At 36.1% G+C, this 72089-nt stretch overlaps 4 protein-coding genes across 4 annotated transcripts; all 4 read left to right on the top strand.

The window, feature by feature from the left end:
• Positions 1 to 3292: 3292 nt before the first annotated feature.
• LOC121430487 lies at positions 3293 to 8647 on the top strand. Its single transcript, XM_041627765.1, has 4 exons — positions 3293 to 3576; positions 3860 to 4135; positions 4570 to 4623; positions 5468 to 8647. The coding sequence occupies exons 1-4, from the start codon at positions 3378 to 3380 to the stop codon at positions 6034 to 6036; spliced, it is 1098 nt and encodes a 365-aa protein (XP_041483699.1). The 5' UTR covers positions 3293 to 3377; the 3' UTR covers positions 6037 to 8647.
• A 10389-nt stretch (positions 8648 to 19036) lies between these two features.
• LOC121430476 lies at positions 19037 to 21561 on the top strand. Its single transcript, XM_041627743.1, has 4 exons — positions 19037 to 19294; positions 19501 to 19773; positions 20722 to 20775; positions 21040 to 21561. The coding sequence occupies exons 1-4, from the start codon at positions 19168 to 19170 to the stop codon at positions 21531 to 21533; spliced, it is 948 nt and encodes a 315-aa protein (XP_041483677.1). The 5' UTR covers positions 19037 to 19167; the 3' UTR covers positions 21534 to 21561.
• A 3978-nt stretch (positions 21562 to 25539) lies between these two features.
• LOC121430563 lies at positions 25540 to 32559 on the top strand. Its single transcript, XM_041627883.1, has 5 exons — positions 25540 to 26688; positions 27024 to 27305; positions 28335 to 28409; positions 29506 to 29614; positions 30859 to 32559. The coding sequence occupies exons 1-5, from the start codon at positions 26583 to 26585 to the stop codon at positions 31388 to 31390; spliced, it is 1104 nt and encodes a 367-aa protein (XP_041483817.1). The 5' UTR covers positions 25540 to 26582; the 3' UTR covers positions 31391 to 32559.
• A 3024-nt stretch (positions 32560 to 35583) lies between these two features.
• On the top strand, positions 35584 to 45453 carry LOC121430562. Its single transcript, XM_041627882.1, has 4 exons — positions 35584 to 35716; positions 38335 to 38424; positions 40599 to 40686; positions 43989 to 45453. The coding sequence occupies exons 1-4, from the start codon at positions 35584 to 35586 to the stop codon at positions 44461 to 44463; spliced, it is 786 nt and encodes a 261-aa protein (XP_041483816.1). The 3' UTR covers positions 44464 to 45453.
• Positions 45454 to 72089: the final 26636 nt, after the last annotated feature.

Raw genomic sequence — 72089 nt, 5'->3', positions numbered from 1 at the left:
ATTTTTTTTTATACTTTAGGCATAAAATATGTTTTGAATCTATCTTCACATTATGACTAATGTCTGTTCCAAATTTCATGAGAATCGGTTAAATACCATTACCATGGCAACACAATTTCCGACACATGCAAATATGTGTCTTGCACATCTTTACCTCAAAACCAATGTGTGAGCCAACCTTCTTGAGAATTAGTAGAAAACTGATGAATTATTTTAGACGACAAAATTTTTGGCCATAATATACTGTTACCATGGCCCACACAATTTCCGAAAAACGAAAAAAAATTCTTACACCTCCTTACCTTGAGACCAATATGTGTTCCAAATTTCATGAGAATTGGTTAAAAACTGAGGAAGTAGCTTGAAATGCAATATAGGCATACATTCTAAAAAAAATGTTGGTCATGATTTGTTTGATTTAAACCAGGCTTAAACTACCCCCTGCGCGAGTTTAACTTTTTGAGGATTTATTACCACACTTAGACCAGGGTTAACTTAGATCTTGCTATCGGAATACGAAACTTAAACCTAGGTTTAAATATTGCAGTTTATTACCACACTTAGACTAGGGTTAAGTTAAATCACGCTATCAGAATACGGACCACCGTGTTTACACCTAATCGGCTTTTGCATCGGCTAGCGGTTCTGAACCGTGAGCTGTTACAGCGTGTAAACGCTGTGCAAGATAAACCAAAGCCGATTCTGCATCGGCTTTTGGTTATGAACCAAAAACCAATTAAGTGTAAACAGGGTAACTATCGATCAAATTGCGCGGGTATTTATTGTATCCACAATCACCGCAAAAAGCAACATTTTGCATGCAATCAAATGGGGATCTCAGCCATTTTTTGCTATGCCCGTCGTTAAGGGCGGGTCAGGGGACAACGGGCAGAAATCTTGTTAATTATGCCCGTTGCCCTTAGTTACCACCTTTGTTTGTTGTTTTGCAGGCATAGTCGTTTAAATGACCTCAACTTTGAAAAATCAGAGGAACGGATTATTCGACATTCTTAACGAGAGGTTTATAATAATTTTTACAGCCCTTTAACCTTATGTTTAATCATGAATACTACATTCAAACACGAATACAACACTTGCCTCTAAAGACGACGCCTTTTCTGTGCATGGTAACCACAAGTCCCTTGTACATTACTTTTTATATCAAATAGAAACGAAGCATGTAATTATTGTATATGCTCTACGTCACAACAGGCCTAATAATGAAATGCAATAGTGATACGCAAAGTCGGATGATTTTGACTTAGTACGATAACTGAAGACAAATTTTATTAAGTATTAAGAGCGTAGTTAAAGTAAAACACCTAGATAGCACGACGATGGAGATACATGAATGGTACAAATACACCAATACATTGATATTAGAAATACATTAACAATTTGTGATAATTATTGCTTTTCCTAACTGCTAATGGGGTAACAGTTAACTACTCTTGGATGTAATATCAAATAAACTCACATGAACCACTTGTGACTGTTCTGTGTCCTTACTTATCACAGTGACCTATTTTCACATTAGAGTATCTCAATTCGGTTATGATCAAGAGTACTGCTGTTTGTTGCATGGATACGTACAGAGTAAACAAAGCCCCGTCTGACAAAGATTTACAATTGATCCGATCAACCTCAACTATGTTGGAAATCCATCAATGTCATATATTTTCTAGGAAATTTGTACACTGTCCTTTGTAAGCAAAGAGAAGCACGCTGAATTTTAAAGAAAACAATGTATGTATTAATATATCTGTAAAGCGCTTAGACACGTCGTTCCGATGGATTAAGCGCTAAATAAAAGCGGATTATTATTATTAATATTTTGAACGTACATGAATGATAGATGTTGGGGTTTCTGTCTGTCTGTGGATGTGATTGATCAGATCAATCGGAACTCTTTATAAGACCGGGCCCAGGAATCCATGTACATGTATATTGTGAATTCTAGCGTGTTAGCGTGTTTGAAAAAAAAGAAATATATATATATATATATATATATAACATATATTGTTATGCAGGTAGAGCAGCAGTTTCTTAACTGAAGTGGCTATTATCATTATTATTATTATCATTATATATATATATATATATATATATATATATATATATATATATATATATATATATATATATATATATATATATATATATATATATATATTATATATATATATATATATATAGATGTATGTATGTATACGTATCAAAGAATGAGGTGCAAAAGCAATTCACCAGTGTTATACTCAGTACGACGAATCATAAAGCTATAAGAGCGTACGTTAGACTCACTTTTCACACGATCATTAATTTGTAAATGTTGAATAAAAATAATAACTTCACTGTAAAGCTGATCATATTGTTATACTCATAAATATAAGATGAGGATTAAATCAATATAATACAAATTTATACTATCATCATCCCTACTGGAAAGAACACAGTGTCACACTGTGTTCACAAAGTGGACTTATGAAAATAATATGAACACTTTTTGTTTGTTCAAATGGTCAATTTCAACAGTGTGGAGATACTTTCACACTGTGGACACCTCGACAGTGTGACTGTTTACATTAACGTGTTCACTTGGTCGTCTGCGCGAAAATGCTATTCACTTTGTTATGCTGAACTTTCACAGTGTGAAGGGGACATCACAGTGTGTTTCACACTGTGAGCACACTGTAGGACACTGTATTGACTTCAGTGGGGTTGACATTTTCAAACTTTACTTAAAAAACCCAGATTCCCTTAAAGAATAACCATCATTTGGTCAGTTGAATCTCAGTTTCCGTTATATCTAATTGAGAAATGAAATATGGGTTCTGCTTCAGAATGTATGCAATAAAGAAAAAGAGGGAGAGAGAGGTTACAAAATAATGTTAATGTGTATTCTTTGTGGCAGAGGTGAATGGTAATTTGTAAGGGAGATATGGGACGATATATAATAACAGCAATATAATCATATAACCGACACCACTGTTTTTTTTTATAAGTATTGTCAATCGATGGAACTACTCTCGTTCTGACATAATTCTATTTCAGGACATATTTCTATTCTGACATAATTCTATTTCAGGAAAATCTTTTGATGCGTATAATCGCGTTTTACCATTTATATTTTGTCTAAATGAAAATTTGTTTTGATTTGTATTTGTCGTTTAGCGGAAATTCCCACTTGACTTTGATTTTCTTTCAGTCGCATAAGATGTATCATTGTTCTAAATTATTTGAAGGAGGGTAATTGCAACTTTCGAACCGAAACATATCGTGATATATAGCCATAAATGGTTCATAGAGAGTAATAAGAATATGATGAACGAGAAAAATTCAACGCCACTGTCTGCGTTCAGCGAGACCACTTGAACGACATGAGCCCATCTTTCAAACTTAAAATTTTCAGCTGGAGACAACTTTCCCAGTACATTATGGTGATTGTATTCCATGTCAAAATGATTGGAACACTAAACTTACTTCACTTATCATGCATGTTTGTGCAAGTCTCTCTATTGGGTCAAGGTTTCGCAGTCTCCAACTGTACAGGAGATAGACAAAACAAACAAGTGAAGGGTAAGTGATCGCTATCATTTTTTAAACCTATTTTCTGTGTGATGTTGTTGTTACAAGTAGGCCTAATGATTTAAACGAAGAAGGAGAAGAAATGCACGCCCAAGTAGTACATTTTCATTGATATTATTATTCTTTTTTTAATGCCCACTGATTTGTAAGTAATTGTGGAACAATTTATATCTAACTTTTTTTTCTTATTCAGTCTTCTTTGTGTTTCCGCATGCAATAATGCAAGAGAACTATATGATTTTTTTAAATCTCCCATTTTCCCACATTTTATTAGATATTGATTACCTTGGTTGCTATGAAACTGGATGCTTGAACATGGAGTACAACATTAGCTATCCAGAAAACAGTGGGACCACGCCCAAATCGTGCTCATCCAGATGCGGAGAAATCGGGTACCTTCTGGCCTTCGTCTATAAAGGATCTAGATGTTCCTGTTCCTGCAATGATACAGGCCTAGATGAAAAGGTCGATGATTATAGATGCGGGTTACCCTGCCAGCAGGGTGACGAGCAATTTTGTGGTGGGATAAACTTCAGTGTTGTGTACCAAGGTGTGATTTTTAATACTGCCCATTCAGTTCCTTAAAACCCACAAACAAACCAGAAATACGTACATTAGTTCTCTTTCAAGGACCAAAAATAGTGATTTTGTTATATTTATTATATCAATAAAATGTGTACATGTACACATGAGCGACATGCATGGCAGATACAACGTCATGAAAACACAGCTAGGTACATTGATAATCAATGTTTCATTCATATTGCATTTACTAGTTTGGTATTTTATTTATTTATGAAAAATATCAATGATTACACTCACATCATTTCAATCATCCCCAAAACGTATATGTTAAAATTCATATATATATTTCACACATTTCCCTTATACAAATGAAATAAGCATGGTGCGTATATGCATTGTAAACTTCCCCTCTTGTAAAATTCATATTTTGTTACGAATAATTTCCTTCTTGTCTTGCAGTAAAATTCTCAACACTGAACACTTCAAACTTGACCGGTGAAAAAACGACTGATGGTGAGTTTGCTTCTTCGTTGTTTTCTTTTTCTTCTTCTTTTTTTCTTACAATTTTATTACAGGTTTGAATATCTAAGTTTAATTCAAGATAAATTGAAATCATTACTTTAAAACGTATTGCACCATCACCTTCTTTTGTACTAAATATTCAGGTACTATTTACACAAAACATGGAATAGGTGCTGTTTTGTGTTTTTAGAATGTCCATTGTGCCAGAATTTTGATCTTGAGTCGATTTTAATGACACAGGCCAAAATTGATATTACTTTACCAACTATGTGATCTAAAGTCAGTTTATGTTTTACTTGTGTCTTTTATAACTTGTAATACTGAAGTCCTGAAAAATGCATCAAGATAATCACCAAAAAATAAAATAAAGAAGAGCAAAACCAGACATAAAAATGAATAAGCGACATGGATCATGCATATATTGCATTTGTTATTATTGACATTACTTGTTTTCCCAAGCAGAGAAATAAAATCGTAATTTATCACGTTCCATTTATTTTAAGAGTGGCTGCACCAATTGTATATATATATTAATTACATTTTATGATTTCATATTTTTTTCGTGATGAGATAAGGGTGAAAAATTCAGGAAGAAAACCATGTGTGTCGTTGTTTAGTGAAAATCGATATTTCATAGATTATGATTTCAGGAATGGGAAGACAATCAAAAGCTTAGTACAGGAATGGTGTTTTGAACAATTCGCAACCCATGAAGCTGGAACCGTTTTTTCCGCAGTAGTCCCGATCTGATGATACTATGACATTAACACTTTCACTAGTATGATTGGTTTTAATATTTGACTCTGAAGTAAATATCATGTTTTCCCTTTCACAGAACCCGGTGGTTCTTCCAGGGGCTACGTCACTCTTGTGACACTTCTCGTTTTCTTCTTTTTCATCATATGCGGTTTGGTAATCACGGTGGCCTTCTTTCATCGACGCTTGCAGAAGTGGCATCCGCCCAATATCATAAGTGAATACAGCAGAAGGATCACCCTTAGGAGGAGAGCACCTTACCCCACCATAGATCGCCATCGTGCCTTGGCGAACGAGGATGAGCGTGACCCTCGCCGCAATGCAGAGATGCCGTCCTCTACACCTACCCTTCCGAGGCGCGATCGCCTCGGAGACGCACTGCGTCATCCAATCGAAGACATCAACCCATACTCATATGGACACGGCGCGGATCACAATACTTATCAGGTACCGCAATATGCTACTCTCGAACGTAACGTCAGTGTGCCACCGGGCTTCGATGACGATGATTACGGCATCACAAAACCAAACGCTGGATTGACTATGATAAGCCCTCAAGCATATGGTAATGGAGAAGACGGCTATCTCGTGCCGGCAAAAAATGTGAGGGTAATCAGCTCTCCTGCGTATGATTATTTAAACCGTTAGTTTTTTTGTGTGTGTGTTTCGTAACTGCTTTAATACGCATTAACAGAAACACATCTATCGGTGTACCCCTATATATAACAAATACACCAATACGTGTAATTCCCGCAAAATGTGGACTTTACACAAACAAAGAGCAAACATAACTATACAACCACATACTAATTTGGATATTGGCTTGCTCAATCAGATCGGGGAGGTCTATGCACGTGTATGGCAACTACATGTAATCGGTAACGAGAACCTAAGAGTGAACACAAATTTGGGTTCAATTTCCACCTCCTTTTTTTAGAAGCATTCCCTAATCTCATAATGGGATGTAAGGGATAACAGGCGCAGTGTGTATTTTCCCACCCTGAATCAAATTTTTGAATGAATACATCTTTGTTACAAATATTGTTTATTCTGATAAAAGTCTGTATCACTTGAATGAAACTGTAAATGCTGAACCAACAAGTGTCTGTAAATGTGTATGTGTATGTGTGTTTTGAACAATCAAGCTTACTATATTATCTTTAAAAAATGCAATTTCATTATTTTTCTTAACTCCACATGGAATATCAAGTTTATTAATTCAGAGATTAAACTTAACAACCATTTTTTTACAGAGTTGAAAATACTAGGTTTACAGGCGTTTTCATTGATAGTCATTTAGCATGGATACATCACATAAATTAAGTTGAGAACAAAGTTGCAAAACTTGCTAAAACTGTATTGCGTACATTATATTGCTATTTAATCTTGCCATATTTCTTATTGTAATTTGGTCTGGACTAACACATACCAAAGGCATCTTGAAAGATAAAATATGTTCCCTTAGGAATAAAATTGTACGTAATATTTCTTCAGACGACAAGATGCAATTAGCCATACTAAAATGTTATTTTATTCCATAAAATTGTTGAAATTAGATAACATCAGCAATCTTCCCGTCTGTGATTATTCTTAGTATAGAGGTGTTCACATTCCCAAATTCCATTAAATATCGTGAATCGTTTAAGTGTGTTTCAAACATACATCATTTTCATACCCTCTCAAATAGTCAAATGTTTAGTCCTAAACGCAGAAAGATGATCTTCCAACACAACATCCGCTATAGTATTATTTTATTTGTATTGTTTACTGTATTTATTTATGTATACAGGCGTATCCCACCACAAGCCCTGCTTTAGGGCACATGCCTTCTTTTATAACCTTAAAAATATTTATGTTCTTCATGACAATCTTATTTTTGTATGAGTTTATGTTAATGAAAAATCAAGAAATTTTGTGAAATGGAAGAAAAGTGTTTATTCAAAATGAATCGAATTGCATCGAAATAATTTTTTCCCGTTAAAAGTGAAACAATTTCATGCTATGCGCAATCTATTTAATTAGAATCATACATTAAGAAGAAGGCTGAATGCCACTAAAATGTATGCTTTACTATCTGTGTTATCAAGCCATGATTTAATGATTACTGTTGAATGTGGCACTAAACATTTGCCGGTACACATCAAGTTTCTTTTATATACTGTATTTTCCGTATTTTCATGTGTAGTTAAAAATTAATCGGATTACGTCAAAAATAAGGGGCGATCAATTTTGATATGTTATTGATTATCATCTTTTCGAAAATCCATAAGCGGAACGCTTTCATTCCATGAGAAAATTAAAAGGAAAAATGCAGTGTGTGGAACTCAAGAATAGAATATAATCGATGGACTTATATGAATTTTCTCCTGAATAAAAGCATGTAGAATCATCGTTATCACAAGTATGCAGTTTCATTTTCTATGGAGTGTAAATAAAAATACAAAGAACTCTCTGACATCACAGGCAAACCTTTTGTATATTTCAAAACATTACCTATATGCCCAGGTATATGTAGAATCACAAAGATATTGTACAAAGGGTATATAATGTTGAATGGTTTCTTTCCATTTACATTTCTACAGTCAGTTCCTATATAGCAATTGAGGCATGATACATGTAAATATGCAATTTTATCTTACAATTTAAACCTACTACTTACAACTTTTTACTCGCTATATTCTGAAAGTTTTAGAAGGAATTCATTCTGTGCAGGTACTAAAAATATTTATAAATGAAATAAAAATGTGAGATATTAAGGTTTATTTAGTTTTGTAAAGGCGGCAGCACTTTAAGGCTTTGTCTTTCCAGTTGCATCCTCATTCATTCATGCGTACTTTTTTGTAATATGGTACAAATTCTATCAATACTGTATTATTTTACCTTTTCCTCCCTTGTAATGTTTGTATGTTAAGTAGTGTTTTTTTAACGATAAATCAAATAAATGCTATCAATCTAAAAAATAATCTAATTATTTTGTTTAATGTTACATATTTTTCGACAATGAATTCAAATTCTGAAAAAGAGTATTCACAGCAAAAGACGGACTGTACCAATGTTCATAATGAGCTTAATTAAAAACAAAAAGAAAAGAAAATATTGTAATGTTGAAATAAAAAACGTTTAGTCACGTAGGTGTTGAGAACTCACAGAGTGACGGAGATGTTATGATTACATAAACACCAATTGATTTTTCAAACATATCTCCTTGATAGAGCTCAAATTATGAATTCAAACTGTTTTACATTCGACGATGAGTAAACATCTCAAAAGTCTTTAAGACCTTAATCACGTCACAAAATAAAATAGGTTGCGCACGTTTTCCTTTAATTGCAAATTCTTCATTGTAATTCCTTATTTTGAAAATTACATACGTACTGATCTAAACAATTTACTACGAATAAAGATATTTAGTTCGGTCAATTCCATGCAACCCTTTTGTTAACATAGTTGTTGTTCAGGAACCTATCAACGGAGGATTAGTCTATTGTTACTGGGGGTGCTGAGCATTGTCACAGCAACCCCAGCAACAATAGATAGTCCTCCGTGGCCAGGTCCATGTGGTTGTTGTTTGTAAATCCATTCCGAACGTCAATCAAGAAATAGCTGCGTGTTCCTTTTTGCATGCCGACCACAAAATGCGGTACCATTAGAGAAAATGGGATAAAATGGAAAACCATTACTGTAGAATAGTTTTATCGTATTTTTTTCTTCTTTTGTTCTTTTTCCTTTTGTTTGTTTTTTCGTGTGCTTGTGCGATTTTACAAATTAACAAATATATGAGGTAGCTTAGAAATAGGGATTGATTACTTGTTTTGTTAAAATGTAAACAGAAAAATAGCGTATCAAACATCACCATCATTATAGTAGTAGTAGTAGTAGTAATAGTAGCAGTAGTAGTAGTAGTTGAAGTAGTAGTAGTAGTAGTAGTAGATGTAGTGTTAAGTAGCAGTAGAAGTAGTAGAAGTAGAAGAAGTAGTAGTAGTAGTTGAAATAGTAGTAGTTGTAGATGTAGTGTTAAGTAGCAGTAGAAGTAGTAGTAGTAGTAGTAGTAGTAGTAGTGGAAGTAGTAGTAATGGTAGTAGTAGTAGTAGTAAATGAAGTTTTAAGTGGCAGTAGAAGTAGTAGTAGTAATAGTAGTAGTAGTAGTAGTAGTAGTAGTAGTAGTAGTAGTAGTAGTAAGTGAATGATGCATGGGAGCGCGCAAGTGTGCACATGTGTAAGTTCTTTGACGCAGCATTCTTTGAAATATTAACCGTGTTTACACATAATCGGCTTTTGCATCGGCTCGCGGTTCTGAACCGCGAGCTGTAACAGCGTGTAAACGCAGTGCAAGATAAACCAAAAGCCGATTCTGCATCGGCTTTTGGTTCTGAACCAAAAGCCGATCAAAAGTAAACACGGTATTTGTGACTGATGTGAGCGTTGTAAAACGTAAAAATTCGTCAAAAGTATGTGTGCGTACAAATGTGTATGTGTGTGTCAAATACTATTTTAAACGAGGATTTTAGGATGCTGTACCAGTGAGTGTGATGCGAAACCACCTAAGATTTAAAGAGACGTAACCATTGCAATAATCACTTGAAAATAATATTTAAAAAATCAATCAAGCTTGAATTATCATGGCGATAAGGGTTTGAATTTGATAAAACTGACTCTTAGTTTTTATGTAAGTGCATGGATGGCAATTTCATCTTGCTAATGATTAATGTGTTGAACAAATATTGCTTTGACATCATAATAGGCCAAATAAACAGTAGCTAAAGTTTCAGTCTTCGTAACATGATATTTATAAGTTGAATGATTTTCTTCACATTACATTTTAAGATATCAAAAGTAGGACTGTTATGAACACGGAGGTTTTCAAGTGTTTTAAAGATGCTTAGAAAAAGAAGTGGAAAATATATTGATAGAAGAATGGAGAAGTTGTAGGCGTAGAGTTTGTATGTTTAAGTGTCGGCAGTGTTTCTGGAGGGTGCGTAGAGGTGTGTAGGTGTGTTAACACGTATGTTGAATGCGAAGATGTATGATATGTGAAATGTGGTGCAAGAATAAATTTGGATGCGAATGTGAGTTTTGCTAGGGTGCATTTTTTTAACTATTTGCTCGTTATTATTTGTTTGATTGTTTGTTTGGGATGGGGTTATTTCTCTTTGCCTTCTCTTCTAACAGACGATTGCCTGACTTGTTGTGTACTCTGATGCATCAAATTAAATACCCATTTATTCATTCCCCAACACTACACTATTTTTGTGAGGGTGTGTTTGGGGGGGGGGGGCAAAAGTACGAGGAGCGATGATATGTCGAGGTTTGTTTTCGGCAAATAAGTCATGTTAATTACGTATTGTGAACTCTACGTAGAGTTTCGAGTTTGGTTTGTATCTTTTTTTAAATTTGTGTTCATTCCACCATTGTTAGCGTCGGTGATTTGTAAAAAAAGGAAAATAAATAAATACATAGACCATGTGGTTTAAACAAAAACTATAATTTTTTGTAAATGTTGTAATTATTTACTTTGCCAGTTTATGCAATTGATTTTTGATAAGTCTTTTAGTCAAAACAAGTAAAACTAAAGTATTTGGGTGCGTGTGTGTACTTGAAGGCAGGTGTGTATTTGACACAAATAGAGATATGAAGCGAAAGAAAGAGAGAGGGAGAGAGAGATAAGGGTGGGGAGGGGGGGGGGGGGAGATAAGGAGATGGAGGGCAGAGGGGATATTTTTTTATTCATATCATAAACTTTCATAAAACAGTTTACTATGAACAAAAGGAAGGGATATAATTCAACGAATCCTCAAAATGCTCAGAAATTAGATGAGACGAGTTTGGAGATACGACATAGAATATCTTACATCACAGAGTTGATGGAGTGATGGGGAGGGGAGTGTGAATCATTAGTATGATATGTACTGTACATACGGTGTCTTTGATTTTTTTTTTCAAAATGTATGTTCAATAAATTTTATCATCACCCAGGAAGTGATGTTTGGTATTAAAGCGCCTCACTACTTTCCTTTGGGAGGCTGATACATGGGATCGAAAGATATTTAGAGAGGGAATCAACAAGGACAAGAGGAGGGCTACTGACTCACCTCTGGGCTTCCAGGCGGTGCGATTCGCACTAAATTTGGGATTTTCTTATTTTTCAATTATTATTATTTGGATTTTTGCTGGCACACAAGGGTAAACGTTGTTTTAATTTTTTAGAGACCCCGTCCTCTGGTGAACAGGGAATAAACCTCTCAGTCTTCAGGGGCATACTACAGACAGAATACACAGAGTTCAAACAATGCACTTAAAGTCATTCTGCTCAATTCAAACTCATGAATTGAAATTAATTGATGATCCTTGCCTTTGAATTGTTGTACGTATATTTCAATAGTACTTGATTCATTTTCAAGTCATGAGTAATTGAAATTTGCAGCTCAATTCAGGATTAAAACAATAGAAAAACACAAAAATAAGTGTGTCGAGTGTAATAACATTCGGGGTATTCCAGGAGGCAGACAAAATTAGTTAGAAGGGGTGAGGAATTGAGGAAGGAGGAGAAGGAGAGAGAGAGAGAGAGAGAGGGAGGGGGGGGGGTGAGCAAAATGATAGAGAATGAGAGCTAAATAAATGGTGATATTCATCATGATCCATAGTAATAGTTTACTAGGTAGTACAAGAAGGGGATATTATTTACCGCTTGTCAATTTGTTAACTAGGTGAAGGACATACCAGTACTCAGTGCACCCTTCCTGCAAGTTTGTAACTGCTGCCCTTCTGGGATTAAACAAAAATGGTTGTCTGTAAAGTATGATATAAAATCTTGAAATAATTTGTGATTTTTTTCTGATTGATTGATGGAAGAAAGGGGGTTGATTATGAGGTCATTTGAGATGCACACTAAGAAGTGTATAAATACAAGGGAAAATCTTCCCAATCATACCAAACACAGTCACAATGGGCCCCAAGAAACTATCTGACAAGTAAAAGAACTTCTTTGTACCTGGCCATATGGAACATGGGGCTGAAGTGGGTAGCTTGGTAATACAGTTTTCTAAAGATGAAATGTGTAGACCATGTCTAGCAAGAGGGGACTTGGAGCGCACAAATGCCCTTGATGAGCATGTTAACTTCACCAGAATGATAAGCCTGTCAGTCGCTCTTTCACAACGATGATTTTCAGGCCAAAGACACCAGAAGATTCTGTACCACTAATGGTTCCACTGTCGGCCATCGGATTGTTGACGTAGAGAAGCTTACCATGGTCATCAACGAAGCTTGCCAACAGCACACACATTTAGCCCTGGCTTTGGACCTGGTGTTGAACCATGGAGTTGATGGTTCCTGAAGAAAAAGGGGGAAAAAAGAGGAACTGCAGTTATAATCATATTCAAGTGCAGGAATTGTGAATTTGAATCAACTGCACTAAAGTTTTCCAGAGAGATACATGTAGTTAAAACAGAGAAAGGGTAGAAAACCACTGTACTAAGCCGCATGACAGGTGGGGCTTGCAAAAAATTTCAACGCAGTAATGCAAACAGTGCTGCAAGCATGATTCTAACATTACAAAGCAATATTCCAAGCGGATCACTTAGATGTTTTCAAAAGACAGCTAAGAAATGTGGTGATATCTTGGCCATTTTGTATCCGTCTTACTGTCTAAAATGTCGACATATATGGAACACCATTTCAGTGGATCTGCCATTTTGACGAACATTAACAAATTATAGCCTAAATCTAGACCTACTTGTACACATGTTAGGGGCTGGGCCTGACGTTGTACTATTAATGATAGATCTAAACCCAAGTACAATAGATACAAGATTTGCCTTTGATAATGAATCACATTAACCAGACGATCATTGCTATCAAATTCCATTAAAAACTGCAAATTTTGGCTTGTCATGTTATTCCATTTAACTTGCGTCAAATCCTATCTTGGGAAGATGTTGAAAGAGAATTACTAACAATACACTAGATGCTGGCCTATTTATGTTTTGGTCTACGAGCTTCATGTATATTTCTGATTACTACGACCATGCTAGTCCTGCATTTAAGACCCCAATATAGGCAAGTGCCAAAATTACATACAAAGTCAATTGCAAAACTAGCATTTTTATATTTGTTTGAGTATTTTTAAGAAAAATAAGTGCCGAGTGTTTGCACCCCTCCTTTTAATCAGTTCCCCCTCCTAGCAGCAAAACATCCAACTATCCGTGTTTACTGCACATTGCATGTTAAGGGCACACACCACTAAACTATTTCCCCCTAGACTCATGTGTAAACAATTAGATTTGAAGAAAAAAAAATTGCCCCCAAAATCTTAATAATGACACCATCCAAACCTTTGTGATGGGGTAGTTCATCCAATATCATTCAAACGTTAAAAATATGAAAATGATTTTTTTACCATTTATTTTCGCAATACAGGGGCTCAAACCCAGGCTAAATGCAAACTTGGGTGCAGTCACAGTGCTCTAAGGGTTTCTTGGAAAACTAATTAAGTTCCCGTAAAATCCAGTATTGACAAAATACTGTTTTTCCTTGGGACTGAACAGATCCAGTAGTAATCCCTCTATATGCCCGTATAAAAAAAATGTTCAGATATGCACCACTGACTTTGTATGAATATTTTTCTAACGATTACGTCATTTTATGTATGGGTATCCCGTATCCCGTCTGCATCCCCTAGTAAGTGAAAATTTACATGTATCGTGCACATGCAAGTGTGGAAATGGGGGGGGGCGTCGCCTCTTACGTTTTCGCCGAATTAGAGGAGAAATGTATCATGCCCTACGTTTTAACCCTATCTAGGCCGGGGTATTTTGGGAGTTCATATGGCCGGGGGGGGGGGCTTCCCAGCCCCCCCCCCAAGATCTCGGCCGTCGACCGCGCGATCGCGCCGAAAATTGGCACGCGGGTTGCCTGGGACATAATGTACAAGATTTTATAGTTATTTATTTCATGCGAATTGCTATTAAGTGAATATGCTAATTAATGCGCAATTAGTATGCGAAATCATACTTTTTCCTATAACTCCCTAAATAAAGCTCCAAATATACTAATTCTTGGTATAGAAACTTTCTGTGGTGTTCTTAGCAAGTGTACATTAAAAAATTGTGATATCAAATAATTTTCTTATGTTTTATATTGTTTTTTGCAATTTCTTATGTATTTCTTTGTTTTTTTGACCTTTTGTTTTTCATTGTTTTTTCAATGAAATTTGTTGAGGACTCTTCTGCGATCATAAAAAGCATAAAATAAATACATTTAGACCATCAAACCTAAAAATAATCATGCATTTATGAATTTCGGTTGAAAACACATTTTGCATTGACTTTGTACACAAAATCACGTTTTTGAGCATTTTTTGGTCTGACATGCACTTACATAATGTTGCATAATTTCGGAACCACGTACCCGGGTGACGCAAAATTGGTCTCAAAAGTTGCGCAAGACTTGAAAGTAAAAAGTCAGCGAGCAGCGCGGTCAAAAAATTTCGCGCGACGAAAATATCGCGCGATTTGTTGAGGGGGGGGGGCCTCCGAGGCCCCCCCGGCCTAGATATAGGGTTAACAGTCATCATTAGGGAAGGGCCCGGGGAAGGGTTGGGGTCTCCGGACATGATAGTATAATATATAATATCATATCATAACAGCTTTCCCGCCTGCCTTTCGAAAGTGTGATATTATTTTTCACAAATCTATATCTTTACAACCATCCTTGACACGGAAACAGAATAGATTACTCTAAAGATGATTAATAACAACGGAAACAGCTATTACATGCTCTTGAACATAGATAAACATGGGTCTGCCAAGAAGTAATTGAAAGTAATAATCCTACTACAAAACTATCATGATATCTGTCGTGGTGATATGAACGAAATTATCTTTTCGTTTCGCAAGTGTAACAAAGTAACAAACAAGGACAGTTTTCTTAAAGATTAGAGTCAAAATGCACAATTCTGTCCTTGCCATATGCATGCTAATTCTTAGTGTGGATTGTGTTTTCAGTGATGAAAACTCGGCACATGCTACTGACACTATTGAGGAAACAAAGCAAGGAGAGCGAGCAGCAAAGGGTATGTTTTCTAATTCTGATAAAGCTAACTACAAAAAATGATAATTTTAAATTGGTGTGTGTGTGTGTATGTTTAAGTGTGATTACTTGAACATTTTGTTGACACGTTCGAGGAAAAGGCAATGACTATCGTTTTTATCAAGCAGTGTGTGGGGGGTCCGAGGATTATGAATATTTAAATCTTCTGTCATAAATGTTATTAGTTGTATTTTAATGATTTACAGGATTTAATATTTTGTGTGTGTGTGATACAACCATCAAGAAATGGTGAATAGTTTGCTTGATTTAAGGTTGTATTGCTTTTTTCAATAAAACATATATATCATGTATGCGTATAAATGTAAGGGAAAATAATATATATTCCTTGGAAAATAAATATTCATGTAATCAATCTTGTTAGAAATAAAAATGTATGTCAGATATTTTGATTTAGAATTTATTCATGGCATTGTTTTGCTTCATTTTCGTTAAGAATTGTGAAATGTATGGATGTGTTGATCACATTAAGTGTACGTTCAAACAAAGCTTTGTCATTATGATGGAATTTGATTTGATACCGTTTTTTAATTCATAATCATGAATGTAATATTTTGCTATGTTTAAATTCGTTTGATCAGAGAAGATAATAAAAGTTTATTTAAAAAAAAAGTTGCACGTGTCCAGAGGAATTCATGCCAAGGACATGGATCGTTTTTAACCATGAATATACTTTAACGGATATTTCATCATAAACGTTCATACCTCTTAGGGTAGTTGTAAAACAATAAAAGGAACCAAGAGTAGCATAATCCTATCAACATTTTCAACATGTTCATTTTAAATCGTCATATTTTTTATTGTTGCGTTTGAGAACAATAAAAGTAATACTAACAATTCATAATTTGTAGCGCGCACAAATCTGTCGAATAACGACACTCAAGGTGTACAGCATGGTCATCTTAATGTATAAAGTAAAAAAAAAAGTAATAAATACATAGAAAATTAACTAATCGATTGACAAGGAATGATAAAAAATCAGTTATCATTAGGAGGTCTAAGTGGCCTCTATGTTCACAGCAGTTAAGCATATAGATGTACATGCTTACCTAATAAGGTGAGTCTTCATGTTTCCCCTAACTCTTTGGACGCTGAATTAATCCAGGGGAGGGTGGCAATTGTATTTGCGATATTTTCTTTTTATTTAGTTTTTCAAACTGCACCATTGATGTTACCCTAAAATTATAGCCATTTTATCAGCTTCTCTGGTACAAAAAGTAATGAGGTAACTTTCAATGACAATTGTTGAATTAGAATGTAGATATGTGCAAAATTTCAAAAATTATTGTGGCATGGGCTAAGGAAAGTTTTTGTTCTGTGTTATTCATTCATTCATTTCGGTTTATTGTACAAAATACTTCCTTGACAAAACAGTCGGGAGACTGATAAAACAAAGATTACAATGTAAACATAGATTTCATATTTACATAAGTGAAATAAAATAGTCAAATAATATAAAGTAACAATTAATTAATCGATGTTGGTATATTGCACTTAAAAGGTAAATATAGATGAGAGCACGTTACAAAATAAATTCCAAAGATATTTATAAATAAAAGCTATAATAAGGTAATGATAACTGAAATGCATGCACTAAATTCAATAAACAAATATATTAGTTGTATAGAAGGTTGATATTAGGATATAAAATTCAATCGCAAAGTGGAAGGTTCACATTGATAAATAGATATGGAATTATGTTTTTTAAATATAATTTTAAGGCTAATGTAAGACATCTGACAATAGGAAAATAAGGCATAGAGCACTGTAAATTGTATTATTATAGATTATTATTAAAGTGGTAAATACAACACTTGGATAAAATGCAAATAAATGGATCTTTTTTATTATTTTTAATCTTATTTTACAGATGGTGTTTACATCGGTTGCTTTGCTCAAGGATGCTTGCACTTCGACTATGTCGTCAATATTTTCCAATGCATAACACCTGATTCGTGCACAGCAGCGTGTAAAGAAAATGTATTTCCGTATGCTCTGATCTACAACCGAACCAAATGTTCTTGCTCCTGTACACACATCTGTAAGAACTCCCCCCTGGATGACGGTATATGCGGCCTGCCCTGCCGAGGGGACCGTGCGCTGTTTTGTGGCGGTTTTGACGAAGCTTCTGTTTATGCCAGTAAAACTCATGTGTTCCTTATAACCATCGAAATTGGTACGGGAAAGTGAAAGCCACGCGTCAATATAGGTGACAGTAGTAGTTATTGGTGTTCAAATCTTAAGAACACGGTCTGTCTTTGTAAAATGCAGTTTTAAACATGGGAGCATGACTTTATATTTTTAGTATTACTTTCCTTTTGTTTGTTTGCCTTTAGAAGAAAGCAAAATATATTGATGCTATTTTCACATAAAAAAAACCATTAAATATTAAATTTATTCGCTCAGTGCAGTTGGCTCCTTAATACTTTGATTAAATTTACATTTATCTCAACATTCCACTAATAAATTACATTTCTTTGCAAAATACCGACGTCTTGAAATAATCATCAGTTCCTGTCGTTATAATCATTGTCAGAATCGTTTGGTTCATGGTGCATCGACGACATCGAAATTGCCAACTAGGAAGACAACCCACGCCGAATCCGCCAGAAACTGATGAAAGAAGTTCATCCCGATGCCAGCGACACAAATGAGACATTAGAGAGGTTTACGCATGATTCCGATTTGCATGCCTACGCTGAAGCTTACGAGTGTCTTTTCTGGACTCGACCAACACAAAACAAGTTCCAGAGTATTTTAGTTCCGGATCAGGGTCAAGAAGGTTCTGATGAGACCATAGATGCTGTTCAAGACAAGAAAGGGTATCGTGGATATGTTGACATGTATTCTAAAGGGAGTCGGTCTAGAGTAAACGTATTCTCAATACGTTAACTATCACTGTGTTCTTGAATCCATCTCCGATGCATATGCAAAAGCTTTCTTATAAAACACTCTGGTTATCCGGATGAACAGAATATTTAAACATGCCCAAATTAGTTGCGCTGGGGGGTGGGGCACAGCGGAGTTGATAACTTTGATGGCTTATATAGACCAGCGTCACGTTTCATAAAGACTTGTTATAATAACAAATGCAATATTTCTATAACAAATTAATTAGCAGCCAATCAGATTCATGGATTTCAGTAGTTTATAACTGTTATTGTACATTTGTTATTGTATCACGTTTTATGAAACGGCTCCCTGGCATATTCCAATCTGCCCGAAACGATTTATTGAGATGCTTGAGAATTGGCAGTGCGAAGATTCCAAATGTTCATGTTGGCCTTTAGTTGTTTGTTTCAATTTTATTTTACATTCTTAATTCTCTCTCTTTTTTGCAACAAGAGCGTTTTTTGCGTAGCAAATAATGCACCCTTTTATACTAAAGCACCTTGGCAAAAGTAACCCACAATGAAGATTAAAGGAAGTCATGGTTTCGTAAAACAAAGTAAGACTGTAAGTGCGGTTTTCCTAAAGTCCTGTTCTATTGCCATTTTGAACATAAGGAAACCGGCAGTCATCCATTTCGACCTCGAAGTATCTATACAGGATTAGAAATCTCGGTAGCTCTGACGGACATGATGTAAACTGCAGTGAGCAACATGATCAATCTGAGATAGGGAATGGGCAGTCAGGAGAAAATAGCAAATACAAAGCTTTGAATTTAGTTTACGTATGGCAATGGATACATTTCGTATGGCAAACAGAGTGTACTGGATCATTGCACTTCGTTTACTCCTAGCGGCTGTGAATGGTGACGACAACACATCGAGCACTGTATCGGCAGAAAGAAGCGCAGAAGGTACTTTTTTTCTCTCTCTATGCGAATATCAGATTCATAAAAAATACATAGGCTGTCAATTACCCACTATTTGAATAAAAAAAAATCGATTGCCATTAAAATTTGTGATGCTTATTTAGATCGTCAGGACCAGACCCATCAAATCACTTTATAACGTTTTACTAGGACATGTAAGATGAGAATGTTCATTTATTTATTTTTTTCAGATGGTAACTATATGGGTTGTTACTATCAAACTTGCTTAGACCCGCTCTATCACCCAATTCTCTCGGAAATGACCCCGGAGTCGTGCACAGCCGCATGCAAACAACTTGGCTACAGGGTAGCTGCGGTGTATAACAGAACAGAGTGCTCTTGCTCTTGTGAGCTGCAGAAGGTGTGTCATAGTGAGAAGCTGGAAGACAATTATTGTGGTCTACCATGCAGAGGTGATGCCTTGAAATTATGTGGAGGTTATTTACGAGCGTCTGTATATCATGGTAAGTCTTCTTGCTGTAAAATGTTATCATCTGAGCTATTGTAAGGATAACGAAATGTGTAGACTGAATAGTATTTAAGCTTTCCTTGTTTTCTTTTTAGATTTTGAAAATGAAGAAAATATGATTTGGTACTAAAACAGTAAACAGAAAATAGAAACTAAGCTTATCTGAGTGAACACTTCTTCTTCGATCCATACTGCCAAAATTTAGAATTACAAGGTTACCCCCCCCAAAAAAAAAATATACACGAGTGTCTGTGACATCTTTTCCCCCTATAGTGCTTAGAAATTTCGCTGAGACTGCATTTGGTTTTTGTTGATGATATAACTTGGGACCTTTTGCAGAAGGGTTTAAACTTCTTCTACGCATCAAAAGAAAAGCCGATACGCGCGATTCATACGTTGAAAATCGAGTTGCGTTTAATTTTTAGCTGAGATTGATCGAAGTTCTGTCGGCAACGGGACCCATTTCTATTTTTTTTGCAGAAAAACAGGGGGAATATCACGAATTTTTGTATTGTATATTTTTTGTACCTCTACGCTGAAAAGTACCATAACAGTAAATTCCTGTCAGCATCATGTATTTGCTGCGTGACAGTTCATTGTTACTTTTTTACGTCATATCTTATTGGCACGCAATATCATATTCAAACGGTATACGGATACCTTTACCGAATTAAATTGGTAGAACGTAGATGTAGATGGAGTCTATCGTCAAAGTTGTATGTAAATACCTGTGACAATATACTATCATGAAGAATGTTTGTTATCTCAAGAAATATATACAGGCTTTTGAAATGAACGGAAATTAATGACCTTGGGTATCCATTTGGTGATAAAAAAAGACCATTCCAACGGTTTTTTACCTCTTATTTTTCATACTTTTCCAGTCGATCTCGATTTTCAATAAAACTCTGTTGTACGTTTTTGTTTTGTTCATATCCTGCAGTCTTTGCTGGCACCTTGGGCGACATGTGTAGCCCACAAAAACAGGAAAAACCCGGTAACCATTCTAATTTCTTATCATGTATCTTGTCATTTGAAAACGATTTGGTAAAGTAGTTTTGTATTCGTTGCAAAAAGGGAATGTACCGAGTTATATTGTTATCAAGACGGAAATTAGGGAAAACAACTGAAATAATATAAATACTGATTTCAGGTAATAAAATGCCATCATGACAATTAAAAATAAATTTTATTTTCAGTGCATTTGGTTGTTTAATAATTACATTTATCTCTCTATTTCCTTTATTTATTAAATACCGAGGTCTTCAAATTATCATCAGTGTTCCGATGGTTCCCGTCGCAAGTATTGTCATAATCATAGGGTGCATGGTACATCGAAGACATCGACATCGCCGACTAGGAAGACAACCCACAACATATCCACCAGAAGCAGATGTGGTTAAAGAAGCTCCTTCCGATACCAGCGACACGAATAGTGTGTTGGACAAGCTAACGCAAGATCCCGTTTCGCATGTCTATGCAGAAGCTGACCAATGTCATTTCTCGACTCAAGCAAAACGGAACAAGTTCCCGAGAAATCCCGATCCGGGTCAGGAAGGTATTGAGATCATGGATGCTGTTCAAGACAATAAAGGGTATCGTGGATATGTCGACATGCATTCTAAAGGGAGTCGGTCTAGAGGAGAAGAAACGGTTAGAGATAGCATGACTGATGCAGATGGGTACGTTATCCAAGACGGACCTGGAATACGAGATGTACCTTATGAGGCAGTGGCGTCTCAAACTACAAAGTAGTGAGATTTGGAACAAACGGATCGATTCTTAGATGGATTCATGTAAACTTGTCTTGCTAAGCCCCTTCAGTTTGGACAAGCTTTTCATCCATATAAGTTTTTTATAAGTTTTAACATGTTTTAGAAAAAGTAGTCGGTAAACCACCGTTATTCATATGACACATTCAGTATTCGGAATTTATTTTGGGAGAGCAATTTTTTCAGTAACTGCAGTAAGCAGCATCTACACTGAACTTAGCCTTTCCTACCGCCCCCCCCCAAAAAAAAAAGAAAACAGTATCTACATTTTGAACAAGTTTATTTTATTTCATTTTTTCAAAGTCGCTCGAAACTATTATTTCTCAAGTATTCCTAAACAAATAAGTGTTGTTTTTTTTCAGGCATAAAGCAACAAACAAAATTAATGTTGACGTATATTTGAAGCAAATGCTCAGTTTCCTAAAGTAAAACGCAGTAAACCTTTCTACAACTCGTATCTGCAGATGAAACACATGTTACTTACATTAATTTTATCATAACTTTAATCTGCAGTTCATATTGCTTCACTACCAAGAAATAATGTATCAATGTGTAATTCAAGGGGATTTTTATTGAATAAATAATAGATTAGAAACATTGAGGACCCCCTCTGCCAACAAGGGCGTCCTATGTGGTAAAATCCCAAACTTCATGAAAATTGTCTCATAAAGTTTGGACCTTTGCTGCATATGGTGCCCTTGTTTGTAAAGGACGCCTCAGATAGTATTACATCAAAATCTAAGTACAAAGCCATCGAGTTAAAATAGACAAACACAGTTACTTAGAAGAGTTACTAATTACAAACTTTGCAAGGGTGTTTGTGTATAATAAAGTTTTGACCATTTAGGGGAATTTACCGCAGAGGGCGCTCTTGTTGGTAGAGGGCACCCTCCGTGTTTCTAAGGTATTATTTGTATCCCCTTGAATTAGGCATTGGTCCATTATCATTGGTACATTATTCCATGGTATGCAATATAGACTGTGTAAGTGATAGTAAAACTTAATGGAATTATCTTTCATCTATAGATACTGCATATTTCCATACGGAAGCTGAGCATTCGCTTGAACTTTCCTCGAAGTATCGATATCTCAAACAACTGGCCAGGTGGTCTAAGGCGCCAAGCTATACATGGAAAGTGTGGGGTTTGATCCCCTATGCCCGTGAGCAAGGCTTTTCATCTACAATGCTCTTTTATCCTGCTTTGAAAATAATGGAACTGCCATATGCATTATTGGTAACTAGGTGTGCACTTGTTTAAACAAAACATATTTGTTCTTGAGAGCTTAAATAGATACATGTATACTCTACAATTTGATGATTAAAGAATATGAATAAATAAGATAGTTCTGCTGCGGCTTTGAACAAAACGTAATATGATTAACATCTCAGCTTGTGCAAAATGTACATACTGCATTTTCCCATGGGAGGCAGTGCTGCGAAACTGTTCCCGATTTGCTAAATGTGAGAATATCTTAACTAGATATATATTTTTCTTTAATGAAAAATCGAACACAGAAAATTGAACTTACTAGAAATAAAACAACAAACAAATTGTTTTTCTTTGAAATACCGTTACCCAAATAACAAAATGATACACATTTTTAAACATGTGTGTGTATATATAGGCCTACTTTTATAAGTTCAATGAAATGATGAATGAGAAAACACAATGTGTATACGCGGTATTTCTTAGTTAAAAATCATGATCATATTGTGGAAAGGCATTGACAATTATATGTTTATCTAATTCTTTTTGGCGCTTCCTAAATAATATTTTGAGTTTGTCGTTCATTGACTTGGAAGAAGAAACCTAAAAAAAGTCATAGAGGATAACTGAAACTTTGAGAATAGTAGGACTAATAATACTAAGGGAGTTGTGAGCATGTGAATGTAAATACTTTCATGTCTTTGTGCTGGGCTTCCTCCTATTTACCAGACATTGCGACCTCGGTTGCAAAATTACCCCTTTGTGTTTTACAATAGTTTAGTTTCTCATTTTTATGAAGTCTATCAGTATATCCAGCGTACTTTCATGCGAGTAGATGTATTAGAGGTTTCACAGAATCTTTAATGGACAAAGAGTTTCCTCTATATATCAATACAATAAACAACAATTCTGCGGGTATATTTTCAGTGTACAAAAAAAAATGTTCGTGATGACTTCACAAAACTTGACAGTTTTATGCATTGACTAAAAAGCCTGGCCCAAACACTATTGATATAACATAATTTATATGAGTAGCCTATACCTATTTGAATTATTTAGAATGTCCGTGATAGAATCTGACAATCAAACAGGAAAAAGATACAATAGAATGAGGAAGTGAAACCTCACTTTAGATTATATATGGTATGAAATAAAGGAATATCATGTCCATACGGTATAAATAGAGTGAAGAAGAGTGTGGGCGTATTGTGAGAGATGGAGGGAAAGTATGGGGGGGGGGGCAGAGAATGAGCCAGACATATCCAGCGTATCATCATATCAAATTCCCTTCATGACAAAGAACTACAAAGAAGTCTTATGTCGAAAGTTTATGAATCAAAATACATTCAGCAGTTTCGAACTGAACTCTAAATAAACGGTACTATTCCCAACTTTTCGTCAGTTCCGAAACGTAGGATGAGACTGCAGTCCTGGTTCACCAATTATGTGCAAATTTTAATAGTCATTTCCAATACACGCTTATTGTGTTCTTAAGTCCTTCCAGGATAACAGATGCGAAAACCTTCTAATAAATCAGTCTTGTTACACAGATTAACACATTTTTAAACAAGTTTCAAGTTTCAAAATTTATTGATCAAGTTCTACATGTATGTGATCGATTACAATTTCACAAACAGACACTAATATGGACAATTACAGTGAAACGAAAAGTTACAAATCCATTATATTAATAAATATAATTACGAAATACAGATAAAAAGATATATAGATAGAAATATATTTGTCCACTTACAGATAATAGTTAGGAAACATTAAAACATTTAGGGATACCTAAAACAAGTCCCATGCTTGAAAAATTATGGTTAACAATTTTCATGTTGAACCCTAAAACATATTTGATACATATATAAATCAATAATTGACCTCTTATATCTTAGGTAACATTATATGTTTTACCTTTTTTCTGTTGAAAGATGCCTAATGTAGTTGGGGGGGGGGGGGCACAGCGTAGTCGATAACCTATACCGATCTGCCCTAAACTATTTCCATAGGGCTTAGTAGAGAAGCTTTAATGGTTTACTGCTGTCTTTGATAGGGAAGTTCACCTTGAAGGAAAGTGAAGGAAACATAGCACCAAAAATGATTAAAAATGTCGGTAAAGGTTATAGTGGAATCCATTACAAATTAAGAAAGTTATTAGAAGTTTAATTTCAGGTTTTGCAACTGCCCCTTATAATGCATGAATATCGACTTTGTCAAGGTTCATAATGACTTATTTTTGTTTTCTTTGTAGGAACAGATGTGAAATGATTTGTCTATTGTTATACTGAAGATACAATAAAACCTTTTTCGATTTTATTTTTCGAGAAAATGACATTTCATTGATTGTTTACTACACGATGTATGTAGGTGAGTTACTCGCATATGACGTCACAAATCAAATAATTAAAATTCGAATAGTTTTTTTTTCTTTGATGGATTTTTGTAAAACCGTCGGTAAGAGTTTATTATAACTTTTTCTTGCTTTTTTACAGAACCTTTTTGTCAAGGTGAACCAACCCTTCAAGTTTTTTGTACTGATGTAACGTTCTAACGAATATTTCCCGTCTGTCGTGTGATGTCGCCAAGAGAGTAGGACTATATTGGTCGACGACCGACATTTAGTCTTAGTAAACAAAATCGTGCCATGGCGGCATCCATTTTAAGTCTGCGAAAAATAACAGGCAGAAAAAAAAAACAAATCGGAAGTCAGAAGTCAAACATAAATAAAATCAAAATAATAAACAAATCAATTAGATCCTAATCTATCAAGATAGTTTGGTTGAATGTGAAAATGTCTCTTCTTTGAGTATTTTTTTCTTCCTCATGTTGGTGTTGTGAAAAATATAACATCAAAACTATCTCCATGATATATTACAAACTGTTGGCAGAGAAGAACAAAGATATCCTACACGTGAATTCTCAGGCTTAACAACAAACTTAATTACCTATCAAAAGAAAAAAAAAGTTTCGATCGTGTGACCTGACAATTGCAAATCAAGACAAATGGCGACTATGCATTTCCTCTTTTTGTGTAACTGATACACAAAATAATATACAGATCCAAAGTTTTGAGACCGCATTAATGCGTTTCCTTAGTCCAACAATTAAAGCACGTTCGTCGTTGTTCTTAGTCTGGTAATTATGGTAATGATTTTCAGCAAATAGGAAACGCAAAGCATATTATATATATATTTTTTCAGACAGAACCCATCTTTCATTCAAGCTTTCGGGGATTAAAAAAATTGTCGTAATTTCAGATTGGCATTGTTTCATCCTTTTGCTATTACCTTGTGAGTTCATTTTACACAAATACATACTATGCATATTGATTATGCGCATATCAGCCTTTAGTTGTTTGTTTCATTTTCAATTCTCTTTTTTTACTTCGTTTATGTTTGTCCGTTAGTCGTGTGAGTGTAGCACACGGTGCTTTTATCTATTATATTCAGAGCATTTTGTTTTTACACTTAGTACGTTGCATGGCAATGAATGCGCTCCTTGATACCAAACTCACTTTCCCCACTCTTGTCAAAAGTAGCCAACTGTGTAGATCAAAGCAAATTATGGTCTTGCGAATCTCTAAGGAAAGCCACGAGAGTTTTTTTTTGTACGGAGCCTTGTAACGTTACCATTTTGAGCATAAGGAAATTGACAATTGTCCAATTCATCCGTGAAATATTCATTCAGGACTAGAGATGATGGTAGCTCGTACAGACATGATGTAAACTGCGGTGAACAACATTGATGAATCTGAGATAGGAAATGGACAATCAGAAAAAGCGGTAGCATGATAGTCCTTTGGATGTACACCATAGAAGACAATGGATACAGTTTATATGGTAAACCGAGTGTGTTTGATAATGGCAGTTCAGTTACTTCTGGCTGATGTGGGTAGTGCAAACAACACATCGAGTACAGAAGTGGAAGGAAGACGCGCAAATGGTAAGTCTGTCATGAGAAATACATTAACTATCAAAGTCAAATAGCAAATTGCAATTTTTCCACCATTTAGATATTGCACCCCAACGGAATAAAACAAATCCCTCCCTCCCACCTCCCCCCCCCCGAAAAAATTGAATAAATCAATAATGAAACAAAACGTCAACCAGTTGAATGTGTAATCATGAAAATTTATATCGTTTTCTTTGACAGCCATCTATCTATTGTGTTGAATATTTACATCGTTTCCCTTCACGTTGATCAAAACCACTTGTCGATGTTACCATGGCTACCTTACAATTGTTTTATTATTATCATTTCAGATGGTGACTACCTAGGTTGCTATCCTCAAACCTGCTTTGACATACATGCGCTATATCATCTAAACCTCACAAAGGTAACACCGGATTCGTGTACAGCAACATGCAAAACAAGTGGATATCGGGTAGCTACAGTATACAACAGAACAGAATGCTCTTGCTCGTGTGAACTGCCGTGTATTGGTAAAATCATGGACCCCGTTTTCAGCACTAAATGTGGCTTACCATGCAGAGGTGATGGATTGAGATTCTGTGGTGGTTATCTCGGAGCGTCTGTATATGAAGGTAAGCCTCCGTACTGTGCATGCGCACTTAAAAAACCCAGTAAAAATTACTACTTGATAGGGTCAGCTGGGTGCCACTCTTATTCTAGTCATATTGATGATTGTTTAGTCGCATTTCACTAGTGCAGACTTATTTTGGACTAGAATATATGTATATGTCAGAGATGTGACTAGACATGTCAATTGCATCCAGTTGACTACTGGTCCAGTTAATTTGACTGATTTGTGTTAAGAGTTTGTGCTATTGTCTGTGCAATTGTAAGGATGCCATCTTACGAAATAGGGAGACGGAATAATGCATAAGCTTTCCACTTATTTTTTTAATAGATTTGAAGAAATAAAGAAAATGAGACTCTTCATCCGAAAACAGTTTGGTTTTCAAACAGTTAACAAAAATAGTGAAGAATAAAAATAGTTTTTTTTTAAAACAACACTTCTCTATTTTGCCAAACTTTGAAGTTATAAAGTAAAATAGAAAAAAGGGTACAAGAATGGCTGTGACTTATTTTCTCCCTACACTGCTTGTGAGTTTACAGAGTTTGTTTTTCCCATGAAAGGTAAATGATAGTTCATACAGAATCCAATGAAATGACCACCAAAGTGTCTGTTTGTATAAATAAAACGTATGTGCCAAAGGATTCTGGAAGAAATTGTGTATTTGCTGAGAAATCAGCAAATAAGCACAGGATTCGGGTAGAGCGTCGGGCACGACATTCAAAGCAATAATAATACACTGTCCCACGTGCGCTTATCTGTGTTGGGGATCTTCAGTCTGAACATTTTTCAGCGTAGATTTCAAGATTTCACGAAGTTCAGTTTATGTAACTGTACCAGATCTAGATCCTCGATGATATACTGGCAATTAATCCTTGTTTTACAGACTTTGTCATGAAATCAGTGTTTACTGCAACTACTGGAATTTCTCTTTAATCTATATCAATAAATAAGTAATGAAAACAAATCATATATTAATTTGTCTTTTCCACATGATTATGTTTAAATTATTTTTTTCTCTCTCTCCTTGTTCAAGTTAAATCTGGAAACGCATCAAAAAGCAACTGCACGCAGACCAAGCCTAATGGTAGTGGTACGGATGAATCTGAAGGTATATGCGGATACATAATTTGTATCATTTTAAATACATTCTCGCTAGTACAGTTTGGAAAAAGGAACACATTTGTGAGGTTATACTTAATTTTGTTAATATTTGCGAGTGTCACACATCATCAAAGCTAAAACTAAAATACATTGGTTTTACTTATTACCGTTATCATTTTTTTGCATCTTTGCGATACTTATATACTTGCATTATGCTAAATAATATTGTCAATAACAATCATCATCATCATTATCAGAGCTTGTATTAGTAGCATTAGAAATTGTAGTAGTAGTAATATAATTATGGTACTATTGGTGGTAAAATTAGAACTACCATATACAGGTATTACGGTAGCACTTTTAGAATCGTAATCAAAAGTGACATTATTATCAACAAATAAACAAATATGAAATTTGGGAGAAATTCTGGTACAATTTGGTTTTCACCAAAATAAACATTGCAAGGGCTAAATGGACTACTTTTTTCAAGATCCCAATTCTCGGATCCGAACTAACACGCGGAATTTATTAATCTCATTATTATTTTATTTTCAAATAACAACGCATTCCGATTATAAGAGGAATATGTTTAAAGAGAGAAATACCAGCGATGTGCTTGGGAAACTACTTATCTTCATAGACTATGATTTTTATGGGGCAACGAGGCTGCCTTCATTGATGGAGGATGATAATTATGTGGGATTGCGCTTGTCTGGAAGCTCCCGTCATTTCATTAACAGTTACTGATAAATTAAAGGAGCATGTAGTTGTTGGGCTGATTTCTTTTAATTGATTGTGTTGATATTGGGTATAATCGATCTTTAAAATCAGCCCCCACTCTCATTATCTGAAATGTTTATGTTACTGGGCACTAAGTCGAAAGATCTGCAGTAGCTCTCTTATCGAATTTCGGAAACAAAATTAATGGCGGCATATAACATTTGCCCCGTCCCAACGTGGAAGAGCTATTGCAGCGTTTTCATTTTTTAGGGGGGGGGGTGTATTCTTTGTGGCGGAGGGTTTTCAGATGTGATGATGTTAGTTCTTTTTTTTCATTAATGCAGGACATTTATCTATTTTTGTTTCACTTTTCCTTTCTTTAGGATCAACGGAATCTTGGTTATGGTCATGGGGACATTTAAGACCCTATGTTGTTGGCGGTGCGAGTTTATTTCTAGTATTACTCATCATAATCATCTTTGCTTGTTTGAGGTATTTGCATTACATTTTTACAAACTTTCTGAAAAATATTGGCAATTTAGATTAGAAAGTGTGATAAAGAAAGGGCGGAGTGGTTAGTAAAATTATATGTTCCCTTCTGGCATGTACAAATCACGTTGTTTTTTATACTAAACTTAAATATATATTATTTCCGTAGCTGGGCATAATTCCTGTATTGGGGACAAGGTTGACTTGAAAAATGTTTTTACAATATAAACCCCTCAAAATAAGTTCTGCAACTCAAGTTTGAGTGCAAATAAACTTCTTGGTGTGCCATCATCATATGTGAAATTGGTATCATTGGAAAGTATGATTATTCCTCTTTACGATCATGTGTCATTTGTAATGCTAATGTTATCATGAAATACACAGACATGATAAATATGCAGCTGCAATGTAAAAAATGAAATGTTACAGAATTCGTTGCCATGTCATGTTTGAGTTCTGCAACTCAAACCGCAAGTTCGAGTGCTAATAAATTTCTTAATGTGCCATCATCATGCGTAAAAGTGATATCTTTAGAAAGCATGACTATTTTTCTTTACAATCATGTGTCATTTGTAATGCTAGTGTTATCATGAAATACACAGACATCATAATACTCAGCAATGTTAGACATGAAATGTTGCAAATAGCGAATTTCCAATTGTTTCGAGGATTGACCGATTGCATTCACTGTCGCCTGCATGGTAGAAATTCTATAGAAATGGCGACTCTTGTTAGAAATCAATGCATTTTGCAACATTTCACTTCTGACTTTTCTCGATGTTCTGGGTGATCGCATATTCCATGATTACATAATCACAGCAAATGGCATGTCATTGTAAAGAAGAATAATTCAGCTTTCCAATGATACCAGTTTCATGTTTTATACTTCATTAACCAAAAAAGATATCATCCCCAAAACTGAGTTGCAAAACTTTTTTTGAGGGGTTTATATATACAGCGTGATCACAGTGTGTTCGCTCTGGATTATGTGGAAATATTATTTGCACTCTTAAACTGCTCATATTTCACACCGTGAAAGTGATATCACTGATCATGATGTGTGTTTCACACTGTGGACAGACTGTGGAGCACACTGTGATATGCACTGTGGGACATTGTGATCTTTCCAGCCGGGGTATACATCATGTATATAGCTGATTCTTGTTAAGTATCGTGCATTTAAACACATCTGCCTAGCACTCATGATATTCTAACACTCCTCAATCTATTTCCCCAACACACTTCAGAAACCGGGATCGTCGGTTGGTCTACTCGCCCCGCAATCATTCACGAAGATGGCGTGCCGATGCATCGTCACGAGAAAATAAAGAGCGCCCTCCCACTGACCCACAGACAAGCAGGGATCAACCACAACCTCCTCTCCGAAACCTCGGTAGCGGTCAACAACCATCTGAGGTAGATTCGATACGAACTCCGATCCGAAACACTAAGGAAGAAGACACAAGCGACGGTATTCTGGTTCCAGAATCCGATTTCTATAATGTCATTACCGAGGAAGGTGATGTGCTCGTGCCAGAATCCAAATTCTACCATGTCCTAAACAAGGAAGATGACTGCGAAACATGCAGCCAAGAACCTTCAATGGCTAATGAAAATGCCTACGCATACGCTGATTGCCGAGCCTACACCGACAGTTTCACGCGCTCGGCTGCTTTCATTCGCACACAGGCTGATAGCATGCCTCGGTGCCCAGAGGGTTCTGAAGAGATCGAACATGAAATGATCAATAACGAACTTTATGCAATCTCTAAGAAATAAAGCAAACCAAAATTTTTCATGATACATTACAATCAAAATGCAAAGCGAAACTGTTCGAAAACAATCTGCCGGACCTCACATTTTCAAAACTATTTTTTCCAATAAATTTACGCTTGCAAACAGAATATTGAAAAGTTGACCATGATCATACCAGCTAGCGATCACTTTATTTTGTTTACATGCGAATTAACGTACGTGTTCGAAGTTCCCCACTCCCTCAGATCTTACTTTGTTTGCATACGATTTAGGATCCACAACGCTATTTCTTAACTTATGAAGAGCGGCATCGTTTTTAAGACTGGGTTTTATATCCAAATGGTGGGGATAGTTTATCGGGACAAATTTGGTTTAGAAGAATATATTGCACTATGGGAGAAATTAAACTTCTGGGGAAGATCTAAAGTAGACCCCTTGCGCAAGCAAACTGTTCTTTATTTCTGTCTCTCTCTTTATAAGTGTGAGAAATCATACTTGTACAACAGCTTTGGTAACTCTGGTATTCAATCTGTTGTGAAACAAATGAATGAAGAGAACAATGGTAGGCGTAGCTTAAATATAGGTTCCTCAGAGCTATCTGCCCTTTGGACAAATTGGTGATGCCGATAAAATGTCCCAGCGGGGAATCAAACCCGGGCTCCAAGCTTTGAACGCCTTTGCCTTAACCACTAGACCACAGAGACGAGTTAATGGCTTGGGCGATCCCGATCCGATTGACCATCAGATGAATAGACTTTGGACACCACCAATTAAATGTACTTTGTCGGGTGTAGGTGAGTTCTTAACAATGAAAAGCCCCCATTTCTCAGCTGGATCAAAGCTATTGCTTGCATACAATACGTGCATGGGACAAATTTTTGGAATTTTTGATCCATACAATTCGACTCATATACTAGGAAGGTCGGAGTACGTGATCTAACTCTGTCCAGTTGGGAATTATTCCGAACTTTCCTCCGACCTTACTCCGCCCAAAATAGCATAAGTCTGAACGAGGCTTCTTATCCAATTATCTGTGTTTATTATCAATCAACTTCACTGGCTTGCATTACCTCAAACAACCCTTATGTTTGCATCCTTCCGAGACAAAAATGGAACTGATTTACATGTATAATTGGAGCGTTGTGGCCCAGTGGATAAGTCTTCGGACTTTGAAACAGAGGGTCGTGGGTTCGAATCCCAGCCATGGCGTAATTTCCTTCAGCAAGAAACTGATCCACAATGTGCTGCACTCAACCCAGGTGAAGTAAATGGGTACCGGTAGGAAGTAACTCCTTAAAAAGCTCTGTGCGCTATGAACAGTGTAGTAAAATAACGAGAAATCGTCATTACGGTGTAGCGTTAATTTCGGTGAAAGTTACGTAATCTTCGCACACCGAATTCGCATAGCGGCAGCATGGTCGAGTGATTTTTGTAGCCTGTTATTAGTCGTTTCGCGCGTATTTGACACACAAGCTTGCACCGTGCAATGATGCACACAGCACCCACGCTCTTGACCGAAGAGACGACCCAACATGCCCAATGAACTTACACACAAACTAATGCCTATACCTCGGCTATCTTTCCTTGTATGCACACGTTCATGCACACACCAAACCCCATCTCCCTGGTATACACATGATACATGTAATGATAAGCATGATAAGAGAGAATTGAGATGAATGAGGGAAATTGTTCTCTGACCATCGACGTGATCATTGTGAATGTAGGCCTACAAACACGCATGCTAACTGACCACGGGACCATACAGCCAGTACCAAATTATTCACCGTTTCCCCCTTTTCTGCACTTAACAGTCATAAGCCAAAGGAAAAATAAGGGATATTAATGATTCTTGCGATATTGGACAAGTCATGTAAGTTTTATAATTTCATCATGTTCATCTGTTTTGTAATTGACGATCCTGATCCTTCACTGTGTCGGTGAACTGCATCAAGGACTCATCATTTTTAAATAGTTTTTACTGGTTTTTATTGTACATGTCAATCATAATGTTCCCCGTCGCTATCACCAATGAATATTAATACTATAACGAACCTTCAAGTACGACGTTGTGTGCATATTGATCAGTACACTACGTGTAGAATGAAAGTTTACATATCGGATACAAAAGTTTACGTGAATGACGGCTGTCATAAACGCCTATCAGTCGTTTTATTCAGCTCGGCAAAACTGATGTACAGGTTCTTTTGGTAATTTATAACAAAATGCCACGGTAAAAAAAAATCGGCGCGGATAGATCGAATGCTAATAAAGTTGAAAAACAAAGTATCGTACTTTGCAGAAATCCTTTTGTTTTGGGACAAATCGCCGGGAAGGGAAAGAAGGGGGAAGAGCTCGTGGAATCGTTCGCTCTCGCTCGTTTCTCATAGGTTTGCGTGCAAATCTCCGTGAACCGCTGGCAATGTGCAGCGCTCTCGCTGTTATCGATTCACTGTGGTGACCTCATTTTATTACATGTTTGCGTAATGACGATTTCGCGTGATTTTACTACACTGATGAACGCCTAGCTTAGCCGGGTAATATAGGAGCGCCTTGAGCACCTAACAAGGTGGATATGTTCGCAATATAAATACCCTATATCATCATTATTATTATTATAAAAACAAAATTTATAATTCGTTTCGGACAAATGGGGACGAACAGGAATCCATAGCAATGCTCGAGATTGATGCCATGATTTTCACTCGAAAATGTTTGAAATTGTTAATTGCCGATGGGTGAATATTTGCAAACATCAAATTTAAAGTTAAAGCTGTAAATAAAATGTACATCTTAGCATCTAAATATTATATTCTAATTCTTAAATTATGTCGTTATGTTTGGTTTGAATGTTATGGTTAAACCACAAGTAATACCACTATTGTTGCAACTATACTATAGATACTATCAATGGCACTGTAAATATGAAATTATTCCTTAATGTGTGCATCGATAAATACGCTCAAAATTATAAATGATAAAGTAAATCATTCATTTGCACAATTGCCTACAACGAATTTTTGCTAATTATATATTGACAAGTCAGATGATATCTTACAAATATAATTAATATATTCCTGATTCCTTTGTATGAAAGTCAATGAAAATAAAACCTTACTATATTTCGTCTGTTTTTGTTTTGGTGTTTTTGTATTAATATTTGTTCATGCAGTCTAAATAAGATTAGAAACGTTGGATTTGAAGTTTATCTATGGTCTATTAGGAAATCTTTGAAATATTTTTTTTAATGCAATGAATTTCTATATGAAATCTAGTGTAAGTTGGGATGACAACGTGAAGACGACAATCTCCATCAATAGCAGGCCTTAAGATGCTTATTCTCGCAAACACATTTGTATTGTTTATTACATTCTAATAAAGAAAGAGTGCGATCTTGGATTTTAAGAAATGGACTATGTTGACTGCCTTCTGCTGTGTATATTTCCTATACACACACTATCATTTTCAGAGCTTATGTGTTGTAGTGTAGAGACTCGCTGTAAATATATATCTTTTGGTAATGAGAACAAAATAAAATAATTACTTGAAAAAATCTAATTGTTAATGAAAATACTATCTTAGGTAAACTTTGATTTTGAACTCAAATGTCAAAATAACAATTTCTTGTCATTATCTAGAAGTTATTTGACATTTATCAGAAAACGTGTTTGCGGTAAACATTTTGTAAAATCCAAGGTGAGTGACAGATATGGTCTCGATCCAAAAGCAGAACAATCGTCTTACTCGTTGGGGGCAAGTTGCAGTTTCGTCATGATGTGATTTATTTAACTAATTTACTTCTACCTAATGTTGTCTTTCTTCAAGAGCTTTCAAGTAAAATCACACCCAAAGATCTGTTGAGAAAGACTTAATGATCAGGTGATAAAGAGAGCAATTAGTACCAATTAACAAATTATTTATGATACCCATGTCCTGCTTGTCGAAAGTGCATCAACTCAGAAGATCAACTGGGGCTATGGTTTCGTAAGAAATATGAGCTGCACAAGTGTTTTTCTAACTCTAGCGATTCGTCATCTAGTGTTTTTTGAAGTGTGTCCATTACATCGCCATGAATGTTATTTTATTGCAATTATCCGTTGATTCCTGCAAACCAAAGACAATAGAGCTTCAGGGAAATGGTACCACGTTTCGCAAACGCACGGCACACCAATATCAATAAGCAAAGAGCATCTAAGAAAGCATTACAGGTCGCCAGCATGGCAGCCATCACGAATGTTGGAATTTATTGGATAATATTCCTTGGTTTGATGTTAGAACCAATTGCCTTTGGTGATATAATTTCGACGGATAAGAAATCTTCCAAGAAATCGATTACGAGGCTAGCAATCGGTAAGGCATTTTTAGATATTGAAGGAAAATGAGAAAGGTGACTATCTCTTGAACAAAAACACCATTTAAGAAGAACATGATGCCCGAAGTATCCATCAAAAAGAAGATAAATTACACTTTTTTTCAAATCAAAAGTGAACACGCCTCAAAAAGATAAAATAAATTCATATTAGTAATATTTTCATGTTATACAGTAGATATTTAACTGATTGACTACTGTTTACGCATGCCTATTGAAAAAAAACACTTTCTTTACAATTGGGGTTTAATTCTATAAAATAAAGAAGATGTAACCAATTAAAAAAAAAAACGGTCCCTACTCTATATGTAGGTTACGTCTGTAAAACATAGTTAGATCGCTTCTCAACAAGATCGCAGTATTTTTTTGTTTGTTATAAAATAAATATTGTTTGAGGAAGTTTGCTTTACTTGCAATGCCGGAAAGATGCGCAAAGTTGACGTCTAAATTTAAGACTTGCAAAGAAAAGAAAAATACGACGTACAATCTTCGTCATACCATTAACTACGTGTTCTCTCAATTATCTGTTCTTATTGAAAATTGAAATCTTGAAACAACAGGATATGCCGTCTGTTTGACTGGAATATTTGCATGGCCCTCGGGAAACGGGGGTGCTTGTTGCTGAAGGTGCTTGTTGCTAAAGCACCTCCAAGATTTTCTCGGAGGGTGCTGCGTGTATCGTTTTCCATATGCAGCACCCCCTCGAATTATGGTAGGTGTGTAACAGTGGATAAATGAATGGAAACATTACCAATATTTTGTGTTGAAACCCCCTTTTTTCTGCTTGTCAAATTTATTGGGATAAATGCGACATTCAGCAACCCTAGCCCAATAATTGAGAAGAAGCAACGCAATTACCATGGTATTAATTTATCAATGAATACGACCACATTGCATGATTAATATTGATGACCGCTGAGTAAATTCTTTATGGACGTTGTTCGGTTGGTATTAAGGGATTGTTTTTGAGAACCAAAATATTTTTTGGTTTGTCAGAAGGGAACGACTAATACCTTGGTCACATTTGTTCTACGGCGGCCGTACGGCGAGTTGAAAACAACCGTTTCAACATTTGTTTGTGCCAGCCACATATAGGTTGTTTTAGTAAAAAAATAATAAAATGGCTGCTTTCGACTCGCTGTACGGCCGCCGTAGAGCAAATGTAAACGTGGTATAATTTGGGAATAATTAATCGTCCAAGAGCGTTTTTTTTTGTCAGTAAGTGTGCACCCGAGACGGGATGGCAGTGGGAATGTTGATATGATAGGATTTATTTAGTATTGATTATTGGTAGACACGAAACGTTAGCATATATTTTATTGTAATTTCAGACCATCGATCATCTCGATTGGTATGGCTCACTCGGTAATCCGGTACTGCAGTGCTTTCATGGACAAAGGTTTGAGGCTCACCTAGCATAATTTTCCAGATTTTTTTTGGAAACTTAAACATTGAGGCAAAACTCTGAAAAAAAATCCAATATTTGTAACCTGATTCAAAGCCTCTAAGACAATCTATTGTGTTGTCGTTCCCACTGCTCTCTGGCATCGGATGCACCTGTAGGCCTACTAACGAAAAAATGGCGTCCATGGATCGGCTTCATTACCCTTTATGATTATGGCTATCATTGAGGATAATCGTCACTATGTGTAATCATGATCGCCATTATTATCATTTCTAACTACCAGCGTGCCCGCTTCCATTACTTTATTCACCTTCATGATAATCATGTATCATTATTATCAAAATTATTTAAATCACTAAATTGATGTCCCGCACCCATTAGAAGCGGTGCGTTTATTATTTCCCAGTAGGGATTACAGTGCTTCTTGCGTGTGTTTGTGTGATTTTACCGTCGTAGATCATTCTCCTTTTCAGATGGTGATTACATTGGTTGCTATAAACAAAAGTGCATGGAATTACCTTACCATCCAGTCGTTTCAACATTAAACACACCAGATTCGTGTACAGCAAAGTGTAAAGAAGATGGATTCTTAGTTGCTGCACTGTACAACATTACTGAATGTAGTTGTTCCTGTCTCCATGGTCGCTGGGTGCAGGCATGTCTTATAAAGGAGCTAGACGATCATTTCTGTGGTTTACCATGCCAAAATAACTCGCAAATATTGTGTGGTGGTTATACTGCAATGGCAGTGTATCGAGGTGGGTCCTTTGTGCTTACCAAGATCAATCATATCTTATTTTAACTATTATTGGCATTATTTTATCAGAATCATAATAAATCTTGTCAATTATTATTATTATTGGTTCTTTTATCAGTATCATTTTTATTATTTTTTCATTATCATTGTTATTATATTTACTAGTAGTATTACTCGTGTGTGTTTCTCAGATTGAATACCCGTCTATTTCTATTTTGTCTTAATGTTGACACTTGCAATCAGAATTAGGTGAAACATGTATCTATACAAACATACGAGAATGGTACTGTTACAGTTAATTTCGAATTCGGTTCTTAAGTTGGTATTACTTTTGTAATAAACTTTTGTCTTTTCTAAGTATTTCCATGATTAGAAGAACATGACATTTACCGAAAAAGATAGATATAGGCTAAAAAAGTGTTCGTATTTCGTTTCAGTTGCCTTGACAAACGCCTCTAAAACCAACTGCAGTGACGATTATCAACAGAATCGTGACATTGGCGATATTGATTCTAATGGATCTACAGGTATGCATGATGACTATTTACATGTGTTCTTTTTTGTGCGATGGCCTGACAAGAAGAAAACCCAAATCGTATCATCAGATTAATAACCACGATCTGTAAAATGGTATAATAGCGTCAACAGGAGGTAAAGAAAAAGAATCACGGTTGATTAGAAGCTGTTTGGAAAATCCAACTGGAAATTGAATTTACCATGTTTACTTTGAGAATTCTTGGTCATCATTTCTATCTGCGATCGAGTTGAAGTCAATAGCTTTTAGTCGATCGACACCTTTCATAACTGTCTCCATTCAAGTTTTGAATGGATATTATACTGTCAGCTTACATGAAGACAGTGGCCTTTATCATCTTGTTTTCAAACTTTGTTAAGGGCATTTGCTGGTTTGTTTCAAAGGACCCCATCCAGCATACCATTTGCTACATTTGCTATGTCCCGCTTACAAACTTCCAAAGTGGTACATTTGCAGTCAAAATATAAAAAAATACGGTAGTCATGCCCGAAGAAAAAAAAGGGATTTCCATGCTATTATGATTATGAATCCGGCTCATAACAGGGTTTTTAGTCATTGGCAGTGCAACCCCCCCCCCCCCCTCCATGAGGAACACTCTCGAAAATTACAATACATTCACGTACAATCTCCCAAAATAAATTAAGTTAAGACTACCTTTCTTTCTAGTAACCACCTTACCCAAGCGGCGACTCCTGCAAAATCGAGAGAGCTGCCCTGTTTTTTCCCCCAGTTTTTGTTGACTGAAACTCACAAATCTACACTCTAAGATTATTATGTTGTTCTTGAATAAGCTCGACTAGACTAAAATAGTTTATGTGCTATTTCTGAATCAAGAACCCCGAGGTGCTTATCTATTTTCTAAAAAAAATTATATATATTGTTTGTCGTTCTATCGCTCACATTTTCATGTTTACAGTGATCGGTTGCTTTGTACACCAAGGTACGGTCGCTGAGACAGAACCCAAGGACCGATGACATTACGACGTGAAAGCACATCGTATTTAACGCCCGACACGGCGAACAAAGCCGTTTGTTTTGCACGGAGTGGGTGGGGTTGTAATGCCCTTTCCCGTGTTTTAGCATCGCATAAAATAGAACCATATATCACTTGAACAATGCTGATGGCCCTTCTCCATTCTCCTACGTTTTATTGCCAAAATTGACAGTTCAGATTTGTCGTATAATCCTTAATTTATGAACATATTTTACTATCGGTCATTCAGTCGGGACTGTGATTAGCGTTCGTGATTCTAATCATGTTCCCGTTTGGTTTCACATGTGCTAAATAATCGTCATTAGCCTTATTTTTCACTGGAATCATCATTCAAATCTTTTTCTTTTTTGACGTTTTAAAGAGAGGAATAATGATTCAAGATTCACGTTAGAAAAGGCCCTTTTTAATTTAATTTCATAGGCAGTAAACGTGTACCTCGTTGTAGGCATATTGTTGGTGAGTTATGTAACATTTTTAAAGCTAAGAATCACTCATTCAAATAAGGTCATTTAACTGAAAAATCATCCCTCGAAGTTTTTAAGGGTCGCAATGCCTGGTGACATTATGCACCATTCGATTTTTTTTAACCCCGCTTTATTTTTTCGCATCCTGCAACACTTGACGAATTATTTTGTCTTTAATCAAAAATGTTAATTCATTATTATTATTGTTGTAATCGTGAAACCAAAATATATTTAGTGATTGGCATATTCTTGAGTTATTGTTTAGAGGGATAGTCCAGGCTGGAGAAATACATATCTCAATAAATAGAGTAAAATTCACAAAGCAATTTTCAGCATTTTGCTCCGTTAATTTTACTTTATTTAGTTAGATATAAATATTTCCAGCCCGGGCCACCCCTCTAATGTTTGTTTCTTGTGTGTGTGTGTGTTTTTTTTTGCTGTATTGTTGTTTTCTCTCTCTCTCTCTTTCTAGGACACATGTTAGATAAATAGTCTCCAATCGGTCTTCTAAAGTAATGCGAATAGCGAATATTGCGTTACATATGAAGTCATTTCTTAACGATCTTTACTTTCTATCACGTTTTCCTTTAGGTACTTGAAATTTTCTGATTGTCCTTTCGAGTATTAAATGGATGCCTGTTCATATCCATGAATTCATTTTTTTCTTTATACATTTATCTATGTTTTGCTGACTTCTTTCATATACAGAAGCTTTTGGCCTCGTGCGAATTCTTATCATTGCTGGAGTCGGAGCAACCGTCGTCATATCACTTGTTGTGACCTTTGCATGCGTAAGGTACATGTATTTCATTTTTTATCTAATAACTAGCAGCAATTACCCGTGGTAGCACAGGGGGTAGGAGTCATTTTTCTTTATCAAAGTGTGTGTGGGGGGGGGAGGGGTGACAATCTTGTATGTACAGCTAGACTGCCTATTCACACTGAAAGCCAAGCAGTTTATTGATGAAATAAATTTAGACAACTGATTCATAGCAGACTTCTCTTTCAATATAGATAGGAGGTTCAATTAAGTTAAGCATCTTGGGTTGAACTGGAGGAAGAACTTCAATAATCATTAGAGAGTGAAATCCAAATCTAACTATAAAATGGAAAAATGTATTAGAACACGGTGTATTCAGTAAGCAGTCAAGAGGCAATTATTGTGATATAGAAATGTTATGATTACATGTATTGGGTCAGAAATAAATATGTAAGTACATTGCACATGTACCTTGCAATGTACATTAGACTGCTGTTGTTTGTACTTTTTAAATTAAAGGTTGCTCAATCATATATAAGTATGGCAGGATGTCGAAAAGAAGTGAGAGTGAGAGAAAGGGGGAGGGGGTGATAAAATGAGTGAGACAGTCTGTAAAATCATTTTACCAATGCTTGTTTATTACGATCACACTACATTAGTATTTTGTTAATCACACAGAAATAAAGTTTAACATATGAATTGGCGAACATAATACTAAATATAGTTAATTGATATTTGTAAATGAATTTTAGAGACATTAATTTTGTTGAATGTGTGTAGCAAAGAAAGAAAATGCCAGTGTTACCAATGTTCCGAAGAAAATCTGATCAAATTTGCCCTTAAATAAAAGGGTTAATAGCAAATCTATTAAGACATTTTTAATTTTGGGTTTTGGAACTTAGCACTGAGTTGATTATCAACCAAACAACTTCATCATATGTTGGAATTTAGATTTACTGCGGCATCAATCATTCAATATAAATATTATGTCTTACGTCAAAATACTAACCATGCACTGAACTGTGTGCAACAGAGCACTGGCACAGCTTGGCTTTGGAGCATTGAGTGGCAGGTATAGCTGAATCTGTTAAAATACAGGATTAAATATAAAGGATGTTTTAATGAAACTGGGTAGGTAGGTCATTGGATTGACCTAATTATCAAGAAAAGGTAACCTTCTCAAAGATTCATCATGAAGGTTTTATCTCCCGATTTCACTGATGTTGACATAGATTCTAGGCCTACAAATAATATTCTCACTTCATTCTCACCTGATCAGCAAGCAGGTGACAGTGAAGTGAGAATATTGTTTGTATGTCAAAGAAATCGGGAGATAAAACCTTTGTGATGAAGTTTTGCAACATGTACCGTCGCAAGCCCCGCTGAGGATACCGCTACACGCGTCACTTGCACTTGTACTCTATGCAGCAGCAGTAATTAGCGATGTGTATTTCTTGCGACGGTTCATGTTGCAAAACTTCATCACAAAGGTTTTATCTCCCGATTTCTTTGACATACAAACAATATTCTCACTTCACTGTCACGGTAAGCACTATATAGGTACCAATCCTGCAGACTCAAGCTGAAACCCTAATATCCTAATCCTAACCATAACCCTAACCCTAATCCTAATCGTCATCCTAATCCTATGAATATTTAAGAATATTTATGAGCTTGCGTCTGCAGGATTGGTACCTATTTAGTGCTTACCGGCCTAGTATTGGATATAACCACACGCGTGTGGGGCTATGTGGCTGTATACACTGCCTATAACATAAAAACTTTCTTACCACTTATGACCAGCATTTGATAGTAGCCTAGGCCAGGGCTAGGCTATAGATTTCGGCCAAATCGTGTTTTTGGGAACCACTCGTAGATTTGTGTACGCGCACTTGTGTACGAAGTGAATGGAGGTGGAAATGGGGAACCGTGCGTGTGACTGAATAAAGCACTGCTGTATGAAATAATGAAGTGAACGGTGGTTCCCAATATCACGATAATGCCTAGATTTCTAGATCTTGAGCCTTTTAAAGCCTGTGTATAGCTTTGGTAAAGGGTCAATAATGTGATTGATAATCGAATATCATCTAATATGACAGTCTTACTGAAGCGTAGAGACCGTTAGATATTTTTCCAACTGCACTTCTCTGAGAAAATTTCAAATATTCAAATCTTGGATATATAGCGCCCTCTCTCGGCGATGCTTGTTTTGAATTTAAAAAATGGGCATTCAAGCGCTTATTTTATAAATTTAGTGATTAGATATCCAAAAGTTACAGACAAAGAACATATCTTGAAAGTTTCAGCCCATTCCATGATTTGGAATAGGATTTAATTGAAAGACAAAAACACACAGATATTTTAATTTGATCGGGTGACCCGATCAAGTTAAATTTCCATGTAAAATCGCAAAATTTTTCCTGTAAAACACATTTTCATTTCTTATCCTCCACATCATAACTGTTATAGGGCATATCCATTCATATTAGCTAGCAATGAATTGGAATAGTGATAGGTGCATTTTGGTGGATTTACCAAAACTATACACAAGCTTTAAGTAACAAATTTATCATTAATAAAATAAATAGGTGTGTCAGAAAGTCGTACTCACCGGTACGGTAACCCTAACCACTGAGGACATCGGCCGATTACGGTATGGTGTTTACGTTTCAGCAGCGCCGCACACACATGCATATAATGCAGCCAGCGCATATAAGTACATACCGTATACTGTACCATACCCAATCGACTGTCGGCATGCACGCTTTGTATTTCGCTGACCCAAGAGAGGTAAAAGGGACTGGGAACTTTGAAGCTATATTCAGGGCTGCGAAAAGGAATGCCAAAAAGTTACGAATTGTAAAAAAAACTTTAAATAATGCGACCAAAATACCACAAACAATCCCCCTCATGACAATCTGTGAACAATTTAACCATGTTTAGAACAAAATTCCAGTTCTATTGAGTGGAAAACCACGGAGAAAAGCTGCTTCAAACAAACGGAAGGACACACAAGATTAGCCAAATTATAGTAAGGATTGTTGTGCGGAATTCCCTCATAGAATCCGCCTCAGTTAGTACATGCCACACCGAACCACCAATGAATGGACACAACGTCAATAACTTCATTCCAATTGCTGATCCGAGTGTCGGGTTTCTTAACTAACCTAGGATAGGTCTTACATGGGTGTAAAATAACACAATAGCCTATGACAGAGTATAAATATATACAATATACATTGCTAATCCAAATTCTATGACCTTACACATTATTATCTAAGTAACGGAGGTATATTTCTTCTACTCACTATTGACTATTTATGTCTTATAATTTGCAGAAAGGTGGATCGCCGAGTTATCTACTCACCCCGTGATCACTCAAGCAGATGGCGTGCCCATGCGACGTCTCAGGAACTCGAAGAGCGCCCACTCGCTAACCAACAGAATCCAAGTAATATACCCGAACTTCCACCACGCAGCATTAGCATTATGCAGCAGGCCTCTGGTGCTGATTCAGCACCAAATACAGACACTCTGAATAATGATACCACTGGTTTGGAGATGCCCGTGCTGGAGTCAAATTTCTACCATGTCCTCGCCAATGAAGATAACATCGAGATGGACAACGGAGGACTGTCGCCGACATCTGAAAATGCGTATGCATACGCTGATTGTCAATCTTACATGGACAGCTTTGTGCGATCAGCAGCTTTTATTCAAAGGCAGAATGATATGAAGCCGTATCCTGAAGATACAGAAGAAATAGAACAGGAAATGATCAACAATGAACTGTATGCCATCTCCCACAAGTGATACTTAAGAAAAGTGACTTACATGCATGTCAATCGGTGGCCCACTGTAACAGAAATCATTTTAGTAGCAGATGGGATATACAAAATACAAAATATAACGATACATTATATAAACATATATTCTCAAGGTATACGTATAGTCCTACATGACATAGTATTTTTAGACACATTTTAAATTCAAGGCTATATATATAATTCAATGCAGAATAAAAGGAATCACATAAATCGGCTTTATTTAGGGCATGCCAATGAAGGTTAGAACCTGTCGGATAAATGTTGTATTTTTTTTTCAAAATGTCAGTGTGAGTATATGTGTACATGTTCATTAAAAATTATAGAAATAAAGTGTTACTTGTTTCAGTTGATACAATGATATAGGTTCTACAATAACATGTCGCATATCTATCTAGATACGTAATATGAATTTGTCTACAATATTGCCTTTAAACAAAACAAAAACAATATAAGAACATTTGGTCTGAATATTTTCACATACAATCTTAACGATGATCATGATGATATATCCTAATAATGAAACTTGAAATTATATGATCAAACCTCCCATAAAAAGTCCGAAAAACCCCACTTCCGATTCCAAATCACAATGACATTATCATCGGCAGCTGTGATTTAGAAGTTTTACAAGACAAATCAAAATAAAGGCTACATGGTCATTGCTGGTTATTTGGTTCGTCATTTATGGGTTTTATCCGATAAGTTATACTTACAATAAGAATCATCATTAGAAATAACGAGCAGTCGTCAGGGCTCCGCTCTGTCGCCAATTTTCTTCAGATAAAGAATCGTTTTATTTTAAGCATTGATAAGTGATTAATTTACATCGAAATGAAGCTGACTGATGTTGGTTACAAATGCATTATTAAAGGAACCAAAACCCCAAGAAGAAAAACAATCTTATAGGAAAGAGTAAATTCAGAGGAACAATTAAAAAAATCATACAAATCGGTAATGAAATAAGCACGTTATGGACGTTTAAAAATGTTTGTTGCACTTTCTATGGGGATCCTCAAATTGGCAAACGTGCTTCAAAATTCTGTATGGACAACTCTTTATTTGTTTGTACACAAATTTTCAGATTTTCCCCATTTATTTCACATATTTCACTTTATCTCCTCCTGACCTTGACATATGTGGTGTGAATTTTATTTTGTATTTTCCCATTGAATAATGTGCTCAAAAGGAGGCAAGATGCAATTTGAAAGATAATGATGAAAATCTTGAAGTTTGTGTAGAAAACAATTGGAGAGTTGTCCACAAAATCAGCCATTTTGAAGCACGTTTGCCAATTTGACGATCCCCATAGAAAGAACAACGAGACTTGTCACGTCCATAACTTGCTAATTTTACAACCGATTTTGATGAAACTTTTTTTTTAATTGATCCTCTCATTTTATTCTTTCCAATATGATTGTTTTTCCTCTTGGGTTTTGGTTTCCCTAAAGACAGATCACTGTTATAAAGCAATGTAGCCAGACAGCTAAAGCAATACATTTTACGATGTGTCCTTTCATTTTCCTATGGTGTGTATGGGATTACGTGGGGGGGGGGCATGATTATACAGGGCTTTATACATTTACACATGTAAGGTTTGGGTCACGGGAGAGAATTGCAAGTATATTCAAAATTTTCATTGGGAAGAAATTAATGCATGCGATGAAAGTGCATTGTCCTTCGTTATGCATCTAATCTAAGAAAGGTATACTAGGCCTAATCGTCATGGTTTTAATCTTTGTTTCAGATTCAGATTTATTTCCAAGACAAATTAAATAAATATGGATACAATAATACATTTATAACAAATACGATACAAATCATTGTCATTGTAATTATATTCAACAGCGTCATTGATAAATAAGATATAAAGATACATACAAAATATGTTAAATTTTGTAGACAAATTATAGAATGTGATTTAAATAGAAAAACAGGTATCTGTGAAAAGGGGAGATTCGCTCAAAAGCATAGCTTGTATAATGTGAACCTCCCTAAAGGACGACTGTTAAAGGTTGAAATAAAATAAAAAAGAAAACACGTCTCATTTATCATCATTATGGCATTATATATATATGTATATTACAAGGATATGTATTTGTATGATGTGTTTTATGGTTTCGACGTAATGATTTGACATCATAAATATGGTTCAAAACTTCAGGATTGTACATATAGAGTGCATCCTACAAAAAACGAAACCGAGATTTAGCGATTTATTATAATTTAATCTTAAATACAATAGACAAATGACCTATCAACGTAAAGCTTTAAATCTTCGTTTTCATCCGATATTACTTAGATTATTCCTCATTCACGCATAAGTGGGCAAAGACAAATTGAAGAAAGGATACCAAAAAAGTCATTTGGATCTGAATTTCAGAAAGAAAATCACATGCCTAAAAAGTTCAATATCTGCTCTTTTATTGGATACCTTAATCACAAAAAATGGTCAAGGATTAAAAATAATATGTTCCCTCGAATCAATGCTTGTATTTCCATAATTTCATTAAATGAACGTGTTTTCACCGGTTCTCCACAGAAGCTATATCACCGTGATTACGGTTAACAAAAGACTTAATGCATGTCTGATCGTCAACAAAACGGAGTGTCGAGTGAGTTTTGAACGCAAGCCTGTAAAACCTCTTCGTTTTATGCAATTATTTAAATTCAAACCTTATTTCCAAAAACCAGAACTTTGTTATATCTTGACCATTTTCTGTAATTGAGGTATCAAATTAAAGAGCAAAAATTGAACTTTTTGAAAATATGGATTTCTTTTTGAAAACCAGATACAGCCCGCCAAATGCCTTTTTTGGTATCCCCTCTTCAAATTGTTTTTGCTCACTCATGCCTGAATAAGAAATAATCTAAAAATTTCAGATGAAGGAGATTCTAAGCTTTACAATGGTAGGTCATATGTCTATTGTATTTGTGATTAAGTTGTGATAGATCATCAATAAATCTCGTTTTTTTGTGGGACGCACTGTATATTGTTTTTCGGTTTTACATGGTGGAACGGAATCACGTAGACGAGAACATCATTGCACAGGTGCATTGCTTTGTAAGATGAAATGTTCAGCAACGTGACGAATAAATTGAAATTACATCATGCAACTAGCTGATTTTATATTCAATTAATACTGTTTGTTATGCCTAAAATCAAAGTGTGTGAGAATAAGTTAAATTTTGAAATTAAGGGAAACAATGGGTAAAACTTGCTCTTTTAAGACGTCCCCTCATCTAAAACTGTTAGGTGTATTATTGAGGTAGTACTACTGCATATTTGGCATTGATTCGGAAGGCAGACTGTCATCGTCATTTGTGGGCTAACCAAAGATTAAGCGATCTTTGACACGAATTCATTAATTCCTGCCTTCTATGACTTGTCACTTGGGTGAAATGGGTTTATCTGCTCAATCATGGAGATTTGGACCTTGTATTATTTGATCATCCCTTACCGATGGATATTTCTGTATACACTAAGAAATAAAGGTTCAAAATTTAACCCCTAAAGGTTGATGCAAACTCAGGACCCTATGGGTTCAAAAATTGAACCCCTGATTTGGGGTTAAAAAACGTAACCTTGCGGTTGGGGTTCATTTTTGCATTCTGCGGGTTCAAAACTGCACCCTAACTTTTAAATTGAACTCCTAGGGGTGCAGTTTTGAACCCGCAGAGTGCAAAAATGAACCCCAAACCGCAGGGTTCAATTTTTGAACCCCAAATCAGGGTTTCAATTATTGAGCCCATAGGGTGCTGATTTTGCATCAACCTTTCGGGGTTCAATTTTGAAACTTTATTTCTTAGTGTGTACTGTAGTTACGATTTAATTGATCCCACATTCCTATTGATAAGTGTCTATAGTGGGATCAACATAGAGTGCATACTCAAGTTGGCTTCGCTAGCATAACTGTAAACCAAGAGGTCTAGTTAACTGACAGACCATCAGTCATGACATTAAGCCAAATTGTTAAAAGTCTGTGCAGCGTCTGTTAGCAGGAATCTCGCTATAAGAACGTCTATGGTGATCGGCCGTAATGATTTGTAATGAAAGGTTGCCAGCGTGATTTCTGCGATGAAAACCGTGGATCCGACTTCTGACAAGGTGCCTAACATCAAAGGATGGGCCACGTCTAAACCATGGTAGCACGAACTGATCATGATTCAGGACGAAATCTTTGAGGACTCACAAGTGCGCACTGTACATCCACGTTTCTTTTACAGATGGTGATTACATCGGTTGTTTTGCTCTCGGATGCTTACACTTCGACTATGTCGTCGATCTTGGTAACCTGACAACACCCGACTCATGCACAGCAGCATGTAAAGAAAATGGATTCCCATTAGCAGGCGCTTACAATGGTACTGAATGTTCATGCTTCTGTTCTCAGACGTGCCTTAACCAAGTGGATGACGATAAATGCGGCGTTCCCTGTCAACCCGACCCTGTAAAGCTTTGTGGTGGTTACACCGCAGCAAGTGTGTATGCCGGTAAGGCCTAATGTTATTATTTTCTGAACTTTTGCTGACGAAATACAGTAAACAGGTTTGTTACAAACACCAACATGACCTAACTCATAGTTTATTCACCTTTTGTCGTCAATCTTTGCAAAGATTTGTCATGGATCAATTACTAATTCAACATGTATAGAGCCCATAGCATAAAGACAAGCATAGCTGTAAAGCTACATGTAATAAACCTACCACGCCGCTGTTATCTGTTTTACTAAATCAATATGTGTTCTTAGATGTCCTTATGATTATTATTTATTAATGATACAAATTTTACAACAATCTGAGCATACAAGATACTTCATTCAACGAACTGTTGTATTCAATGATTGCAACTTTCCCTTGCGATCTTCACAGCGATAAAAGCAATATTCCAGCATTCACCTCATGTTCAAATGGCTACACAGAGAATAGCTTCCTACTTTGTCCTGTGAAATGAAGATAGCTTTATTTGGTTATCGGGAATTATTTTATGATAGCCGATTTAGTTGTACCATTCAAGAAATTCTAAACAAGAAACTGGAAGAAGGCCCCCCTCCAAGAAAATTCAACGTTAAAATTCGCAGCTGCTTTCCCACCGGTTCTCTGCTAGCCGGACAGGAATACCAGCGCAGCTATTAACTACATGTATGAGCTATCGGCAAATCGGTGGATTACAGATGTCATACTTATATCATTTAATATACATATATATATATATATATATATATAGCAGCCTTCCCGCATAAGAACTTGGGTGAGGCCTAAACTGAAAGTTCGAGCGTGACACCCTTACATTCAAATTACAATTGCGTCCCTAAAGTACTATGTAAAATTATAAATAAAAACCCTTCGTCTAGGTACCGAGTGAGGACCCGATTCAATATGAAATATTAATCAACGTACATGGCATCAAAGTGGAAAATCTAATTACTAGAGGCGAAAATATCATTCACTGCTTTAAACACCTTGCAAAAGTGACCATTGTGGATTAAAGAACATATGCGGTGCCAATACATGTATATCTTTTGACAACAGTGTTTAGGCGGCATAATTTGACAAATTACCGCCAAACGAGAATATATTTTATATATATGATCGGCCGGCCAAACTTCATTCATTTTGAAGCCTTCATTCATAATTTAGTCCAGTTTTGCGTAAGTTGGCCAAGGTTATTAATCAGTTATCATGCATATGTAGTCAAGTAGGCATCCAAGCCCTCCAATAAATTTTAATGAATTTAAAGATATACATCTTTGTACAGCCTTGACGTCGCTGTTTTACATGACAGTTACCTGAGGGCTGGCATTCTTTGCCTCTAGTTATTCTGGCTGTTATACGAGTGGTCAATTTCTATGCAGTATACTTGCTTTCTACTCTTGACCAACATACCAGCCCCCTTTTGAACCAGCATGAAATGACAAATGAATTGCACCTGAATATTTCACTTATTGCATTCCCAAACCAGATAGAAATATTCAAATCAAGGATATGAACAAATGTCCATCTCAAGTATAATGAGAGCATGAAAAACACTTTAATGTATTCAGTTGTTGGAAACAGTCTCCCAATATAAATACATTAAACATAACCTTGTCAGAACTTCCTTCACAATTAAAATCTGATTACCAAATTTACCATGCACAAAACCAAACAAAACATATGAAGGAGGACAAGGTAATATGCCATTTTAAGTACCATGGTTTTGATACAAACCTATTGCAAGCTTCAAAATTGAAATTCATTGCATCACTAATTTTGCCAAATTATCAATGGTGGCTGAACGCCATCAGTTTTACCATATACTTAACATATACTAGCATCCCAACATAGCTAAACCAACAATGCATGTCGCACTGAGGTACTGCCACTTTCTTGTTGCCCCATTTGCCATATACATGTACCAGTGCATGATTTAACCCTATGCACACAAAAATTCAATTGTGGACAATCGATCAATTAAAATCCAACCACAGCATTTAGTTAGTCACCTCACACTTATTTCCAACAAATACATATCATACCATTCCTGAGTTATAATGGATTTTGTATACTGTTCTGTTGGAAATGAGATAAAATAAAAACTGAAATTTAAAAATTAGAGTAACATCCACAGAATAACCCCATATAACCCATGGGGTATAACCATGATAATTGAAGGCACTAAAACTAATTTGAATATGAAACCTTCCCGATCAGCATGATCAGGACTACTTCATTAGAGCTACACTCCTCATGCTGCTAAACTAAGAACCAGTTAACATAAACTGGAATTTTACCCGGGATGTTTCATTTCGATAATGTATTCACATATCAACGTACAACGTGACTGACTTTATGTCTTATCATCTTCACCACATCCATGAAATAATTGTTTATTTTTAAATTCAAATAACATCCGAACGAGTAGTCCTTCAAACGATAATGAATAGAATTTGAAGTGCCTTATACATTAATACATGCATATATATTTATCCTGAACAATCTGTTACATTCTTGTTGGCAAAAGCATACACAAAAGGGCACAGGGCTTTCTTCATATGTTCAACATGTTCAAGTTCCATTCCCATCCAAGTGAACAATATGGGGTACCTCATAAAAGTCTGAAAATGAAATCATAATGAATTAATCCTCATATTATATGGACTCATTCAAGATAGCCCACTGTATCATGATGCTTCAAACATGATATTGTCTTTCCCTGCTGCAAATCTGTTCCTTGAAGGCTTAGCTGTTTGTTCACCAGTTTTTTGACTGAAGAAAACCTCTAATCCTTGGACTACGTATTATAAAACCACACCTGTCGGTAAATTATTTCTATGACGATAAAGACGTTGACCACTGCTCCAATTACATGTACGGTCATTGCTTGCAGCATAGTTCTCAGGCAAATAAACACAGCGATACCCAGTTCAGTTCCATTTATTATAAGAGCGTATTAACGCCTAAAATGACATCTATTACCATGGACTCTATCAGGTCAGGAAATAGATCCAACCAAAGGAAAACTCTTTGACAGCCAGACTTGGAGCGTTCTAGGTCATTCTATAGTAGGTCTAATTGTCATCAAACTTTCCTGCCAGCCTATCTTTGCCTGGCAGTAGCCCGCTTGAATCCGTTTTATCCAAAGAGCCGACTCTGCAAAAGAAAACAAGAAAAAAGCATGGGCAGAACACCACAGTCTATATATAGTACCAAAAACGGGCCAGTCCCTCTGCTATCCTTTTCAATTTATCACTCAATTTTGAGCTTAATACGAAAGGAGCAGCTTCCCGAAACATCTGAAAACCGCCTTCACGGAATAATCATTAGTCCTGCTCCTTATGTTTCATTTATAACTGTTATTTTCCTATTCCTTAAAGTACAACCCCCAACAAGCGATGTAATTATCATCTGCATACATGTGCGTGTCGCAACTTTGGCAATATTTCAAAACTAGATTAAGCTTCAAATAATCTGTTCCAAAAGACTATCTTTTATCATTTCTATTATATATTATCATTATTATATCAGTACTCAGTTTACCTCTATATCACTGCAGAAAAAAAATCGAGCCAAATTATTGCATCCAGCCCATTGGAAACATTTTCATAGCCAACGGACCACCAACAAAATATTTCACACGCTGTCCAATTCCAAAAAAGATGTAATTTTGTAACATGGTTTCTGATTGTGCAATCGGTAAGTTTCGTTTGATTGGCCAGTTTACCTACATGGCTTATTGCATTGAAGGCATCCGTATATTGTGTCCCCCTAAAGCAAAAACAAGGGAAAATGACAGCATGGTGCAACTACAAGATTTCAAACTTTCCAACACAGGCACATGTCAATGGAATACATCAGTTTCCGCTCAATGCCTTCCAGGAATGAGCTCCTCATCATTATGCATTATTTTATTTGCCGCCTTGATCCTTAATACCAATTTTTTAATTATCATTATTTTAAATATTATCGATATTATCTCAGTTCAAATCATTGACCAGCCAAATAGGCCTATTTGATGTATACCTTGAACTATGAGGTGTAAAGTCCAACTGTGAAGTGCTTTGAGCAGTTCGAGGTTGATAAAGCGCTTTATTTCATTTCATTTCATTTTATTTTCATATCCATGATATCACAAAGTATATAATATAACTCAGACATACAAATTACACAATTGATGTTACTGAACGATAAAGCATATAATAATAATGAACAAAATTGGATATGGGGGGAACATGCAAAAAAGCAAAGCTTGTTACAAGGCAAGTTCCCTTAAATAACAGTATATAATAATCATAAGTTATCCTTAAACAGGAAATAAATCAATAAGAATGGACATTCTTGCTATAGGAAATACGTATACAGTTTGAAAAAAAGGAAAAAAGTAAACAATATATATATTACTACTTATATAGCAATAGAATAATAATAATAAAATAATAATAATATAATAATATAATAATAATAGTGCACCTGATACTAAGAACAGAACAGGAGGAAGGGAGATAAAGACAGACAGACAGACGAGATATACATGAGAGAGGGACAAGAAGAACAGACATGACGTAACATGAAGACAAAAACACAACAATACAATACATATAATCACATATAGTGCTAGTAACATGAGTAAGATAAGACAAGAAATAAGAGGTCAGCTTACAGTGTAACTATTGACAGTAGCAACAGCATTTGAGATGACAGTGTTGTCATGCAAGCTTGCGCATGTATGAGTAGTTTAATATCTTTGAAGTAAGAGCTTTTTCAATTTACATTTAAATGAGAGAACACTGAGAGAATTTTTAATTTCGTTCGGTAGCGAGTTCCACAGTTTGGGTCCTGTATAAACAAATGTCTTTTGAGCAAAAACAGTACGCTTTAATGGCAAGTGAATGCAGCTAGCCTGTCGAGTAGGATATGAATGGATCGAGTTATTCGAAACAAACATAGGAGAAAATATGGACGGAAGGTTTTTCGTATGTAAATTATACATGAAGAGGCCTAGTTGTAACTGATATAAGTCATATATCTTTAAGAGTTTGTTTCCTCGGAATAAGTCACCTGTGTGAGATCGGGGTTCAGCATTAAATATTATTCTAAGTATCTTTTTTTGAAGTAAATATAATCTGTTAAGTAACGAAGAGCAGGCATTGCCCCAAGCAAGTATCCCGTAGTTGATGTAAGGTGAAATTAGTGTGAAATAGAGCATTAGTAAATTGGTTTGTGGAAGGACATGTTTAAGTTGCATAATAACACCTATGTTACGGGCAGTTGTTTTACATACATTATCAATGTGTATATTCCAGGAAAGTTTGTTATCTATTGTAACTCCAAGAAATTTGGTCGATGTAACCTCTTCAATAACAATACCATCAAATATAACAGGTTTGGGAAAATTATTCAGGGTATTACTAAAGAGCATACTTTTTGTTTTTTGCAAATTTAAGGATAGCTTATTGGCTTTTATCCACTCTGAAACATGAGAAAGTTCTTCATTTATTTTGTCGATCAATTCAGTGGGATCAGGGTGGGAATAAAAATATTAGAGTCGTCGGCGAAGAGGATGAATTCCAAGAAATTAGAAGAGTTTCGAATGTCATTGATATATATGAGGAAAAGAAGTGGACCTAATAAGCTCCCTTGCGGAACACCGCAAGAGACAACTTTACTACAAGAAGATACACCATTGACAAAAACAAATTGTTGACGATTAGTTAAATAACTACTAAGCCACTCTAAAGGTCTCCCTCGAATTCCGTAGTGCGACAATTTACGTAATAATATGGTTTATAGTATCGAAGGCCTTGGAAAGATCTAAAAAAAAATGCCTACAGTATGGCGAGAAGCGTCAATTGCCCTTACAATTTTATCAGTAAATGCTAAGAGAGCATGAGATGTGCTATGTTTCTCACGGAACCCAAATTGTTCTTTATTCAGAATTTTATGTTTATTTTAAAAAGTAATTATACGAGTATATACGATTTTTTCAAGGATCTTTGATAGTGAAGTTAATAATGAAATTGGCCTATAATTAGTTACTAAGTCATTGTCACCTTTTTTGAAGACTGGTATGACTTTAGCAACTTTCATGTCTTTGGGTACTTGACCATTAGAAAGGGACAAATTGAAAATATAAACTAAGGGGTCAACGATTTGGTGTATGACATTTTTCAAAAGGTAATTATTTATCCCATCACACCCAGGACTTTTATGGGAATTCAGTTTATTTACTATAGTGATAATTTCATGAGCACTAGTAGGCTTGAAAAAAAAAGCAGTTGGGGTTAGGATTTGTTAGGAAATCATGAAACTGTTTAGATGAATTGTGTTATCGATATAAGATATGTCTTCTAAAATGGAGAGATGAAAGCAGTTTGGTATTAAAAGCGCAACGCCCCCACACCTTTTCAATAATCTAATTTTTGTGACAATATTATAATCGGGGAGTGAGTATAAGTAATTAGGTGTTTCACTAAACCAGGTTTCGCTCAAACCAATAATAGAGGTCTTAGGGAGATTTACGTTTTCAAGGAAGGAACGAAACTTGTCAAAATTGCTGTGAGCACTTCTAATATTTAAGTGGAGAAAAAACATGTCATTTTTCCTCTGTGAGTCTATGTAATTTTTGAAATGATTTTCTGTTAAATAAGAAGACGAAGGGATTTGGGTGGCAGAGTCATTAATATCATAGATGTGATTGACTTCTTGCACATAATTGCCAATTTCTCTAATGATATGGTCTTCAAAAAGAGCATTATTCCTATCAGAGGGGGGATGGGTACTTAGCAAGCTTTCTGAGAAACTGTCATCATCTACTGTCATGAAAGGGAAGCTATAAGAGTCGTTCATTTAAAGAAGGGGGGAAATACCGTCACAGTTATAGGGGAAAAAATGAAAAATACAAACGTTATTGCTGACATCCCGTAAGTTGCCTTGATGTAATAACAATTGCCCAGTGATGACACATAACATAACGACATACACGTAGGTAAGAAATGGAAGATAAAGATGTAAAAAAGACAACATGCAAAGATACAGAATAGGCTTAGAACAGGTGCAAAAAATGAGTGTACTAAAAAAAGTTGATCCATAGCGAACGTTAACAACATACGTTAATGCCAGAGCTTCAACTATGCGAGGGAAAAATGAATACCATCGACAACTGTTAGGGAGCAATGCGTGAAGGAAACGGTGACCGGGGAACCCTGGGAGCCTTAGGTAAAGTGGCATGCAATGTGGGTGTTTGCGAGGGGTGAGGGAATGGAGAGGATGGAGGGGAATGAAGGAAGGAAGGGGGAAAGGTGGTAGAAAGGGTCAGCTTGAAAAAGACCTGAAATGTTATAAGACAAGAAACCCTATCAACAGCCATCCTATTTATATTAAAAACATTAAATTAGAAGAACACGGAATGCATCGTACCCAATTTGCACGAATGCATTTCCCCATAATTATATATGAAGACATGCAAATATAAGTCCTGTGCCAGCCCTAGCAACATGAGACAATAAATTCCGGTTTGGGCAAGTTTGCAAGGCATTAAAATAGTGTGAAAAGCAAAATAGAGAGTATCAACAGCTAAGTGGTGACATTGTTATGTAAATAGTAGCCTACAATCATGTGTAGTAAATTAACATGAATAAGTTTAAGACTGCCACAGGTGAAGCATGATTGTAGAGAACAAATACAATAGTATTATAAGACGCATTTGGTAAACAAGAATGTAGCGTTGTAGAGACGAAAAAAGGGGGTTATAGAATAGAATAATGCATGTACTCAAGTTCGTGAACCTTTTAAAGGAAAATGAAACCCTTGAAACAAGATACACTGTGCGAAAACAGAAATCTAAGAAATAGATCACGAAACCCGAGAAAAAAAACGAACAAACAATAAGAGAGCTACGAGCACCCGAAGTTTAGATCACTACCGTGATGCAGATCCCCAAGTTGGCAATGCGACAAAGGTGCATGCCACATGCAAACAACTTTCCCATTACTTTTCTACATGTTTAACTTAAAAATAGCTCTTTCATCACACATAGATCATGAATTCCCTCCACAGGAGAGCATGTAACAAAGATTTTTAAAGAATTTAGTATGGATAAAGAGTCTGTATCACCATAAGAAAGAGTGAAAAAGGCAATTGGGGGGTATTTTATACTCCATCACAGGGAAATCGGCTCACATGCGACACCACACATCCGTGTCGCACCGCCAACCAGAGGACCACCATGACATCAGTGATCGCAATATTCAAACGCTCACAACCCTCTCACTACACGTCCGATCCCCCCAAACCCCCTTTGATCCTAATCATCCACCCCTCCCCACCCCCACAAGCCCACCCATTCCAAAGGTCCCACTCTCCTTCAGAGCGGGGTCATTCTGCTTGTAAGTTAAAGAAAATAAAAACGCGATAAAGTGAAGGATCATGTATAAACCGGTAAGCAAGGCATTGAATTGATGCTGCAGCCAGGAGGGTTACAGTATACCAATACATACTACGAAATTTATTATGTATACAATACATTAAATAATGGATGAACGTCTAAATAGGATTGCCACAGATGAAGCTAACATAGCTTACCGTGAACGATATAAATTGCATACAAGAGAAGCAAAATTTGGGTTACATAATCCACTTTAGAGATAACAAAAATGAAGCAGATGTGGTATTTTACAGTCATTTAAACGCGAAAGAAAGGTCAATCCATGTTGAGGATTCGAAAAAAGAAAAGCAATCCTCAGTGTAACCGTTCATACTGATTCATACAATGATTGGGTCGGCCATAACAAAAACATGGCGCGATAAAAGTGGTTTGGAAACACAAAAAAGGGGAACAGACGGATAAACACATCATGCTTTCAAGCATGATTACATAATACCTTACTACTTTTGAAAAGTGTAAGATCTTTAAATTAACATGAAGCACAAAAACATCCATTATTTGGGTTAAAAAAAAGGACAAACCAATGGCTCAATCAATCATTGCGAATGGGTCACACCATCTGGTGTTTGAGACACAGAAATTTCTGCATTACGCGGTATGCTTCAATGCATGCAACGTAATACCAGTATCCATTCACGGACAACATACATTCATGAACTTTAGTCAATAAAATATGGCAAGAAATACTGTCATAAAACTGACTTTGCATTGATCAGCGGCAGGGGGAAAAATTGCAAAAAAATACTAAACATTTCAGGAAATAAGAAGAGGAAGATGAAGAAGAAGGGAGAGAAAAAAAAAAACACACAAAAAAAGAAACATGACAACCAATGAACGTGTAATATGTTCACATGTGCAAAATGACATACATGTACCAGTCGCTCAAACAATCTTTGCGAATAGGTCACATCATCTGATTAATCATATAATTTTCTTCACCATTCAAAAAAGAGATCGAGAGAGTAAGGAACGAATATTTAAAGTTGTTCGTTGCATATTATGAGGCACTACTTATGTCATATTTGTATTTACAATCAGTTACAGACCTCATTCTTGAATAGTGTTTTTAAAAGTCATATTCCTGGGTATGCGTAGCACCATGCCATAGCTGGCAAAAATATCAATTTAAAGGTACCCAGTTAATGATATCAATGTTCTCCATTACTGAAAATGCAAAATGCAAAATGCAAAATGAGACGGCCACAAACACCGGAATGATAAAAACATACTTATATGAATGAAGCAAGATTTTCACTTTCCAAATAATTGTTGGTTCTTACATGGCATATTACATTCCAATTATGATCAGCAAGTAATTAAATCACTGCAGAATGAACATAAGTATGCGAGTATAGTACGAGTATAGTATTCGACACCCGAGTTTAACATGCAAAATTTGTAATTTATAAAACCAGTAATTCAATTATATTCCAATAGGGGCTAAGCATTTCTATTTCTTTTTCAAAAAATATAATCCATACAAAATCATCGTACATAAACGACTCTAATTACATAAAGGTTTCTTATTAGGAGGCCTATATATAATATTATAACTGCTCGTTGAACCCTTTGACTTCAATCTAAACTAATTTTGGGGTTCCAAGCTAGTTCGAAATTACATCCGATTATTATGTGCATGGTAAGTCTACTATTCTGTACCATGTTTCCTCGAAACCTCAAGCTCACAGTTCTACCAAGCATCGGCATTCGATTCATGCAACATGAATTCCAAAAACCAACCCCCTTTCAAGGCGTAAATGTATAAACAGAACTGCTTGTTGCAAGGTGGATGTATTTATAATCATTATCACATTGCATCATTATCATCAGCAATGAATAGTATTATTTTTAATGCTATCAACTCTAGGTATTTTCCTTTTTAAGACTGAAAGAAATCCATACAATCACATGTCATAATACCAAGCCACACCCGCTACCTTTCATATTACTGATTCAACAATATCATGCCTGGCGCAGTTGCAGATGTTCATTTGAAAGCTGAGTAGACGTATATCTATAAGCTCTTCCACTACCGGTCTATCCACATAATTTTTAGACCGAAAACACAGCTTTTGCTGGCCAATATATCCAGAAAAGGTCATAGAGGTCAAATACTACTTGTATAGGCCTAACTGAACCAGCTGATCTATCCCCAAAACCGACATGTAAAACCGCGTCTACTGTAAGTACAGTGCCGGCCGCGGGAAACGTCACAGTGCCCCTAGGGCGGACGCGGTAGCCCGTAGCGGGCATTTGAGGGGAGCGGACGCGGGAAGACGCCCGCGTCCGCTCCCCTAGAAAATGAGTGCCCTAGGGAACCGCCCGCGTCTATCCTAGGCTGTTTTCCCTAGGATGTTCGGCCGTGCATTCTTGGTCGAAAGAAGAGGTCTGATTTGACACATTCGTTCAAGACTGCATGTGATATTTATCTCATATCAACCATAAGTTTTCGATCATTTATCGTGGATAAAATCTGTTATGAAAATTACAAAGTTTTGGGTTGATAACGGGGATTTTAGGCTTTTCACCGAATGACTTATTGTGTTGGATTACACACTGGCACCAGCGTAAATGGCCATTTCCTATTAATATTCTCCCCGTGGTGTCCGTTATTTCATTCACTGACATAATGAGTTTCTGACAAAGGAGCTGGTATTTGTCGATGTTGACCCTACACCCGGGGGGCCACTTACGTTGACGAGTGGATACCATGCGCGACCAAAAAAACACGTAAAAAGGATGTCTTTTTCACGATAGGGCACGTTACGTACGTAACGTGATAAGGGTGTCAAAAACACAAAAATAATGAAAAAAGGGTATCTATTTCACTAGGAAAATTACGTGTTTAGGGTCGAAATTGTCGGGATGATAAAACAAAATTAAAATGTTTTATAAAGGATGTCCTTTTTGCCCCAACGCTTCGTGTTTAGAGTCCGATTTGCGCGAGGTGTAGAAGGTGGGGTCGTACTAAACCAAATAAGGTAAAGCCGACGACCGAAGGACCCGTAACAATAAAACATTCCTGTACTTGTTAGGGGTTCATTTCAGGGAATATTTGCCAAGAGTATCGTTTTGTTTCCAATACTTGTTAAGGGTAGGGTTTCACACGCCAATACTTGTTAAGGGGTGCATTTTCAGAATATGGAAATTACGTGTTTAGGGTGCTTTTCGAGACCCCGTGGTCGCGCATGGTATCCACTCGTGAATGGAAGTGGCCCCCGGGACCCTACATTCCGGAGGTCGTCCTAGAACTATTTACTCTATTCTTCCCCAGCATGGTCATCCTCTTTTATATACCCTGATATGCCTTTCAGGCGTGGATCTACACTCAGTGCAGATAAAAGGGAGAAAAAGAAAGCAAAAATGAAAGAAAAAATGCGAAAAGGAAGGGATGGATTGAAGGAAAGAGATAAGAGAAATAGAAAACTGGGAGCCCGGACTGAGAGAAGGGGAAATAGAGGGGGGGGGGGGGGGGTGAAGAAGAGAAAGAGGGAAAAGGTAAAATGGAGAAGGGATAAGGAAGGGGGAAATTAAAACAAGAAGAAGCTAGAGAGAGAAAACAGAAGGGATAAACAAAGCGAAGTTAAGATAGAAAAGAGGGAAGGTGGAAGGGAAATAAAAGAAAGAATAAGGGGTGAGAAATTAAAAAGGAAGGGAAAATTGAGAAAGATGAAATAGAGGGGATAAAAGTTACTGAAGGGGAGAAAGAGAGAGAGAAAAGGCCTAAGAAAAGAAACAAGGAAAAGGATAGAAAAGGATATAGTTATGAAACTTGTTTTATTCAGTAATGCTCACGCGTGATGATTAAAGGGATTTTCGACTATATTATATAGAGGTGAACCGGGACGGGCTTTTATTCTTCAACTTGGCTTAACTAACTCCTTTGTTCCCCGAAAAGAATAGTTAGGTTTGATAGTTAGCGTTTGCGTGAGCACCCGCTAAAATTCTTAACAAAAGAAAAGAATGGTTTGTATAGCTCCATTCTTGCTTTGTCGGCAAGTGATAATTACCTCGTTAAGTACCCATTCCATACAATACGTCATAGTAGCTTTCGAAAACATACTTTTGCTTGGGTACGTGTTTAAACATTGAAGCTAAATGCCTTAGGAAAGTTTTTAATAGATACATATAAGCAAATACCTTTTGTTGTTGTTCTGCTCTGAACCGCATTGAGCATATAATCAAGATGGAAAGTGCGCTTTAAAAATCTCATGTACTATTATTTTGATCTGCCACGTAAAACTTAATTTTGTATTACAGGATATTGTGACTTGGTTTTATCATTTTAAAATTAATTGAATTTGTTACGATTCCGCAAAAAATAACAATGAAAAATTAGTTTTAAATTTCGTTTCCATGTTTTATTACAGGAAATATATCAATCAGCAAAATAAAACATCTTGCATGTGTTTCTTCCTCAATCCCTCTCTCAAGAAATCAGATGTTTTAGCTAAAAGACAAACCTAAAAGTGATGTTATATTAAAGTAAATTTATACTTTTTATAGGGTGAGGGCTTGGGAGACCCGATTTGAACCGAAATGAAAAGAATATCCTTATTCATTGTTGTTGACGCATCAACAAATTAATGCCCCCCCCCCCATTTCTAAGAACATCCTGTCATAAATTGGGAAGCGGATGTGATCAAAGGAGAGGGGTCGGCGTGGACGGGGAGCAAGACTCTCCCAGACTGTTGACAATAACAAAAGAACCAAATAAAAAAAAATCGATGAGCACAACCAGTTTTGCTGGTGTTCGCTTTTTGCGCGTCTACTTTTTATGATGTGAGAAAGAACAATTTTCCCCGATATGAGAGGGATTTTTTGCTCTCCCCCCCCCCCCTACCCCGCTTATTATGATAAAGGTTTATAAAATATCAATACCGAAATGAGATAAAATGACAATAAGTGGCGGGGCTCTTGCCTACCGTGCATGATGTGATGTCGAAAGAACACACCAACGTCGGATCGTAATCGACAACCCCCTTTAAAGAAATCAAAGAAAGATCGTGGCACAAAAAGGAGGCGGTGAAATATCATGAGTCGACCTCGCGCATGACCGATGTCATAACGTTGTATCGTAATCAACGATCATTGTGACTATTCCAGCGAAAGGAAAGGATAAATGAGCACTGAAAAAATGTCAAGACTCGGGGAAGGCCTTCGTTTGAGAGTACATGCATGTATCTATATGTCGAAAAGTTTAGATTCATTGCGATAATAGCTTCGACGTTCCAGCCGGGGTGACCAGATTTCACAAAATTAAATACGGGACAATCGGCAAAGCACTACATAGGATCGACCGAGCCAGGCAAAAAAAAATCAACAACAAAAAAGGCCACACAATGTTAGACTTGTTAACAAAATATATCAAGAAAGGGAAGGGAGGGTTAGTGGAAGAAAGAAGGAAGCAAGAAATGAATTGAGAGAAAGAAAGAAATGAAGTAAAATTTAAAGGAAAAGGTATGATTAAAAGGTTGAAAGAAAGAATAAAAGACAGATAACGGTTTCTGTCATTACTTGAAATGAATAAAGGAAGAAAGAATTAAAATAAAGGAAGGGAAGATGAATGAATGTGTGAAAGAAAAAATATATTGAGAGAAAAGAGAAAAGTAAGAAAAAAGAGAAAGAAAGAAGGGAAGAACGAAAGAAAAATAATTCCTTCATTATTTGAAAGAAACAAAGACAGAAGAAAAACGGAAAGGAAACAGGGAAGGAAAGAAGGGAAAGAAATATTAAGGGAAAAGAATTAAAAGGGAAACAGAAATTAAAGAATGAAAGAAAGGATGAGAGAAAAGAAAACAAATAACATCTTAAATAAAAAAATCAACCTACAATAGATCCCGATCACGCTAGTTTAAAAACATAATGGTCTATCACAAGATAATCGAAGTACATGTACATGTAAACATAGTGCAATGTACGTACCCTAGGATTTCCTAGGGTAAGTGCGGGCACGGCCAATATTATATAGCACGCAGGAAACCGCGGGCCCGTCTAAACGCCCTAGACTGCTCCCCTTGAATACCCTCGGTTAGACGCGAAAGCCCCCTAGGCTGTTTGCGTGCTCGGGCGTGACGTTTCCCGCGGCCGGCACTGTAGATCTAACGTTAGACCTAGGCAAGTTTCACTCTGTGGTGTCACCATTAAATTGTAGTCCGAGTTCCTGCAGTAGACAACTTGTGAATTTACAACAAAGTGACATTTCCCACTCAGTTATTTCTCAATACCGAAAAAGTTTGAACTTTTCGCCAATCACTAGTAGACCCTCTGTTATTCTCACCATTTTGCAAAAAGCTAGGCCTAGAATAAGCTGTAATGTTAGAACCAATTTTATATTGATAGACTTAATTTTTCTTCTGATTTTCCATCGTAAATATAAATCGATACTGGCCAAAGTTTTAGAACCTCAATGCTGTGAAAATGTATTTACATCCGTATTAACCATAGCCATGAACTAGGGCCTACGCTACGGTAATGAACGTTTAAATTGTTGAACTCATTCTCAAAATCTCCATGACACACCTAGTTCTGACACTAAAACAAGAAGTCAAGTAGGAACAGGCCTAGGCCCGTGCTTGACTTATGACTATAACCCCTCCCTTGAATGATCGTAACCGCTTCGACCAAGTTTAAAATTGATTCCAGGCCAAGTCCAAGTTATGTCTTATGGCTTGACATTTGACCTACATGTAAATCTAGGCCCCAATTGTGTCATCAAGCCAATTACCCCCCCCCCCCATCGAACCATGTTAGCCTGACTACATTAACTATAAACTACTCTTATGCCTGGCCTATAGGATCTTCGCGTGCTAACGTGAAAACCAGAGGGTGGGGGGAGGGGGGTATTGACGGGCCATGAATTGAAAAGGACTCAGAGCCTAACTAAACGACTCCTGACCAATAGGAACCTGATTTTGTACGAAATCTATAGGCCTAGTAGACAGGCCTACTTGCTCGTTACAAAGCAGGCCTCTTCTACGATTCATTTATATGAAGCCGAACTTCTTCTACACTACAGTCAATAGGCTTAACGTTATAGGCCTAGGCGTACTATTTAACACTTAAAGTAGACCTAAGTCCAACACAAATCCAGACTGAGTCTAGCCTAGATCTATTCCTGCTTCCGTACTCACCGGATAGGCTAGAAAAATGATAGGCAGATCTGGTAGTAATAATAATACAACACTTATCTTAAAGATGTAATCAGTAGAAATAAACGTACTTTGAAATTAACTATGCTGAAAGAATATATATCTGCGAGATAATGACGGATTTTCAATTGTTTCTCATAATTTTATTGAGAGGCATACATTCTCATGTCTGCACCTTCCGTTAATCCCTTTCCTTCAATCCGTACTTAGTTGTTTATGTCACAATAATTGAGACGGGGCCTTTTTCATGTATCATTTCTTTCCAGTGTCCACAAATAGCTCAAACAACACGATCTGCGACCATGGCGACGACAAAGAAAATGTGACGTCAAATGATAATGGTAAGACTGGTCCTTTTATAGTTTTCCCATTTCAGTTCTTAATCGGCGACTATGGGCAAATAAAATTAACGATGCATCCATTGTAAATAAAAAAGGCTGCAAAAAATCCTTACTATCCAAACTTCAAAGTAATTTAAAATTGATTATGGTTGTTGTTGACATGTTTGAAGGAATGACATTTTTGAAGAAAGGATTAGATTAAGAAAATAAGTTTGACATTCACCTGAAAAAAAAGATAGCCCTGGGACTTTGCGTGTGAGTGCCATCATTGCTCGTAGCAAAGGCCGACAAACAAAACCTAGGCATGGCAATTTTATGAATTACCTTTATCAGCGAGAACTTCATTTTGTTTGTTATCCATTGTGTATTTTTATTGATTATTTATTTTGGGTTACGATTACAGTGACGTTTTATATTTGGTCTCTATTTTTTCTCAGGTAACAAGCGCGAATTGATTTACATCTCTTTAATCACAGTCACTCCCATTGGCGTGCTCATATTTGTCATCATATGGACTGGCAGAAAGTGAGTTTTAGTATTTGTAATTACATTAATCACATCTTATCTTGTCGAATATACAACATGTAAAAACATGAAAGGTATTTGTATTGATACACAGAAATAACTCTTTGTTGAAGTGGCGAAATTCAAGTTATTCATGATAATCAACTAAAATGAGGAAGTTTTAAAAAGACCTGATCTGACCAGTGAAAATCGAGAAGGTTCTAGATAAATTTATGCGAATATAAAAGAAGTAAGGGAACATATTTATCAATTAATATGAACTTTAATACGGGCGCGCCCGGTTAATGATGACGATGGCAACCTCCAGGGAAAATGCGACGCCGCCATAGAGCACATTGGATTGATAATGATCACGTCAAACCAAAAATAAGTACCTTACTTATTTTTGGATCCATTGGTCATCTTATTTTTTGTAAGTCTACCTACAAACTTCAAAATTTCAAGACGGTTTTTTTTTTTCAATAACTAGCAGCAATTACCCGTGGCAGCACAGGGGGTAGGAGTCTTTTTTCTTTATCAAATTGTGTGGGGGGAGGGGGAGGGGGTGACAATCTTGTATGTACAGCTAGACTGCCTATTCACACTGAAAGCCAAGCAGTTTATTGATGAAATATATTTAGACAACTGATTCATAGCAGACTTCTCTTTCAATATAGATAGGAGGTTCAATTAAGTTAAGCATCTTGGGTTGAACTGGAGGAAGAACTTCAATAATCATTACAGAGTGAAATCCAAATCTAACTATAAAATGGAAAAATGTATTAGAACACGGTGTATTCAGTAAGCAGTCAAGAGGCAATTATTGTGATATAGAAATGTTATGATTACATGTATTGGGTCAGAATTAAATATATAAGTACATTGCTCATGTACCTTACAATGTACATTAGATTGCGGTTGTTTGTACTTTTTGAATTAAAGGTTGCTCAATCATATATAAGTATGGCAGATGTCGGAAAGAATGAGAAAAGAGTGACGCGTGTAGCGGTATCCTCAGCCGTGCCTAGTAGGTAAGCGCTATATAGGTACCAATCCTGCAGACGCAAGCTGAAACCCTAATATCCTAATCCTAACCCTAATCCTCATCCTAATCCTTAAATATTTAAGAATATTTTTATGACTTGCGTCTGCAGGATTGGTACCTATTTAGTGCTTACCGGCCTAGTATTGTATATAACCACACGCGTGTGGCCAAATGTATGTGGCTGTATACACTGCCTATAACATAAAAAAAAACTTTCTTACCACTTATGACCAGCATTTTAGAGTAGCCTAGGCCCAGGGCTAGGCTATAGATTTCTAGATCTTGAGCCTTTTAAGTAACAAATTTATCATACGTTAGAATGACAGAATGGGGCTTCACTGCAGAATCATTCACAATAAAAGAAATGAATACGTTTGTCAGAAAGTCGTATATATGTGGTGTGAATTTTATTTTGTATTTTCCCATTGCATAATGTGCTCAAAAGGAGGCAAGAAGCAATTTGAAAGATAATGAGGAAAATCTTAAAATTTGTGTACAAAACAATTGGAGAGTTGTCCACAAAATCAGCCATTTTGAAGCACGTTTCCCAATTTGACGATCCCCATAGGAAGAACAACGAGACTTGTCAAGTCCATAACTTGCTCATTTTATTACCGGTTTTGATGAAACTTTTTTAAATTGTTCCTCTCATTTTACTCTTTCCAATAAGATTGTTTTTTCTCTTGGGTTTTGGTTTCCTTAAAGGCAGATCACTGTTCGTCGAAACGTCACAATGGTCCCTATTCAGCGACATGTCTCAGACAGGAAAGCCCATAGCGGAAAGTCACCGAAACCTGGTCGACAGAATCAAGGACTAAATCAAACTCCCTCTTCCGGATGCCTTGGTGTCTCTGGTGGTGGTGTTGAAGAAACTCCGGCATTGCATGACCATGAAGGAAATGAGCTTAAAAACCACGATTACGTCGAAGCAGGGCCAGTAGAACGTCCCAGACCGCCTCCGACAACACCACGCATGCGTGGACCAACCTCAGAAGCATCCTCCACACATACTAGTACTCTGGACGAGTTACATGAGTACCACTATGTAAAACATATCACTTCAATGTCCAAAGATGAGGAAGATATTGTGGAAGATGAAGAAGGGTACATCAACCCAAACCACCCAAATGTAACTCACCAGTTTCCTCATAAGCCCTACTATTCTTCCAAAATTCCTAAACCAAGATGTTCTAACCAATTACAAGACACTCCCTCCGACGGGGTATCAATATCATCCTGCAAACCTACTAGTACTCTGAACAAATTACAAGAGTATACCTACGTAAAACCCATCAAATCATTGTCCAAGAATGAGGAAGATATCATAGAGGACGAAGAAGGGTACCTCACCCCAAACCGCCCGAATGTATCTCCTCAGTTTCCTCATGGGCCCTACTATTCTTCCAGAATTCCTAAACCAAGATGTTCTAACCAATTACCAGACGGTACTCCCTCTGACGGGGTATCAGAATCATCCTGCAAACCCACTAGTACTCTAAACGAATTACATGAGTACACCTATGTAAAACCCATCAAATCATTGTCCAAGAATGAGGAAGATATCATAGAGGACGAAGAAGGGTGCCTCACCCCAAACCGCCCGAATGTATCTCCTCAGTTTCCACATGGGCCCTACTATTCTTCCAGAATTCCCAAACCAAGCTGTTCTAACCCTCTACCAGACACTCCCTCCGATAAGGTATATTATTCTTCAAAACTTCCCATGCCTTCTATTCAAGATTAGTGTCCACCTTTTAAAGACAGATAAGTCAGTTTAGGTTTGCTCTTTTATAATTTTACTTTATTGCTTAGCTCTATCCGGGTGCACATGGCAACGTCCACTTTGGTTTCCCCCAATACCATTATCTTGTATTCGGAAAGGTGTTTCCGAACTCCACAGTTGTATAGCGTCTTTTTAATAGTAGAGCGATAATCAGTTTATTGCCACTATCCACTGTCCATGAAGATATTGAATATGCAACCCATGCTATGCAAAAGCAATGGCAATTCGACATTACATTGAACTGGATAAAAAGACTGCAATGAATAAAGCATGGCAACCATCTTAGATTTTCAGATAGCGGCCATTTTGCAGCCGACCAGGTGGTCATGTTGCTCAGGGCCAATATTTGAAAACATTGCCTCAAAATGCATTTATATTCCAATTTTCATTTTTACATGTCATATGCAAAACTTTTTTTTTAATTTAAAACACAATTTAATCTCTAAATGCATGTACGATCAGTATCTATGTTAATATTAGGATATTATGATTGTCTCTTTGTATTGTGTATGCTTCATTTCATTGCGGCCACTTACACGTAACTCTAATAATGTACACATTATATTGATCCATTCAAACCTAGCTGGATGTACATATCATAATATAAATTGTTACACCCGCACACACTCTCTCCCTCCCCCTCTCGCCCCAATCTTTCCGCTCTTCCCCTCTCTTGCTCTCTACCCCTTTTTCCTCTTTCTTATAATGCTTATAGTCTCTTTTCCTTTTCCCCCTCCGTTCCGTGCTTCTTTATCGTTATTCAGAATCCAGTGTTGTTATGATTTTGGCTGCATGTATTTTAAAGTTTTGTTTAGCATTAAGAGATGCATGTCGCAATTTAATGCATGCGTCCCACACATGATGAACATCATTTCTATGTGTTTGCTGAACAAATTCATGTTTTTTTAATTGATGTTGAATGTATTTTTTAATGTACATGTAAATTTTATAAAGGGTTCTGCAATTCGGAATTTCAGCCGCTATAGATGTCCTAATTGTTTTTAATAAACCGATTTAGATACAAAATTAAAGAGTAAAACAAAAGTGATTTATTATTGTGGTTGATCAACATGGGGTTATTTGAGAAATATGTAATCACACACTCAAAATTAAAATTATATTTATTCATTTTTGGGGGCCAGGGGATGAGGGTTATTGGATATGTCTGGTTATGTTTCCAAATATAATATGTTTCAATATTTCAAACGTGTACCAGCCTAATTGATGTTACCATTTATACATTTTGTTTTGATGTCATCATATAATGGTGGATGTATCTTAATTCTGCTCCCCCATCCAATCTTTGTAACCTCAAATCAAAATCGAATAATAAAGGGATCATTTTATAAATGGTATTTTCTTTGATTAAATATATATTTTCAACTAATCATATGTATGATTAAGTAATTAGATATGAGTCAATTACAAGTATGCACAGCAACACGGTTAAACTAACCGATGTGGGTTGGTTCAGCCATTTCGACCTTGTGTCTTCAATAATTTCTTGGTTATGATTTTTATTTTAGATACAGGTAGTTATCCCTTTTCCATTCCAATTAGTTTTGCATCTTAAATTGAGACTTGTACAATGCACAGAGTAATATGCTACAAATGAGTATACATGTAAATTCATCTCGATGTGTATTCCCTATAGAGTAAACTGTATCGTCCAATGTTTTATTTTGATTTATGTCACCATTTTGTTTTTCATTTATTTTTTATTTCATCTTTGTTTTGTGATTTTACTGCTTTTGAACTATTTGAAATCATTTCCAATTACCTGTAAATATTGTGATTATATGTGATTTTGAATACCAATAAAACACATAATTAAACATATAATAATAATAATTTCTTGGTTTAAAAAAAGGAAATTGAGAAGCCCATATAAATCACGCAAAATATGCACGAGATATTGTACTTTCAGTAAAAAGAATATGGGGCTTTTGACATTGTAATCTTGAAGCGATGGTATTATATGACGGCATGTGCTATGAAATTTCAATAAAATAAGGACCAAGAAATTATTTTATTTGTAATTTACCTCATTTCACCACAACACACCATCTGCCATATCCGAGCTGGTTGGTATACGCTGCACGAAAATCGAACAAGTTTGATTCCTATTATACTATACTATAATAAACGGAGCTATACGGCATTTCCGAATAGTATCCTCAATGTGAACATCTTTTAGGTAATCCTATAGTTCAATTTAAGCTATTTGACCTTCGAAAACGTGGATCGTCTACCGAAAAGTATACTTCTATTGTGAACCCAGCCTTATACATTACGTTTTACATTATCACTATAAGTGGTAAATATCAATTAAGAATAGTTGGGTAGTACAGAGAGGAAGCTGAAATGTGAACCTTTTTTGAGATTGAGATAGTTCTATGTATTTTATTCAGTCTTTAAAGATAACAAATAAAAAACAACGTACATGAATTTTGAGCTATCTAATTGAACGCATACTGAATTAAACATGCACTTAAATGAATAACCTTGTGTGAACTGTTTTTCATGTATTTGTGTGAACCGGCTGTCATGTATTCACGTTTGTCTTCAAAGTTTGACCAACTATTCTCACTTAAAAATATCAAATTTACTTTCATCGTTTAAAGTAACAGATTGAATTGAGATTCTTTTTCTTCTAAATCCATTGAGCGTCTGAAAACAAAGTTACTATCTATCGAAATCAATCCTAAGAAGGAAGGCAGGCCAAGAATATTACTAAGTTGAACTTTATGAAAAGGCAGTAAATTCAGAATGACAATTTGAACACATCAAAATTCACAATTATTCGGTGGAAAGTGGCAACCATACAAATCCTTGCCCAACTTTAACAGGGTGTAAACAATAAATTAAGGTGCCAAATAACAAGATAAGCTTGCTAATTGTCTATTAATTAAATGTACATGTAATTTTTCATGAACAAAAACTAAATCCTCTGTTATTAAACGTGTAATTTCTTCTCAAAGTGTAATTTTCAATCGATTAAATATTCATATATCTGACTCATAACAAAGGGAGCGCCTCTGGCAGTCTCACCTGCATCGCGCGATTCAATAAAGCGGCAGTGCTGATTTTGAAAACTACTATAAAATAATTATTCACCACATTGCCATTCATATGAGCATACAATACTACATTCATTGACAATAAATGACATTTGACCTTGATAATGCGATCTAAGACTTTTCAGTGATACTTGATTACCGCTATATCCACATTTTATAAACTGTATCAATAAATTCTGAAAGTTATGACAGCAATCTAATAAATACCTCCAAAATTGCAAGAATTCAATCACCTTAAATGACCTTTGCCTTTGGTCATGTGACCTGGAACCCGCACAGGATGTTCAGGGAAATTGATTACTCATATGTCCAAGTTTAATGAATTAGACCAATACGCTTACAGAGAAATGATTGTAATTCAACAAAAAACCCCACCTTGGCCAGAGTCCGTTGACCTTACATGACCTTTGACCTTGGCCATGTAACCTAAAACTCGCACAGGATTTTCAGTGATACTTGACTACTCTTATGTTTATGTTCCATGAATCAGATTCTTCAATTTTCAAAGTGATGATGGTAATTCAACACATACCCCAAACTTTACTAAAGTTCGTTGACCATACATGACTTTTGACCTTGCTCATGTGACCTGAAACTCGAACAGGGTGTTCAGTGTTACTCGATAACTCCTATGTCCACGTTTCATGAATTAGATTCATAAACTTTCAAAGTTATGATGATAATTCAACGTATGCCCCCAACTTGGCCAATGTCCATTGACCCCAAATGACCTTTGACCTTGGTCATGTGAGTTGAAGCTCAAACAGGTTGATGATTAACCCTACGTTC

This window comes from Lytechinus variegatus, chromosome 17 (genome assembly GCF_018143015.1).
Source record: "Lytechinus variegatus isolate NC3 chromosome 17, Lvar_3.0, whole genome shotgun sequence".
In the NCBI taxonomy this organism is placed as follows: Eukaryota; Metazoa; Echinodermata; class Echinoidea; order Temnopleuroida; family Toxopneustidae; genus Lytechinus; species Lytechinus variegatus.
Note: the sequence above shows the minus strand (reverse complement) of the source record. Positions and strands in the feature narration are given on the sequence as shown.

What these genes read in the sequence shown, in the direction of transcription:
- LOC121430476 (XM_041627743.1), top strand. Translation starts at nt 19,168, where the DNA reads ATGGCAATGGATACATTTCGTATGGCAAACAGAGTGTACTGGATCATT. An exon ending in GGCAGAAAGAAGCGCAGAAG is followed by an intron (nt 19,295 to 19,500) that starts GTACTTTTTTTC and finishes TATTTTTTTCAG; the next exon opens with ATGGTAACTATATGGGTTGT. An exon ending in ACAAAAACAGGAAAAACCCG is followed by an intron (nt 20,776 to 21,039) that starts GTAACCATTCTA and finishes TTAAATACCGAG; the next exon opens with GTCTTCAAATTATCATCAGT.
- LOC121430563 (XM_041627883.1), top strand. Translation starts at nt 26,583, where the DNA reads ATGGATACAGTTTATATGGTAAACCGAGTGTGTTTGATAATGGCAGTT. An exon ending in TGGTACGGATGAATCTGAAG is followed by an intron (nt 28,410 to 29,505) that starts GTATATGCGGAT and finishes TCCTTTCTTTAG; the next exon opens with GATCAACGGAATCTTGGTTA. An exon ending in ATCATCTTTGCTTGTTTGAG is followed by an intron (nt 29,615 to 30,858) that starts GTATTTGCATTA and finishes AACACACTTCAG; the next exon opens with AAACCGGGATCGTCGGTTGG.
- LOC121430487 (XM_041627765.1), top strand. Translation starts at nt 3,378, where the DNA reads ATGAGCCCATCTTTCAAACTTAAAATTTTCAGCTGGAGACAACTTTCC. An exon ending in ACAAAACAAACAAGTGAAGG is followed by an intron (nt 3,577 to 3,859) that starts GTAAGTGATCGC and finishes ACATTTTATTAG; the next exon opens with ATATTGATTACCTTGGTTGC. An exon ending in CGGTGAAAAAACGACTGATG is followed by an intron (nt 4,624 to 5,467) that starts GTGAGTTTGCTT and finishes TCCCTTTCACAG; the next exon opens with AACCCGGTGGTTCTTCCAGG.
- LOC121430562 (XM_041627882.1), top strand. Translation starts at nt 35,584, where the DNA reads ATGGCAGCCATCACGAATGTTGGAATTTATTGGATAATATTCCTTGGT. An exon ending in TGATTCTAATGGATCTACAG is followed by an intron (nt 38,425 to 40,598) that starts GTATGCATGATG and finishes TTTCATATACAG; the next exon opens with AAGCTTTTGGCCTCGTGCGA. An exon ending in GTGACCTTTGCATGCGTAAG is followed by an intron (nt 40,687 to 43,988) that starts GTACATGTATTT and finishes TATAATTTGCAG; the next exon opens with AAAGGTGGATCGCCGAGTTA.